This window comes from Aegilops tauschii, chromosome 7 (genome assembly GCF_002575655.3).
Source record: "Aegilops tauschii subsp. strangulata cultivar AL8/78 chromosome 7, Aet v6.0, whole genome shotgun sequence".
Classification (NCBI taxonomy): Eukaryota; Viridiplantae; Streptophyta; class Magnoliopsida; order Poales; family Poaceae; genus Aegilops; species Aegilops tauschii.
Genome location: NC_053041.3, coordinates 140,021,036 through 140,093,124, shown reverse-complemented (window position 1 = coordinate 140,093,124; position 72,089 = coordinate 140,021,036). Strand labels below are relative to the sequence as shown.

At 43.5% G+C, this 72,089-nt stretch overlaps 1 protein-coding gene and 1 long non-coding RNA gene across 3 annotated transcripts; one reads left to right on the top strand and one right to left on the bottom strand.

Annotated features, from left to right (window-relative positions):
• Positions 1-51,894: 51,894 nt before the first annotated feature.
• On the bottom strand, positions 51,895-56,497 carry LOC109735133 (uncharacterized). 2 transcript variants are annotated; one of them, XR_012189737.1, is made up of 3 exons: positions 56,079-56,497; positions 53,675-53,885; positions 51,895-52,497 (listed from the first exon to the last, which is right to left on the bottom strand). It is a non-coding gene; the product is annotated as an uncharacterized lncRNA (long non-coding RNA). The 2 variants fall into 2 exon arrangements; XR_006667368.2 differs by lacking the exon at positions 56,079-56,497 and adding an exon at positions 54,243-54,530.
• A 1,139-nt stretch (positions 56,498-57,636) lies between these two features.
• LOC109735132 (E3 ubiquitin-protein ligase ATL31) lies at positions 57,637-60,029 on the top strand. Its single transcript, XM_020294338.4, has one exon. It carries the CDS (start codon positions 58,370-58,372, stop codon positions 59,594-59,596), a length of 1,227 nt encoding a protein of 408 aa, XP_020149927.1. The 5' UTR covers positions 57,637-58,369; the 3' UTR covers positions 59,597-60,029.
• Positions 60,030-72,089: the final 12,060 nt, after the last annotated feature.

Here is a 72,089-nt window from a genome sequence, read left to right as displayed (position 1 = left end):
CCTTGGTGGATCAGGAGAAATCCGTCGTGACGACACCTCAGGGTCGTCCGCCTCATGAGGCGGGGAGGCACGGGGAGGCGTTTCGCTCTCCATCATCTCCGGAAGAAGATCCCCCGAAGACGAACTCTGTTGAGAAGGGCTATGGTCCGAACTGCAAGACATACGTCTCGGTTATTGTCCTCACAGATGAAGCAGGATATATTTACTATAAAGTACTTTTGTTTACTTACAGCTCGGTGGAGGGCTGAGCCCCTTGCGGGCGCTGGGCGGTAAAGATGCCCTCTGGGGCAGGGCTCCCTGGCGAAGGTTTCTTCCCTCATTTGGAAACCATTGTTTCCAAGTCTTCAGAGGCGGTCCTCTTCCTTCCTCGGGGAGGGGGAATTTTAGGTTCTTCTCCCCGGTTATACTCCTTCGCGGAGGCACTAATTCCCCCAGTTTGGATGAATAATGAGTGAGGCCCGCTTTCGGCTTCTTTATTCTCCCCTTTATCTTCCCCTGATGGCGCTTGATAAGGCGCAAGCTTAAGCATTCTGGCTAGTACAAGATCCGGTGAGCCTTCGGGAAGGGGGGCCGAACACCTGATCATCTTCGCCTTTTTTATCCAGTCCTGGTCAAAAAGCGACTTTTTCAGAATGATGTTGTGATAAATAAAAACACAGCGTGTTCAACTGCAGAATTACTTACCTGGGTATCTGGACGATTGCAGTTTAGACCCGCATCCTCGGTGGTGTCCGGACACTTTATTCGTGGTCCAAAGAACAATCCATACATCCCTTCGAGCGTCACGCCGAAGAATTGCTGAATAGTTCGCGGTCCTTCCGGGTTGAACTCCCACATACGGAGAGGTCGACGTTGGCATGGCACGACCCAACGAACTAGCATGACCTGCATTACTTTGACAAGGCTGACACCTCCCTCGAGGAGATCTCAGATGCGATTCTGCAGTGTCGGCACGTCATTAACCGGCCCCCAGTCCAGCCCCTTGTTGACCCACGACGCCAGTTGTGGCGGGGGGTCCGAACGGAAGGCGGGGGCAGCTGCCCACTTAGTACTTCGGGGAGCCGTGATGTAAAACCACTCCCGCTGCCATAAGTTGGATATCTCCGGGAAGGAACCCTCTGGCCATGGAGCATCGGTACCTTTGCTTATTATGGCACCTCCGCACTCTGTGTGTCGCCCATCGATCATCCTCGGCTTCACATTGAAGGTCTTGAGCCATAAGCCGAAGTGTGGGGTGATGCGGAGGAAGGCTTCACACACGACGATGAACGACGAGATGTGAAGGATGGAATCCGGAGCCAGATCATGAAAATCGAGCCCGTAGTAGAACATAAGCCCTCTACCAAAGGGATCAAGACTAAAGCCTAGCCCTCGAGGAAGTGGGAAACAAATACGACACTCTCGTTGGGTTCGGGAGTGGGGATGACCTGCGCTTGAGCAGGCAGCCTGTGCGAGATTTCGGCGGTCAGATACCTAGCTTCTCTTAGCTTCTTGATGTCCTCCTCTGTGACGGAGGAGGCCACCCACCGGCCTTGAAGGTTGGATCCGGACATGATTGAAGGTCTGAAGCGCTTAGCCTCCGCCTTGGGTGTTGGAATTCGAGGTGGGGGAAGGGAAGGATCGAGCGCGAGAAGAAAAGGACAGGCCTTGGCCCCTTTATAAAGAGGGTGAATATCAAGCGCCCTCCGCACGACCGTCTGGAACTTGCCTAAAATCGAGGAGTCATACCAGCGGGCACGATTGGGTTACCCACACCCATATTGAAGAGAATCTCGTGATAAGAGGGACACGATCTCTGCTTCGTCAAGACGTGCCAATAAAGCCGCCTCGCAACACGTGCAGTGGTAGGCTGGGAAAAACGGTTCGTCATGACCAGACCACGGCAGAACGTCACGTTATGAAAAGTTGTCAGCAGATTAGATTTGTGGAAATATTATACCCTCTACGGTGGTATGTGGAATTTGTTTTGCAGAGCCGGGCACTATCCTTGTGTTCAAAATCTTCTATGGAGTATTCGGAGGAGGAACCCGCCTTGCAATGCCGAAGACAATCTGCGTGCCGGACTCATCGTCATTGAAGCCTGGTTCAGGGGCTACTGAGGGAGTCCTGGATTAGGGGGTCCTCGGACTGCCGGACTATATACTTTGGCCGGATTGTTGGACTATGAAGATACAAGATGGAAGACTTCGTCCCGTGTCCGGATGGAACTCTCCTTGGCATGGAAGGCAAGCTTGGCAATTCGGATATGTAGATCTCCTCCCTTGTAACCGACTCTATATAACCCTAGCCCCCTCCGGTGTCTATATAAACCGGAGGGTTTAGTCCGTAGGACAACAACAATCATAATCATAGGCTAGCTTCCAGGGTTTCGCTTCTACGATCTCGTGGTAGATCAACTCTTGTAATACTCATATCATCAAGATCAATCAAGCAGGAAGTAGGGTATTACCTCCATCGAGAGGGCCCGAACCTAGGTAAACATTGTGTCCCCCGCCTCCTGTTACCATCCACCTTAGACGCACAGTTCGGGACCCCCTACCCGAGATCCGCCGGTTTTGACACCGACATCGACTACACCCGGTTCTACAGGCTCCTCGGCATGTAGAAGGCGGGCGACGGCAGCGGCGTAGTAGGGCTAGGCGTAGTTGTTTTTAAATCATGTTTTTTTTGTTTTTTGTATAAATTTGAATGAAATCGCCGAGTTTGTGTCGTGCTTGTGCCGATTTGAGGGCGGCGACTGGGAACACGTTCGCTGCCACGCCGAAAATAACCCGGTTCGGTCCCAGACGGCGCTTTTTTGGCGTCTTGGGGGACCGAACGGCTGGAGATACTCTCAGGCACCGGCACTCCGGCCACCATAGCATCATCACCCACGGGAACGACATGCCCAATGGACTCAGAGTGCGTGTCAGTGGCATCAATGACAACACTCTCCTCACCTGCTGATGTCTGGCTAGGCTCCAGGGGAGGAGAACTGGGTACCCAAGCACAAGAGAGTCCACCAGGAAAATTATGTGTTGTCTATCAGGTTCGTGTATGGGAAAATGACGAACAGACAGGTGAGTTGGCTGCTTTGTGTGCATTTTCTGAATGGCCATGTGTTCCCATGATTGAAGCGATGTTTGCTCTAGTTCTAAAGGAGACTGGTCGAAAACAAGGGGTTCGGTTTAAGTGAGGACCGAGGACAATGTATCTACTAATGTGGCCTATGATTATTAGGAATATAGATGTACACATATTACGCCGTAATGCATGTTGCTTGGTTGCCTGCATGGGCAGAACCACACTGCCTGGTGTTTGGTTGCCTGCATGTTAGTGGACAAACCCAAGGCATGGTGTTTGGTTGTATGCAACGCCTGGTGTGTGGTAACATCTTTGGCTAGTTGGTGAGGTTACCACCACACTTTCGGCAGCACACATCATAAGCACAATAGAGTATAAACAGAGCATCAACTAGCATAATTCAGATATAAGCAGTACCACACTTCATAACAGTTCAACGCATAAACCATAAACATATTCAAAGCAGACTCGATAGTACGCTGAAAAGAGGTGGCCCGGCCCGGCCCTACTCCTTGGCGGCGAAGGCTTCGTCATGCTTCCCGCACTTGTTAACGACCTCAATGCCATCGTCGTCGAAGATGATGACCTTGAGGGTGTCGGAAGTGAGGAGTTTGAACGTCACCATGTAGCCGATCTTGATCTGATGAACAGCTGCGTAGGTGGCCCAACCCTGATCCAGGGTCACCCTGCCGTTCATCAGCTTGACCATCACCTTCCAGGAGCAGCTGGTGTTGTTCCTGAGCTTGAACTCCGTCGGCACAGCGACGAAGTGCTTGGTGAAGTTCAGGGGCATGGGGATGCACTCAAGCTTCGGTGCAAGGATGACCTTGCAGAAGTGAGTTGGGCCATCCTCCTGATGGTAGTGGTCATAGTTGCAGCGCTTGTTGCTGGGGGGCTCCTCCATGCCCTCGTCGTCGCCACCCTCAGGCGTCTTCGGGTCTTCCTCGGCGGTGGGCGGCAGCACAACCTCGTCGGGCATTGGGTGAAGGGGCTGCTTGCCCTTGTTGTCAACGGCCGGGAGCACCTCCGTGCCCATCTCATTGCTCTCCTCGATCTGCACACAATTCATGGAGTCACGCACAACACAGAGTTCATGGCTAATTGAAGAGCTTGTAGTTAAAACGACATGACTGTCACTCTTCTCCTCCTCTCCATCCCCCTATATTTACTCACCCTGCCCACCACTACTTACCCACCCCCTCTCTTCTCTCACTGTCAACCTTCCTCCTCCCCATCGCCATGAGCCCTAGCTCCAGCTCCAACGCCAACCCCTTCCCTTGGGGTATTGGCTGGAGGGCCTTCTTCCTCGGGTGGTCGCCTAGTGACCGCACCAAGTTCGAGAACACCATGGAGGTGTGCTCAAACTTCGGCTCCATGCCGGACATGCAGAAAGAATCTAATGCAGTGCTCATGAAGGCCACTAAAGAAGAGCTGAAGGTGCTGATTCCTGACCCAGCGAAGGGCGCGATGGCAGTTGACATCATTCGCTGGGCCATGAATCAGGCCGTCTCCGACGACGCTAAACAGAGGAAGAAGTGGTTCAAGTACAAGACCTACTGTGTTCCTAATGACCGCCGTGCCACAGTGTACTGGGAGACGGCTATCGCGCCGCCGGCGGTCATCGGCGGGGAGCCTAAGGAGGAGGAAGAAGAAGCAGTGCACATGCCAGTGAGTGCGCCGGAGCCAGGCCGTCGTACCTTGCAGATCGACTTCGACTCCGCCGAGGACGACGACGATGACCCGCCGGCCCGCACGGCGATGAAGAAGAAGATGAAGGCCAGTGGCTCGACCAGCCGCTCCGCGCGCTGGTAACGGCCGCCGCGGTCAGCCGGTGTCCGTTGTCCACCCCCTATCCCCCTATCCCCCAATCCCTCTTCTGCATTCCGATCTTGCATGTATGAACTTGTATGATCTGCTATGAACTAGTATGAACTACCCCTATGCTTATCTACCTCTATTCCCCATTCCCCTCCGCCGTGGATCGAATCTATCGCCGTGGATCGAATCTAGCGTGCATGTCGAAGAGAGAGAAGTGCTTACCGCCATTGATGGAGTCCGGTGGTCTTCTTCCTCTGCTCCGATCCGCCGTCGTCGGTGATGGAGTCCGGTGGTCTTCTTCCTCTGCTCTGATCCGCCGCCGCCGGTGAGAGTTGAGAGAGTGGGGAAGAGTGGGGAGAGGGAGCGGTGAGGCTAATAACTGCCGGCGCTACGGGAAGCAACGTGGCTTCTCGAGCGTGGCCGCGCGTGTGCAGTCGTCGTCGCCCACGTGCACCGCTCGGGCCTGGCCCTGGAGAAACTGCCGATTCCTGCGTTTCCAGTGAGCCAGGCCCAGAGGTGCTTTAAGAAGCGTGCGATGCAGGCCCAATAGTGTATGCGGGCTACCAAATAGGCTGGATACTTACCGCGCGGGCCTGGTCGAGGCCTATGCAGGCAACCAAACACGCCCGTAGACGCCTTCAGGACCGCCATCCGACTCCAGCATCGCCGCCGAGACCGAGACCGATCGATCTTTCGAACCAGCAAACAAAAAATTGGTTCGTTTACTCAACCTGCGACGAAGGCGCGTCCGGAGTCGCCGGCCGCCCTAGAGACTAGGGTTTCGTCTCCGGTCTCCCTCCTCCCCCTCCCTTGTTGCTCTTATTTCTTCACAACAAGCAGAGCCGCACGGTTGTAATACGAGCAGGCGTCTCACGAGACACAGACGGATTCCACTTCGTACGCGTTCCGGTTACCGACCCGGCTAGCGTGGCTTTCAGAATTCAGATGATATCAGCCATGCCTGCATGACTGCAGCAGACTATAGACAATGTGGCACAAAGTGCAAACGGTGTAGCACGTGTTTCCTCTTGGGATCCAAGTAGTTACGTTTAGATGTTTTAAGACATATGATTTTCTATAATGAAAATCCGAAAGGGTGTTCTCTCTTTTCATCAAAAAACATCTTTTTATCAACAAAAAAAGGTCATCAATTTGAAAAAAGTTCATGAATTTGAAAAAAAGTCCATGAATCTGAAAAATTCACCATTTTTCAAAGGTGTGAATTTGAAGAAACATTCAAGAATTTGAAAAAAGTTCATGAATTCAGAAAAAAAAGTTCAGGGATTTGAAAAAATGTTTGTGAGATTGCACGAGCTTTAATTAAGTTCGTGTGTTTGAAAAAAGTTTACAGATGTGGCAAAAGTTCATGAATTAAAAAAAACACAGATTTTAAAATATCTTTGGAATTTTAAAATTTTCATTTATTTGAATAAACACATGGATTTTGGAAAAAGGTTCACGACTTTGTAAAAAATGGTCATAGATCTAGAAAAAAATTGATAATTTTTCAAAAAGTTTACGGATGTGAAAAAAGTTCATCAATTTAAAAATATTCAAGAATTTTAATGAAAATGAATTTTTTTTAATAAGCTACGAGAATTGAAAAGAAATGTGAATTAAGAAAAGTAGAAGTAATCTAGAAAATGTGGGGACAAAAATAATTAGAAGCCAAGAAATAATAGCCAAAAAACAAAATAAAACATAAAAAGAAAACCAAATCATGCGCACGCAGAAAAGAAAATATAAAAGTAACGAAATATGTATATGGCAACCGTGTGGCAGATTGCAAAACTGCCACACGCATCCAGCGCCGTCAGTTCCCTCCCCGATCTCCTTCCTTTCCCGCACGTCCTCCCCGACCGACCTCCTGATTTCTTTCCTTTCTCGCTCGCCTCCCGATCTCCTTCCTTTCCCGCATGTCCTCCCCGGATTTCTTTCCTTTCCCGCATGCCCTCCCCGATTTTATCGGGCACACCCGCTCGTGCCTTCCTAATTTTCATAATCGTCAATTATGGCCCCACGCGCCTTCCCGATTTTCGGCAAAAATAATGTTTGTACTAGGATTTGATCTCTGGTCTGCAGGTAATCAACAAAGGGAACTGACCACCTCACCTATGACACTTATTGTTGAACAAGCTAAGGAAAATACTGTTTTTGACATGTTTTTGCTTTAATATGTTAGCACTGAAAAACTTTTTGTTTCAAGCATCGTGGTAACTTTGATCATTGGGAATAAATTTGTTGAACCCGCCCCCCCGGTAATTTCTATAAATAGCACGATAACATTCACGCCATAGACCTGATAATTTAGATACAAACATCATGGTAACTTTAACCATTGGGGAAGACAAATGTGAAAAGATACCCGATAATTTATGTGTAAATAGATGGTAATATACGCAGCGCACATCTGATAGCTGAGGTAGAAACACCATGGTAACTTTGACCGTAGGGAATTTTTTTTAAAGATACTCCGGTATCTTCTGTGTAAATAGCACGGTAGTATACCTCCCTCCCCTTGCATTTTTATGTGTAAATAGCATGAAAACATATGCACTGCGATAACTAAACACCATGATAAGTTTTTGACCCGTGGGGGGGGGGGGGAATTTGTTGCTGAAACATACCCCTCATAAATTTTGTGTAAATAGCATGATATTTTAAGCACTACGGGCTTGATAGGTTACTTAGAATCACCATGATAACTTTTTTTCCCAGGAAAAAGTTGTTCAAAACATCCCCAGTATTTTTTGTGTAAATAACATGATAATATAAGCACCGCATAACCGATAACTTGCAATATAAACATGATGGTAACTTTTTTACCAAAGGAAAATAAGTTGTTAAAAACATACACTCGCCTCGCGCGTGGGCCTCTTGGATGAACACAACACATGGCGTGCCACGGAAAAGTCACATAATGTTTAGTGTCATGAGGGGCACACGTGCTATAGGCGTGATAAGTTACGCAAAAACATCGTGGTAATTTTTGACCTATGGAAAAAGCTACCGAAACACACCCAGGTTTTTAGGTGCAAGTACCATGATAATATATGAACTGTAGACCCGGTAACTCATGTACAATCCCCCATGGTAACTTTGACCGGGGGGAGGTTGATGTACATATACCCTGATAACTTACGTGTAAGTACCACGGTATTTTACACATCGAAGACCTTATAACTTATGTACAAAACACAGTGGTAACTTTGAAGGGGTGTACTTGTTGAAGCATAGTACCCGGTACATTCTATGTAAATAGCACGGTAAGTTATGCAACACAGGCCTGATAACTTGCATACAAATACCATGGTAACTTTGTCCCGAGGAGAAATCATGTGGTAGACGTGAAGAAGTGGCAGTTTTCTCAGGGGTGGGCGCCCGAGATGTGCGGGAGAAGCAGGTTTCTTGGGCGAGCCTGCGGGGTCGTTTGGGAGGAGGCGAGGTCAAAGGACGAGGGATCGTGTGGTACTTTAAAATAAAAGAAATAGAGATGTGGCAGTTTTGCTTATATGGTGTTTATGAATTTAAAAATCCTAACGATTTAAGAAAATGTCAAGAATTTGTAAAAAATTGAAACCCGTGAACATTTTACTGAAATGGCAAACATTTCTTGAAGATTGGACAATTTTTAAAATTCACAAAAAAGTTATGAATATTTTTGGAATTCATGATTTTTTTAATCAACAAATAATTTTTGAAATGAAGTTATCTGTCCCAGTTGGTTATTGTGGCTGGAACTCTGGGAGTTGATCTTTTTTCTTTTTGAGAACTCTCGGAGTTGATCTAATAGCACGCAATAATCCACGCCTCAGCTCTATATGGGCTGGGGGCCATATAAACGCCCCCCCCCCCCCCCCTCTGATTTTAGTTCTAGTATTTTATTGTTTTTTATTTTCTTGTTTTTCCTCTTTATGTTTATTCATTTTTGTTCCTTTTCCCTTTTTAAATTTTTTGTTCCTTTGTGGCTTGTGCTTTTTTTTATTGTGTTTACTTCTTTTTGTCTAGAAATTATCTTATATACTCCCTCCGTTCCCAAATATAAGTCTTTTTAGAGATTCCAACAAGTGACTACATACAGAGCAAAATGAGTGAATCTACACTCTAAAATATGTCTACATATATCTGTATGTTGTAGTCTATTTGAAATGTCTAAAAAGTCTTATATTTAGGAACGGAGGGAGTATATATATATATATATGTGTGTGTGTGTGTCTATATATATATATATATAGACACACACACACACTAATTGGAGGCACCGTTCAAGCCTCCACGTTAATCCTAGAAAACTATCTACAATAACCATTAGATCTTAATTATACGTGTAGGATTAAATTAGATTGGGAATTCTATTTTATCTGTTTAGTTGTCTGTACAATTTTTTAAGGGAAGCACTCCGTACTTTACAAGGAAAATTGGATTGGCCCAAGAGTCCATTCGTTTTACACTAGGTAACGTGCAAAGTAAGATCACCTAGCAATTTTTTTTTCTGTCAACGTACGCATGCATGGGTCCACTAAGAATGAGTCCATTTGTGTTACACTACTACACATGCATGGGTGACACAACTATGTGGAATATATACCCAAGTGTGCCGTGGGTACATCTAGGCATGTGAACTAATTTTATCATCCAAAAATCACCACTCACACTACGGCAATGGATATATATGTATACTATAAAAATATATTTGTAAATCACATTTACATATATACTCCCAAATTTAAATGTGATTTACAAAGTGTTTTCTAAAAGTACTAAAAAAAGGTGTAGAAAAATTTCTAAATCTATGTTCCAAGTACATGTAAAAAATCCTAGAATATATTAATAAATCAAAATTGCTAAAAATATATTCAAAAAATCAAAATTGTGAAACTTGCATCAGAGGCCAGCTAATTTCAGAAGGGAGGGTGTGCAGTTTTAGTTTCATATAGCTGATATTAAAAGAATAACCGAACAACAATGCGAGAACACTTAATTAGTTAAACATGTAACTTAGTAGTAGTGAAAGAAAAGTCGCTAAATTAATGTACTTGAAAAAAAATCAAATTGCTAAACTTTGCAATGCATCAAAGCTCCACTAATTCCAAAAGTGACGGCATGAAATTTAATATTGGAATTTTAGATTTTATGGAATAACTGCCCAAATTTGTGCGGACGCTTAATTAATTAAAAATATAAATTAGCTGTAACCAAAGAAAAACATCGCCATTACTTCTCCCAAAGGCTCTATTGAGATGTCATATGATCAATTTCCAAAAATGTAGAAACCAAGATAAGAGATCTTATAGATTTGATAAATTTACAAAATATAAGGATGGCTTCTAGAATGTTACTATCCAAGGATAAGGTTGAACCGAACCATGGCCCTTAGCGAGGCATGTAGCTCACCAGCATATTGATGGGGGACACACACACAGACACTTGATAGAGAGGGAGGGAGCACGTGTAGATAGAGCTGAGAGTGATCACATGAACTAACTCCGCCGAGAATAGTTGTACGTCACCTATGTTTTTTATGGAATATTTTAATCATACGTAGCAAGTAGATGCAAGAAGTAACTGCTCCGTAGAGAGCAAACATTTTCATTTTTTAGTAACTACTAGAGTTAGGAGCCGTTAAATAGATATAAGTGTGTCACCACTTTTTTTGTGGAACAATGCTTAGTACAAAATTCCAACACTATAAAATGATCCACTATGTTCCAAGTATATTCATAATGGGAAGTAGAGAAATGTAATATCGTATATGCTACGAAAATAAGTAGCAATATATATAAATGTGTTCTACTTCTATTTCTACAAGATTCAAAGAAAGCAATAATTTTAAGACAATCCATGTATAAAATAATTTTCCGAAGCATGCTAGCCGTGCAGGAGCACGGGTTGATGACTAGTATAGGAATAACCAAAGTTGATTTGGCGGATGTACCTCGATTCTGGAGGAGAAAACAGCGCGCCGTCACCACGCCACATCCATAGGCGAAGAGAAGGGTGTGGACCACAAAAAGATATGTCTCCCTTATTTGAGATATCCATCAATCTTGCCCACAGTAATCGATAAAAGTAGCAGGCCCATTAGCGAGTGGTTTTGGGAAGCTACAAGACTGGCTCGTGAAACCTTCCACTGGTTTCGGCCGAATTTGGGAAGGTTCCATGTGTGTGTGTTTTAGTATTTTCCTTCTTGTTTTTTTCTTTATCTGGGTTCTTTTGTTTTACTTTTTTTGTCTTTTTTAATACATGTCAACTTTTTTATGCATGTTGAACATTTTTTGTATATAGGTCAAACCTTTTTTACATACACATTGAACATTTGCTAATACAAACTGAACATATTTATTTGAATACATATTGAACATTTTTAAAATGCATATTTGAATATATTTTGAATACATTGTTACCATTATTAAACTTAATTTTTTTAAAAAAAATGGTAACAAGTTTTTACATTTCATGAACATTTTTTAAGAATGTCATCGAACATATTCTTAGACGTGTGAACATTTTAAAAATGTCAATTGTTTGAATGGAACAAACATATTTTTACTAATTAGGTGATTTAAAAAAAATCATGTTTCTTTATTAGAGTTTGAAATTTTTTTGAATACCTTGATTTTCAGTTTCCAAATTTTCTAAAAGTTTGAATAAGCAGTTTGTTATATTTCTGAACATTTTTTATAATGCCTTTTAAACACGTGAACATTTTTTAAATGTGATGAGAAATTTTGTGAATGGAATATTTTTAAAAAAAATTATACGAACAAAATTTTGACCTTGCATTAACTTTTTAAATTCATGGCGAACATTTGAAATTTTTAAGTAAAGTAATTTTTAAATACATATGCATATATATAGGACGGCAGTATGGGACACCTAGGTGCCCAGGCTCCTTGCATTTCCACCGTTTGATTGCATTTAGATGTGTGTTATTGTGATAGGTATAGAAGGTAACTAGTCAATCCATTACTAATTGCCAATTCTCAAACAAGTAAATATGGAAACAATTATAATGCATATCATAAATGGATGTCATTAAGCACGCCATGCATGGTAACATATATCTTTAGAAGGAAAAAGTACTACACATTAGATATATTACAAATTAGGTATATATGAATTCATCTGTTTAGTATGTACCCGTTAAATTTTTATACATATATACCCAGAATATTTAGTATGTATATATGATTTCATCTGTTTAGTATGTACCCGTTAAATTTTAATACACATATACCCAGAATATTTAATACGTACACATTAAATTTTTATCTATGTATATACCCAGAATATTTAGTACGTACACATTAGCTTTTTATCTATGTATATACCCAGAATATTTAGTGTGTATCAATCAGATTAGATATGTACGGATTCATTTATTTATTACACACTCATTGATTTTTTAGTACGTATATACCCAGAATATTTAGTATGTAACACATTAGATTTTTTTTATGTATATACCCAGAATATTTAATGCATACCCATTAGATTAGGTACGTCTGGATTCACTTACTTAGTATGTATTGATTAGATTTTTGTGTATGTATACACCCTAGAGTACTCAATATATTTTTCTTGTATATGCATACTCATCGTATTTACATACCTTGTCATTAAATTTATGAGTATATACCTCGATACAATAAATACATAGAATCATGTGTGGGTATATGTAACAAACATTCCTTAAACTAAAAATAATCGTCAGTGGATGTATGTACGTTGGAAAAAAATCATGTCTGGGTATCAGCATGCATCATATATTCCTACAACTAAAACAATTTTTTATGATCGCATTTTATATTATTTGGTCACCTTAATTTGTATAGAAATATTAGCCATTAAAAAGTCCGACCCGGTCTATTTTTTTTAAATACTAGATACCTTGAAACGCAAAACTTTAGAAAAATGCATAAAAACATCCTTAATATACATACGAACCATAGGAACGACGTTTCGTATTATTTTTCATATCTGATACCTTAAGAAATAAGATTATATATACATACCCTTTTTGTTTGGAAAGGAATCATACTAGGAAACCGTAGTATATTATTTTTTTTGGAAAGCAATTATTGTCCATTTATGCTTGTAGTGCATGCAAACAAAATTATGTAACATACCACCCGCTTACGTGTGTTCACATAGCGGGGTCTGGCGAATGCGTGTCACGTTGGGCTAGCGCATTACACACATGATGCTTGTGGCTATGTGAGCTTCGTCATCATAATGAGCGAAACCTAGCGGGGAGGCATGACGAGAAGGGTATGACAACTGGTCAACAAGGACATCATAAACGGGCACGACCTCGCAACATCCTCGAAAGTACAAATTAGTTATCACTGATTCCTATGATACATTTGTATAGTCCTATCCCAATTTATGTAAATTGTTGTAAGAATGGGGCCTAATAAATTATATTGTATCTTTTGATTAACTTTGTTAAACTAGTAGAGTGCCCGTGCGTTGCCACGGGCCTTAAAAAAATCGAGAACGTTTTGTCGATATTATTATCAGTATTCGATATTGGTATTCATTACATTACTATGTCTTCCTACTCATTGCAGGTTAGTTGTTACTGATTGCATATCGAATTTCACATGTATAGAAAAGATAGCTGATAACATACAAAAATATTGAGATCCACTTCACTTACTATGTAATTCGGTAACATAGAGGATCAGATGTAATGCACAAAACATAAAAACATAGAACTCTTTATTGTGCATTACAAATGATAGGTGGCACATGGATGCCCTTCTATGCTTAAGATTAATCATCTCATGAAAGCATGTCTGTTGTTATTATCCATTAATTAAATATACGACACATGTAGGATTTTGTTCCCTTATTCCAAGATTCTACAATCAGAATTCCCTAGCAAACTTTTACACATGAAATTAGGCACTTGAAACCGTACAGGTTACTACACATACCTCCTACCATTTAGAAACCATGGAAACACAAAATATTTCAACACTTTCCCATCTACTATTCATAGCTTGGACATGCCCCATCTACTTTTCTTGGCTCAAAAGGACTGAGGCCCCTCCAACTGCACTCAACTTCTAGGATATCTCTTCTTTGAAGGCCATGAAAACAATCATCCGGTAAGATCGTTTGTGATCATAAATGGCATTTATAATTACTTGATATTTTAATATACATTATCCAAATAGTAAAGTTTATAAATGCAGTGCTTTAAAAGAACTAATGCTACTGGTATCCGTAGCTAGAATACATAAATACAAATAATTAGAGGCATGAAACTCTAACATTAGATAGACCCATGTAAATTGCATACATGTAACCCTTATAAACTCCGCGTCTAATTTATTTTGCAGTAGGCTTTTAACCTATTCAGAAAGTCAAACTCTCATAATGAAATTATGTCTTGGGTCTCTCTTAACCTATTCAGCAAGCTACCATTGACCATATTGCAGTCCATATGAAAAAGAGAGAAACATCATATTCTGCTAAAAACAACAATGTGAAGTTTATGGATATATGATATTCTCATTGCCATTAATTTATTGATCCATAAAAACCGTGCGTAAGTGCAAAAGAAAAAAAATCCGAGTTGAGGGGAATAAGAGCAACTCTAGCAGACCCCGCATCCCGCCCCGACCCGTAAAATAACCGCCAAAATGCGGGTCGGGGCGGAAAAACCAGCCCGATCAGACCCCGCATCCCGCCGCGGCCCGCAAAAATTTTTAGGGGGCGCGGCAAAATCCCGACCCCAACCCGGGAAAACGCGGGTTTCCCCCTCGCGGCTGCGGTGCCCTGCATATAAGCGGAAGCGGTTAGTGGGGGGACATTTCATCCCGCGCTTTCCCCCACCAACCACCTCTCCTCTCCCCCCTCGCGCCGCCGCCGGTCGCCGCCCAAGATTTCGGCGAAACCAGCCGGCAGGAGCACGCCGGAAGGCCGCCCCGCGCACGAGGCCTCCCCTCCCTTCCCCCCTGCGTCGACGGGCCGCCGGATTTGCAGATCTGCGGCACTTCATCGCGGGCCGCCGGATTTGGCTTTTTCCGGCCGCCGGTTGCTGCCCCAAGCGATGGAGTGGTCGGGGAGCCTCTCCCGCAGCCCAGGCAAGGGCGCATCGCCGCATGCAGGTACGGGTTCGTACGCCCGCCGCCGCCGAAGGTTTGCGGGTATGGATTCATCCGGCCGTCCACCGGGCTCGGCGCTCGCGCAACGTCTTTGTGGCTTGCCGATGCCGCTCATACAGTGCGGCGACTGCACACGGAAAGTGCTGCAGCTCACTTCGGGCACGCCGAAGCACCCCGGAGTGTTCTTCAAATGCGAAAATGACGGGGTACGTGCACTTGCGGTAGCTCATTTCATAGCTCATTCTTTAGTTCAATTGCGGTAGCTCACTTCGAGCTTGATCATTCTTTTGTGTAGGACGATGGATGCTCATTTTGGTTTTGGGAAGGCCATACATTGATTCGTTGATAGAAAGAAACTTAATAGATGTTAGTGCACTCCTTAGTACAATCGAAGGCAACGATGCGGCTGCATGTGCAACTAGAGGGGAAGCAACGTCTACTTCTTTCGAACCAAAGATGAAGAAAGAAGAATGCAAAATCAAGAATCCGCAGATCAACAATGAATGCATGGAGAAGATATTAGTCCAACTTGTGGGAGCAGTTATGGAAGTTGGAAATCTTCTGAAATGCATACTTGTGGTTCTTGTTTTCTTTGGTTTTGCTATTCTAGCAAAGATTTGGTGATGTCTTTTGTATCTAATGTTGCTGCAAAAGCAAAGAAATGCATTATGCTAGAGCAATTTAAGTTTTGCGGGCCGGAAGGAGCTGCGCCAGATCAGACGCCGCAAAGCCGACCCATAAAAAAGGATATTCCGATATTCCGAGAATATCCTTTTTTACGGGTCCATTATGTGGGCTCTGCAACTATGGCCGTCAGCGTCGGCCCGCAAAGGCGTTTTTGCGCGAAGTGCAAACATGTTTTGCAAGCCGGGAGGATGCGGGGTCTGCTAGAGTTGCTCTAAGGAAGGATCAAACGAAAGAATGAATGGGTCGCGCACATACCGTTCATAAGTTCTTCTCTGGATGGAAATGGAACCAAATATATGCCGCTGCAGCATCCTTCTTGTCGGCTCCGAGGAACCCCATTTGGCCATTTCCTGGCACTGGGCTCTGGGTTAATAGGTTAGTCCCAAAAATAATATAAAAGTGTTTAATAAAGCCCATAAACATCCAAAACAGATAATATAATAGCATGGAACAATCAAAAATTATACATACGTTGGAGACGTATCAAGCATCCCCAAGCTTAATTCCTGCTCATCCTCGAGTAGGTAAATGATAAAAACAGAATTTTTGATGTGGAATGCTACCTAGCATATTTATCAATGTAATCTTCTTTATTGTGGTAAGAATATTCAGATCCATGAGATTCAAAACAAAAGTTTAATATTGACATGAAAACAATAATACTTCAAGCATACTAACTAAGCAATCATGTCTTCTCAAAATAGCATGGCCAAAGAAAGTTCATCCCTACAAAATCATATAGTCTGGCTATGCTCTATCTTCATCACACAAAATATTTAAATCATGCACAACCCCGATGACAAGCCAAGCAATTGTTTCATACTTTTGATGTTCTCAAACTTTTCAATCTTCACGCAATACATGAGCGTGAGCCATGGTGGTTGTGGAGAAGACAAAAAGGAGAAGATAGTCTCACATCAACTAGGCGTATCAACGGGCTATGAAGATGCCCATTAATAGATATCAATGTGAGTGAGTAGGGATTGCCATGCAACGGATGCACTAGAGCTATAAATATATGAAAGCTCAACAAAAGAAACTAAGTGGGTGTGCATCCAACTCGCTTGCTCACGAAGACCTAGGGCATTTTGAGGAAGCCCATCATTGGAATATACAAGCCAAGTTCTATAATAAAAATTTCCCACTAGTATATGAAAGTGATATTATAGGAGACTCTCTATCATGAAGATCATGGTGCTACTTTGAAGCACAAGTGTGGTAAAAGGATAGTAGCATTGTCCCTTCTCACTTTTTCTCTCATTTTTTTTTTGTTTTGGGCCTTTTCTCTTTTTTTATGGCCTTTTTTTTATTTAGTCCGGAGTCTCATCTCGACTTATGGGGGAATCATAGTCTCCATCATCCTTTCCTCACTTGGGACAATGCTGTAATAATGATGATCATCACACTTTTATTTTCTTTACAACTCAAGAATTACAACTCAATACTTAGAACAAGATATGACTCTATATGAATGCCTCCGGCGGTGTACCGGGATGTGCAATGAATCAAGAGTGACATGTATGAAAGAATTATGAAAGGTGGCTTTGCCACAAATACGATGTCAATTACATGATCATGCAAAGCAATATGACAATGATGCAGCGTGTCATAATAAACGGAACGGTGGTAAGTTGCATGGCAATATATCTCGGAATGGCTATGGAAATGCCATAATAGGTAGGTATGGTGGCTGTTTTGAGGAATCTATATGGTGGGTGTATGATACCGGTGAAAGGTGTGCGGTATTAGAGAGGCTAGCAATGGTGGAAGGGTGAGAGTGCGTATAATCCATGGACTCAACATTAGTCATAAAGAACTCACATACTTATTGCAAAAATCTATTAGTTATCGAAACAAAGTACTACGCGCATGCTCCTAGGGGGATAGATTGGTAGGAAAAGACCATCCCTCGTCCCCGACCGCCACTCATAAGGAAGACAATCAATAAATAAATCATGCTCCGACTTCATCACATAACGGTTCACCATACGTGCATGCTACGGGAATCACAAACTTTAGAACAAGTATTTCTCAAATTCACAACAACTCAACTAGCATGACTCTAATATCACCATCTTCATATCTCAAAACAATCATAAGGAATCAAACTTCTCATAATATTCAATGCACTTTAAATGAAAGTTTTTATTATATCCCTCTTGGATGCCCATCATATTAGGACTAAATTCATAACCAAAGAAAATTACCATGCTGTTTAAGACTCTCAAAATAATATAAGTGAAGCATGAGAGTTCATCTATTTCTTCAAAATAAAACCACCGTCGTGCTCTAAAAGGATATAAGTGAAGCACTAGAGCAAATGACAAACTACTCCAAAAGATATAAGTGAAGATCAATGAGTAGTAGAATAATTGTGCAACTATGTGAAGACTCTCTAACATTTAAGAATTTAAGATCTTGGTATTTTATTCAAACAGCAAGCAAAACAAAAGAAAATAAAATGACGCTCCAAGCAAAACACATATCATGTGGTGAATAAAAATATAGCTCCAAGTAAATTTACCGATGGGTGAGGACGAAAGAGGGGATGCCTTCCGGGGCATCCCTAAGCTTTGGCTTTTTGGTGTCCTTGGATTTACCTTGGGGTGCCTTGGGAATCCCCAAGCTTAGGATCTTGCCACTCCTTATTCCATAGTCCATCGAATCTTTACCCAAAACTTGAAAACTTCACAACACAAAACTTAACAGAAAATCTCGTGAGCTCCGTTAGCAAAAGAAAACAAAACACCACTTCATGGTACTGTAATGAACTCATTCTTTATTTATATTGGTGTTAAAATTACTGTATTCCAACTTCTCTATTGTTTATAAACTCTTTTACTAGCCATAGATTCATCAAAATAAGCAAACAACACACTAAAAACAGAATCTGTCAAAAACAGAACAGTCTGTAGTAATCTTTAACTAACGCAAACTTCTGGAACTCTAAAAATTCTGCCAAAATAGGACGTCCTAAATAATTTGTTTATTGATCTTCTGCAATTGGAATCAATATTATATCACGTTCTGGTAATTTTTAACAATTGTTTTCGTGAACAGAAAGTTTCTGGAATTTTCAGCAAGATCAAACAACTATCAATCAAGAAGATCCTATAGGTTTAACTTGGCACAAACACTAATTAAAACATAAAACCACATCTAACCAGAGGCTAGATAGATTATTTATTGCTAAACAGGAGCAAAAATAAAAAACTAAAAATAAAATTGGGTTGCCTCCCAACAAGCGCTAACGTTTCACGCCCCTAGCTAGGCATGATGATTTCAATGATGCTCACATAAAAGATAAGATTGAAACATAAAGAGAGCATCATGAAGAATACGACTAGCACATTTAAGTCTAACCCACTTCTTATGCATAGGGATTTTGTGAGCAAACAACTTATGAGAACGATAATCAACTAGCATAGGAAGGCAAAACAAGCATAACTTCAAAACTTTAAGCGCATAGAGAGGAAACTTGATATTATTGCAATTCCTACAAGCATATATTCATCCCTCATAATAATTTTGAGTGGCATCATGAATGAATTCAACAATATAACCAGCACCTAAAGAATTCTTTTCATGATCTACTTGCATAGAAATTTTACTACTCTCCACATAAGCAAATGTATTATCATCAATAGTAGTGGGAGCAAACTCAACAAAATAACTATCATGTGAAGCATAATCCAATTGAAAATTAAAATCATGATGATAAGTTTCATGGTTATCTTTATTCTTTATAGCATACGTGTCATCACAATAATCATCATAAATAGGAGGCATGCTTTCATCATAATAAATTTGCTCATCAAAACTTGGGGGACTAAACATATCATCTTCATCAAACATAGCATCCCCAAGCTTGTGGCTTTGCAAATCATTAGCATCATGGGTATTCAAAGAATTCATACTAACAACATTGCAATCATGCTCATCATCCACATATTTTATGCCAAGCATTCTATGTAATTCTTCTTCTAGTACTTGAGCACAATTTTCCCTTCCCATCATTTTCACGAAAGACATTAAAAAGATGAAGCATATGAGGCAAACTCAATTCCATTTTTTTGTAGTTTTCTTTTACAGACTAAACTAGTGATAAAACAAGAAACTAAAAGATTCGGTTGCAAGATCTAAAGATATACCTTCAAGCACTCACCTCCCCGACAACGGCACCAGAAAAGAGCTTGATATCTACTACGCAACCTTCTTCTTGTAGACGTTGTTGGGCCTCCAAGTGCAGAGGTTTGTAGGACAGTAGCAAATTTCCCTCAAGTGGATGACCTAAGGTTTATCAATCCGTGGGAGGCGTAGGATGAAGATGGTCTCTCTCAAGCAACCCTGCAACCAAATAACAAAGAGTCTCTTGTGTCCCCAACACACCCAATACAATGGTAAATTGTATAGGTGCACTAGTTCGGCGAAGAGATGGTGATACAAGTGCAATATGGATGGTAGATATAGGTTTTTGTAATCTGAAAATATAAAAACAGCAAGGTAACTAATGATAAAAGTGAGCACAAACGGTATTGCAATGCTAGGAAACAAGGCCTAGGGTTCATACTTTCACTAGTGCAAGTTCTCTCAACAATAATAACATAATTGGATCATATAACTATCCCTCAACATGCAACAAAGAGTCACTCCAAAGTCACTAATAGCGGAGAACAAACGAAGAGATTATGGTAGGGTACGAAACCACCTCAAAGTTATCCTTTCTGATCGATCTATTCAAGAGTCCGTAGTAAAATAACACGAAGCTATTCTTTCCGTTCAATCTATCATAGAGTTCGTACTAGAATAACACCTTAAGACACAAATCAACCAAAACCCTAATATCACCTAGATACTCCAATGTCACCTCAAGTATCCGCGAGTATGATTATATGATATGTATCACACAATCTCAGATTCATCTATTCAACCAACACAAAGTACTTCAAAGAGTGCCCCAAAGTTTCTACCGGAGAGTCAAGACAAAAACGTGTGCCAACACCTATGCATAAGTTCACGAGGTCACGGAACCCGCAAGTTGATCACCAAAACATAAATCAAGTGAATCACGTGATATCCCATTGTCACCACAGATAAGCACATGCAAGACATACATCAAGTGTTCTCAAATCCTTAAAGACTCAAGCCGATAAGATAACTTCAAAGGGAAAACTCAATCCATTACAAGAGAGTAGAGGGGGAGAAACATCATAAGATCCAACTATAATAGCAAAGCTCGCGATACATCAAGATCGTACCACCTCAAGAACACGAGAGAGAGATCAAACACATAGCTACTGGTACATACCCTCAGCCCCGAGGGTGAACTACTCCCTCCTTGTCATGGAGAGCGCCGGGATGATGAAGATGGCCACCGGTGAGGGTTCCCCCCTCCGGCAGGGTGCCGGAACAGGGTCCCGATTGGTTTTTGGTGGCTACAGAGGCTTGCGGCAGCGGAACTCCCGGTCTATTCTGTCCCTCGATTTTTTTAGGGTATATAGATATATATATATAGGCGAAAGAAGTCAGTCAGGGGAGTCACGAGGGGCCCACGAGGGTGGGGGCGCGCCCAGGGGGGCAGGCGCGTCTCCCTGCCTCGTGGCCACCTTGTTGCTTCCCTGACGTACACTCCAAGTCTCCTGGATTGCTTCCGTTCCAAAAATAACTCTCCCGAAGGTTTCATTCCATTTGGACTCCGTTTGATATTCCTTTTCTGTGAAACACCGAAACAAGGGGAAAACAGAAACTGGCACTGGGCTGTGGGTTAATAGGTTAGTCCCAAAAATAATATAAAAGTGTTTAATAAAGCCCATAAACATCCAAAACAGATAATATTATAGCATGGAACAATCAAAAATTATAGATACGTTGGAGACGTATCAGAGGGATAGGGATTTTTTGGAGCGTGCTTTTCCACTGGATGAGATGTGTGTCTCCTACCAGTGAGCTTGTGATGATGGGATCATGGCCGTCGTTGTCCATGCCTAATTGGCACATAAAACTGAATGAAGAAACACTCAGCATATTTCTTCATGCAAAATCAAATACTATTGCAACTAAAATATATAATGCAGTAACGAGTGCTTCAATGTTCTTCTGTTTATAGGCAGCGGGCAACAAGGTACAAATATGTTCTTCTTTCATCAGTTGTTATGTTTGTCTACCTCAGGCCTGTAGAAAATACGGTTTTGTTAGCCTGCACTACTACACTGATCTTTTCAAAAGATAATTTTAGCAACTATGTCAAGAGTACTAAATTGTAGAAAAAAAGATGAACAAACCAACTTTAGCTTCACAGAAATTTCCTCAATAAGTAGGAATAAAACAACAGATCTCAGCTACTTTTCATAAACGATGAAAATATGTAGAAACTTTAATTTTTCAACCGAAATAACACAAGGTACATTGAAATGGAAAAATAAGCACATAAAAGACAATTACCTTCCTCGTGTAGTAGAGAAAGACCATCAATGAATAGTCTCAATAAGCTTTCTGGATGTTTCAGTCTTCGGACGTAATATTCAGTTCTGACGTAATATTTAGTTCAGAGATGAAATCCCCGTGTAGTAAGGTATGTTGTGTACGCCGGCAATGTCGCCGGAGAGGCATGCCCCAGGAGTGGCACTGCAGATGCACGCCTTCCGCCCCCGTCCCTCGCCAAGCAACAGAGAAGCACTGCCGCAGCTCGCTCGCCACCGGCAGGGAACAACAAGGTGCGGCGCCGCATACCCATGCCTTGTACCCCCGTCCCTTGCCCTGCAAGGCAGCCCGTCATCAGGATCGACACCATCTTTAATGTAATCTTTTCCAATACAAACCGCGTCTTTAAAATACGACAACACAACACATTTACAGACCAAAGTACTATAAAGTGATATTTCCAGATTAAAAGTTTGGCTTTGCCAATTTCAGTATATACATAGAACAAAGCCTTTAACAGAAAGACACCAATGGATTTAAGATGGTGGGAGGATTCTGGATAGTTGGCCTCACTGGACATAGAGGCGTTCGGTTGTGCTCGACGCGGATATGATAGTAAGATAGCGAATAAATCACAATTTTATTTCAGGTATGAATTATTACGAATTTGATGCCACCTTAGAATTAACATATTGCATCTATATTTGTAACATCTAATTGCAGGTTGGTCGTCAAGTGGCTCAGGCTGTAGGGTGTAGTTACAGATATACAAAGATCACGACAATGAGTAAACATGCAGTCTGCATTTATTCTGAAAGCCATGCATCTGGACATAACAAATTGAGTCTCATGGAAAACATACCATATTGTTCGATAATCAGTATACATGAATTTTCATAGCTTTGAGTTCGTCTCCAGGATAAGCTTTGCCATGTCCAGTTCACGTGTAAGCTGAGCAGCCCATCGACGCGCCCAGAGTTCAGCAAAATCAGGGTCCATGGTGAAGGAGAAAAAATGGCATGTGCCCCCGCCTGGGAAAAATGTTATTAAAACCAACCAGTAGTTAAATGGTTAGGATAGTGGTGGCACCGACCATGTGTGAGTGCATGTGTGTATTGATGATGTGCGTACTGTTATCCATATTTCTTTAAACTTCTATCAATACACAGAAATTCAAATACAAACCCATCAAAACATCTAGAGTTCGTGGGCTATTCACATTCCCTGCTGGTCGGTTTTTCACGGGGAGTACTAATGCACAGTTCCTAATATCTCAACGTTCCAACCTTGTAGACATGAACCGTAACTTCTCCCCCAATTCCAAGTTAATTGAAATCCAAAGCAAAACAAAATTATGTACAATGCCCAGCTTTGCTACTTAAGACCTATATATGCTGACAAAGAAAATATCATTCTTTGTGCTCTATTTATTATATATAGAATAGTAGACAAAATATTTGATTTAGAATTAACTTGATTCAGAATTACAAGATCTTACACAAAGTAAATATAATTCTTTGTGTAGTCAAACTATTTGATTCAAAATTACAAGATCTTAACTAGGCATTTAATTATAGAACCAACCTGGTTGTGTTGACTATTACTCCCTCCGTACGAAAGTATAAGATATTTTTGCAGTTCAATTGAACTGAAAAAACGTCTTATATTTTGGTACAGAGGAGTATATCTGATCACTTTTGCAACCAAGATCTTCCCGATAATACTTTTGCAACCAAGATCTTCTAGATATAAGCAGGCACACTTTAAACCAGATTCGCACACCAAATGAAACTACCATTTCTCCCTTTTTCATTCTTCTAGAAATCCAGCAATGTAATTTTGATATAAACTGCTCTATTACCTTTAGATGTAGGGTCCTCCTTGAATTAACTACAAAAAACGACAAGAGAAAATAAGTAGATTTTTAGTACGTGTCATCTCCAAACCTGCATAAAGAATGAAAATTATTAATTGTACCCAAGAAAAATGTGGGAACATCCTGAATAGTAAACTAAGTAGTAATTAACTATAAATCTAACACCTGGAAGGGTTCTGTTATATAAAAATTTACACTCTTATAAAATGAGAACAGATGGGAGCGGGTTTCACATTACATATTTCAGTGGCACGACAATTGTGCAGCGAACTGAAACTCTAAGTAGGTAACTGGGCAAAGAGTGCATGAAATAAGAAAGGCACATGGCCTTCATTAGTATTCATTGCATATGCAAGATCCAACATTAGTCAAGTATTTGCATTACGAATTAGGAAGGGTGGTGAGAATCATGTTTATATCTACGCGCAAACATGTTTGTAGAAAGATAATATCCCTATAATCGTGGCTATCTTTAGTTGAATAGAATGAACATGCATGTAAGCATTTAACAGGGTAAGGTTAAATCATTATGTGTTCTCAGATTCCTCCATTCACTCAAACATATCCAACGCATCATTACCATGAAACAGAATGAAAGAAACACTGAACTTTACATCAAGCATGAAAACGAAATGTCATAAATTACTGTTTAGGATATGCAACTTACAACAGAAAATTATTTCAAAATACCAAGTTTGGTTCCAATTCCATCCTGCAGCACGAGAAGACGCAAAGAAAAATCGTGTATCAGTAAACATGTGAGACAGTAGGTATACTTTTTGAGATTAATAATTATAACAATAACAGCAACGACTTCTAATGCATCCCACATTTCAAGTGCTGACTGCTGACAATTGATCTGTGTTTTTTTCCAATAACACGTTCTAGTTAACAAACTGATCTAATTAGTTGAATGTGAAGGAAATATGCCCTAGAGGCAATAATAAAGTTGTTATTTATATTTCCTTATATCATGACAAATGTTTATTATTCATGCTAGAATTGTATTAACCGTAAACTTAGTACATGTGTGAATACATAGACAAACATAGTGTCACTAGTATGCCTCTACTTGACTAGCTCGTTAATCAAAGATGGTTAAAGTTTCCTATCCATAGACATGAGATGTCATTTGATTAACGGGATCACATCATTAGAGAATGATGTGATTGACATGACCCGTCCATTAGCTTAGCACGATGATCGTTTAGTTTGTTGCTATTGCTTTCTTCATGACTTATACATGTTCCTATGACTATGAGATTATGCAACTCCCGAATACTGGAGGAACACTTAGTGTGCTATCAAACATCACAATGTAACTGTGTGATTATAAACATGCTCTACAGGTGTCTCCGATGGTGTTTGTTGAGCTGGCATAGATCGAGATTAGGATTTGTCACTCCGATTGTCGGAGAGGTATCTCTGGGCCCTCTCGGTAATGCACATCACTATAAGCCTTGCAAGCAATGTGACTAATGAGTTAGTTGTGGGATGATGCATTACGGAACGAGAAAAGAGATTTGCTGGTAACGAGATTGAACTAGGTATTGAGATACCGACGATCGAACCTCGGGCAAGTAACATACCGATGACAAAGGGAACAACATATGTTGTTATGCGGTTTCACCGATAAAGATCTTCGTAGAATATGTGGGAGCCAATATGAGCATCCAGGTTCTGCTATTGGTCATTGACCGGAGATGAGTCTCGGTCATGTCTACATAGTTCTCGAACCCGTAGGTCCGGCACGCTTAACATTCGATGACGATTGGTATTATGAGTTTATGTGTTTTGATGTACCGAAGGTTGTTCAGAGTCTCGGATATGATCATGGACATGACGAGGAGTCTTGAAATGGTTGAGACATAAAGATCGATATATTGGAAGGCTATGTTTGGACACCGGAAAGGTTTCGGATGAGTTCGGGCATTTTCCGAAGTACCGGGGGGTTACTGGAACCCCCGGGGCTTAATGGGCCTACATGGGCTTTAGTGGAAGAGAGAGAAGAAGGCCAAGAGGAGGGACGCCCCCCCCCCAACCCAATCCGAATTGGGAAGGGGGCCGGCCCCCCTTTCCTTCCTCCCCTCTTCCCCTTCCTTCCCCCTCCTATTAGGACTAGGAAAGGGGGGAAGCTACTCCTAGTAGGAGTAGGATTCCCCCCCCCTTGGGGGCGCACCATGAGGCCGTCCGGCCCCCTCCTCCCCTCCTTTATATACGGGGGAGGAGGCACCCCATAGACACACAAGTTATTGTTTGAGCCGTGTGCGGTGCCCCTCTCCACATATTTTCACCTCGGTCATATCATTGTAGTGCTTAGGCGAAGCCCTGCGTCGGTAACTTCATCATCACCGTCATCACGCCGTCGTGCTGACGAAACTCTCCCCCGGCCTCAGCTGGATCAAGAGTTCGAGGGACTTCACTGAGCTGAACGTGTGCAGATCGCTGAGGTGCCGTGCATTCGGTACTTGATCGGTTGGATCGCGAAGACGTTCGACTACATCAACCGCGTTACTTAACGCTTCCGCTTTCGGTCTACGAGGGTACGTGGACACACTCTCCCCGCTCATTGCTATGCATCTCCTAGATAAAACTTGCGTGATCGTACTAATTTTTTTGAAATAGTGTGTTCCCCAACAGTGGCATCCGAGCCAGGTCTATGCGTAGATGTTATATGCACGAGTAGAACACAAAGAGTTGTGGGCGATAATAGTCATACTGCTTACCAGCATGTCATACTTTGATTCGGCGGTACTGTTGGATGAAGCGGCCCAGACCGACATCACATGACCGCGTTCATGAGACTGGTTCTACCGCCGTGCTTCGCACATAGGTGGCTAGTGCGTGTCTGTTTCTCCAACTTTAGTTGAATCGAGTGTGACTATGCCTGGTCCTTGTTGAAGGTTAAAACAGCACACTTGACAAAAATCGTTGTGATTTTTGATGCGTAGGTAAGAACGGTTCTTGCTAAACTCGTAGCAGCCACGTTAAATTTGCAACAACAAGTAGAGGACGTCTAACTTGTTTTTATGTTGTGATGTGATATGGTCAAGACATGATGATATATAAATTGTTGTATGAGATGATCATGTTTTGTAACAGTTATCGGCAACAAGCAGGAGCCTTATGGTTGTCGCTTTATTTTATGAAATGCAATCGCCATGTAATTGCTTTACTTTATCACTAAGCGGTAGCGATAGTCGTGATAGCAATAGTTGGCGAGACGACAACGATGCTTCGATGGAGATCAAGGTGTCAAGCCGGTGACGATGGTGATCATGACGGTGCTTTGGAGATGGAGATCAAAGTCACAAGATGATGATGGCCATATCATATCACTTATATTGATTGCATGTGATGTTTATCCTTTATGCATCTTATTTTGCTTAGTTCGGCGGTAGCATTATAAGATGACCTCTCACTAAATTTCAAGGTATAAGTGTTCTCCCTGAGTATGCACTATTGCGACAGTTCGTCGTGCCGAGACACCACGTGATGATCGGGTGTGATAAGCTCTACGTTCACATACAACAGGTGCAAGCCAGTTTTGCACACGCAGAATACTCGGGTTAAACTTGACGAGCCTAGCATATGCAGATATGGCCTCGGAACACCGAGACCAAAAGGTCGAGCGTGAATCATATAGTAGATATGATCAACATAGTGATGTTCACCATTGAAAACTACTCCATCTCACGTGATGATCGGACATGGTTTAGTTGATTTGGATCACGTGATCACTTAGATGATTAGAGGGATGTTTATCTAAGTGGGAGTTCTTAGGTAATATAATTAAATGAACTTTAATTTATCATGAACTTAGTACCTGATAGTATTTTGCATGTCTATGTTGTTGTAGATCAATGGCCTGTGCTACTGTTCCTTTGAATTTTAATGCGTTCCTAGAGAAAGCTAAGTTGAAAGATGATGGTAGCAATTACACGGACTGGGTCCGTAACTTGAGGATTATCCTCATTGCTGCACAGAAGAATTACGTCCTGGAAGCACCGCTGCAGGAGCAACGCCGGACGTTGTGAACGCCTGGCAGAGCAAAGCTGATGACTACTCGATAGTTCAGTGTGCCATGCTTTACAGCTTAGAACCGGGACTTCAACGACGTTTTGAACGTCATGGAGCATATGAGATGTTCTAGGAGTTGAAGTTAATATCTCAAGCAAATGCCCGGATTGAGAGATATGAAGTCTCCAATAAGTTCTACAGCTGTAAAATGGAGGAGAATAGTTCTGTTAGTGAACATATACTCAAAATGTCTGGGTATCATAATCACTTGACTCAGCTGGGAGTTAATCTTCCGGTTGATAGTGTCATTGATAGAGTTCTTCAATCACTGCCACCAAGCTAGAAAAGCTTTGTGATGAACTATAATATGCAAGGGATGGATAAGATAATTCCCGAGCTCTTCGCGATGCTAAAGGCTGCGGCGGTAGAAATCAAGAAGGAGCATCAAGTGTTGATGGTCAACAAGACCACCAGTTTCAAGAAAAAGGGCAAAGGGAAGAAGGGGAACTTCAAGAAGAACGACAAGCAAGTTGCTGCTCAAGTGAAGAAGCCCAAGTCTGGACCTAAGCCTGAGACTGAGTGCTTCTACTGCAAAGGGACTGGTCACTGGAAGCGGAACTGCCCCAAGTATTTGGCGGATAAGAAGGATGGCAAAGTGAACAAAGGTATATGTGATATGCATGTTATTGATGTGTACCTTACTAATGCTCGCAGTAGTGCCTGGGTATTTGATACTGGTTCTGTTGCTAATATTTGCAACTCGAAACAGGGACTACGGATTAAGCGAAGATTGGCTAAGGACGAGGTGACGATGCGCGTGGGAAATGGTTCCAAAGTCGATGTGATCGTTGTCGACACGCTACCTCTACATCTACCTTCGGGATTAGTTTTAGACCTGAATAATTGTTATTTGGTGCCAGTGTTAAGCATGAACATTATATCTGGATCTTGTTTGATGTGAGACGGTTATTCATTTAAATATGAGAATAATGGTTGTTCTATTTATATGAGTAATATCTTTTATGGTCATGCACCCTTGAAGAGTGGTCTATTTTTATTGAATCTCGATAGTAGTGATACACATATTCATAATATTGAAGCCAAAAGATGCAGAGTTGATAATGATAGTGCAACTTATTTGTGGCACTGCCGTTTGGGTCATATTGGTGTAAAGCGCATGAAGAAACTCCATACTGATGGACTTTTGGAATCACTTGATTATGAATCACTTGGTACTTGCGAACCATGCCTCATGGGCAAGATGACTAAAACTCCGTTCTCCGGAACAATGGAGTGAGCAAAAGATTTATTGGAAATAATACATACTGATGTATGCGGTCCGATGAATATTGAGGCTCATGGCGGGTATCGTTATTTTCTGACCTTCACAGATGATTTAAGCAGATATGGGTATATCTACTTGATGAAACATAAGTCTGAAACATTTGAAAAGTTCAAAGAATTTCAGAGTGAAGTGGAAAATCATCGTAACAAGAAAATAAAGTTTCTGCGATCTGATCGTGGAGGAGAATACTTGAGTTACGAGTTTGGTCTTCATTTGAAACAACGCGGACTAGTTTCGCAACTCACGCCACCCGAAACACCACAGCGTAATAGTGTCCAAACGTCGTAACCGCGCTTTATTAGATATGGTGCGATCTATGATGTCCCTTACTGATTTACCGCTATTGTTTAGGGGTTATGCTTTAGAGACGGCTGCATTCACGTTACATAGGTCACCATCTAAATCCGTTGAGATGACACCTTATGAACTGTGGTTTGGCAAGAAACCCAAGTTGTCGTTTCTTAAAGTTTGGGGCTGCGATGCTTATGTGAAAAAGCTTCAACCTGATAAGCTCGAACCCAAATCGGAGAAATGTGTCTTCATAGGATACCCAAAGAAAACTGTTGGGTACACCTTCTATCACAGATCTGAAGGCAAGATATTCGTTGCTAAGAATGGATCCTTTCTAGAGAAGGAGTTTCTCTTGAAAGAAGTGAGTGGGAGAGAAGTAGAACTTGATGAGGTAATTGTACCTTCTCCTGAATTGGAAAGTAGTCCATCACAGAAATTAGTTCCAGTGATTCCTACACCAATTAGTGAGGAAGCTAATGATGATGATCATGAAACTTCTGATCAAGTTACTACCGAACCTCATAGGTCAACCAGAGTAAGATCCGCACAAGAGTGGTACCGTAATCCTGTTCTGGAAGTCATGTTACTTGACCATGACAAACCTACGAACTATGAGGAAGCGATGATGAGCCCAGATTCCGTGAAATGGCTTGAGGCCATGAAATCTGAGATGGGATCCATGTATGAGAACAAAGTGTGGACTTTGGTTGACTTGCCCGATGATCGGCAAGCCATAGAAAATAAATGGATCTTCAAGAAGAAGACTGACGCTGACGGTAATGTTACTGTCTTCAAAGCTCGGCTTGTTGCGAAAGGTTTTCGACAAGTTCAAGGAATTGACTACGATGAGACCTTCTCACCCGTAGCGATGCTTAAGTCTGTCCGAATCATGTTAGCAATTGCCGCATTTTATGATTATGAAATTTGGCAAATGGATGTAAAAATTGCATTCCTGAATGGATTTCTGGAAGAAGAGTTGTATATGATGCAACTAGAAGGTTTTATCGATCCAAAGGATGCTAACAAAGTGTGCAAGCTCCAGCGATCCATTTATGGACTGGTGCAAGCATCTCGAAGTTGGAATAAACATTTTGATAGTGTGATCAAAGTATACAGTTTTATACAGACTTTTGGAGAAGCCTGTATTTACAAGAAAGTGAGTGGGAGCTCTGTAGCATTTCTAATATTATATGTGGATGACATATTGTTGATTGGAAATGATATAGAATTTTTGGATAGCATAAAAAGATACTTGAACAAGAGTTTTTCAATGAAAGACATCAGTGAAGCTGCTTATATATTGGGCATCAAGATCTATAGAGATAGATCAAGACGCTTGCTACCTCTTGAGCATGCGTTGGTTTCCCTTGAAGAGGAAAGGGTGATGCAGCAAAGTAGCGTAAGTATTTCCCTCAGTTTTTGAGAACCAAGGTATCAATCCAGTAGGAGGCCACACGCAATCCCTCGTACCTACACAAACAAATAAGAACCTTGCAACCAACGCGATAAAGGGGTTGTCAATCCCTTCACGGCCACTTGCAAAAGTGAGATCTGATAGAGATGATAAGATAATATTTTTGGTAATTTTATGATAAAGATTAAAAGTAAATATTGGAAAATAAACGGCGACAGAAATAGCTAGTTGATGGAAGATTAATATGATGGAAAATAGACCCCGGGGCCACAGGTTTCACTAGTGGCTTCTCTCAAGATAGCATAAGTATTACGGTGGGTGAAAAAAATACTATCGAGCAATTGATAGAAAAGTGCATAGTTATGAGAATATCTAGGCATGATCATGTATATAGGCATCACGTCCGCGACAAGTAGACCGAAACGATTCTGCATCAACTACTATTACTCCACACATCGACCGCTATCTAGCATGCATCTAGAGTATTAAGTTCATAAGAACATAGTAATGCATTAGGCAAGATGACATGATGTAGAGGGATAAACTCAAGCAATATGATATAAACCCCATATTTTTATCCTCGATGGCAACAATACAATACGTGTCGTTTCCCCTGTTGTCACTGGGATCGAGCACCGCAAGATTGAATCCAAAGCTAAGCACTTCTCCCATTGCAAGAAAGATCAATCTAGTAGGCCAAGCCAAACTAATAATTCGAAGAGACTTGCAAAGATAACAAATCATACATAAAAGAATTCAGAGGAGATTCAAATATTTTTCATAGATAATCTTGATCATAAACCCACAATTCATCGGATCTCGACAAACACGCCGCAAAAAAGATTTACATCGAATAGATCTCCAAGAAGACCGAGGAGAACTTTATATTGAGATCCAAAGAGAGAGAAGAAGCCATCTAGCTAATAACTATGGACCCGAAGGTCTGAGGTAAACTACTCACACATCATCGGAGAGGCTATGGTGTTGATGTAGAAGCCATCCATGATCGATTCCCCCTCCGACGGAGCGCCGGAACAGGCCCCAAGATGGGATCTCACGGGTACAGAAGGTTGCGGCGGTGAAATAGGGTTTCGTGGTGCTCCTGGATGTTTTCGGGGTATATGGGTATATATAGGAGGAAGAAGTAGGTCAGTGGAGCTGCGAGGGGCCCACGAGGGTCGGGGCGCGCCTCCCTGCCTCGTGGCCTCCTCGCTTATTTCTTGACGTCCACTCCAAGTCCTCTAGAACACGTTTATTCCAAAAATAACTCTCCCGAAGGATTCATTCCGTTTGGACTCCGTTTGATATTCCTTTTCTGCGAAACACTGAAATAGGCAAAAAAACAGCAATTTGCACTGGGCCTTCAGTTAGTAGGTTAGTCCCAAAAATAATACAAAAGTACTTAGTAAAGCCCATTAAACATCCAAAACAGATAGTATAATAGCATGGAACAATAAAAAATTATAGATACGTTGGAGACGTATCAAGCATCCCCAAGCTTAATTCCTGCTCGTCCTCGAGTAGGTAAATGATAAAAACAGAATTTTTGATGTGGAATGATACCTAGCATATTTTTCAATGTAATTTCCTTTATTGTGGCATGAATGTTCAGATCCGAAAGATTCAAGACAAAAATTTAATATTGACATGAAAATAATAATACTTCAAGCATACTAACAAAGCAATCATGTCTTCTCAAAATAACATGGCCAAAGAAAGTTATCCCTACAAAATCATATAGTCTGGCTATGCTCTATCTTCATCACACAAAGTATTTAATCATGCACAACCCCGATGACAAGCCAAGAAATTGTTTCATACTTTTGATGTCCTCAAACTTTTCAATCTTCACGCAATACATGAGCATGAGCCATGGACATAGCACTATACATGGAATAGAATGGTGGTTGTGGAGAAGACAAAAAGGAGAAGATAGTCTCACATCAACTAGGCGTATCAATGGGCTATGGAGATGCCCATTAATAGATATCAATGTGAGTGAGTAGGGATTGCCACGCAACGGATGCACTAGAGCTATAAGTGTATGAAAGCTCAACAAAAGAAACTAAGTGGGTGTGCATCCAACTCGCTTGCTCACGAAGACCTAGGGCATTTTGAGGAAGCCCATCATTGAAATATACAAGCCAAGTTCTATAATGTAAAATTCCCACTAGTATATGAAAGTGACAACATAGGAGACTCTCTATCATGAAGATCATGGTGCTACTTTGAAGCACAAGTGTGGAAAATGGATAGTAACATTGTCCCTTCTCTCTTTTCCTCTCATTTTTTTTATTTGGGCCTTTTTTTATGGCCTCTTTTTTTTTCTTTTTTTTTTCTTTTCGTCCGGAGTCTCATCCCGACTTGTGGGGGAATCATAGTCTCCATCATCCTTTCCTCACTTGGGGCAATGCTCTAATAATGATGATCATCACACTTTTATTTACTTACAACTCAAAGATTACAACTCAATACTTAGAACAAAATATGACTCTATGTGAATGCCTCTGGCGGTGTACCGGGATATGCAATGAATCAAGAGTGACATGTATGAAAGAATTATAAAGGTGTCTTTGCCACAAATACGATGTCAACTACATGATCATGCAAAGCAATATGACAATAGTGAAGCGTGTCATAATAAACGGAACGGTGGTAAGTTGCATGGCAATATATCTCGGAATGGCTATGGAATGCCATAATAGGTAGGTATGGTGGCTGTTTTGAGGAAGGTATATGGTGGGTGTATGATACCGGCGAAAGGTGCGCGGTATTAGAGAGGCTAGCAATCGTGGAAGGGTGAGAGTGCGTATAATCCATGGACTCAACATTAGTCATAAAGAACTCACATACTTATTGCAAAAATCTATTAGTTATCGAAACAAAGTACTACGCGCATGCTCCTAGGGGGATAGATTGGTAGGATAAGACCATCGCTCGTCCCTGACCACCGCTCATAAGGAAGACAATCAATAAATAAATCATGCTCCGACTTCATCACATGATGGTTCACCATACGTGCATGCTACGGGAATCACAAACTTTAGAACAAGTATTTCTCTAATCCACAGCTACTCAACTAGCATGACTCTAATATCACCATCTTCATATGTCAAAACAATCATCAAGTATCAAACTTCTCATGGTATTCAATGCACTTTTATATGATAGTTTTTATTATACCCATCTTGGATGCCTATCATATTAGGACTAATTTTATAGCCAAAGCAAACTACCATGTTGTTCTAGAAGACTCTCAAAATAATATAAGTGAAGCATGAGAGATCAATAATTTCTATAAAATAAAACCACCACCGTGCTCTAAAAGATATAAGTGAAGCACTAGAGCAAAATTATTTAGCTCAAAAGATATAAGTGAAGCACATAGAGTATTCTAATAAATTCCGATAAATGTCCGTCTCTCCCAAAAGGTGTGTACAGCAAGGATGATTGTGGTGAACTAAAAAGCAAAGACTCAAATCATACAAGACGCTCCAAGCAAAACACATATCATGTGGTGAATAAAAATATAGCATCAAGTAAAGTTACCGATGGACGAAGACAAAAGAGGGGATGCCTTCTGGGGCATCCCCAAGCTTAGGCTTTTGGTTGTCCTTGGATTTTACCTTGGGGTGCCTTGGGCATCCCCAAGCTTAGGCTCTTGCCACTCCTTGTTCCATAATCCATCAAATCTTTACCCAAAATTTGAAAACTTCACAACACAAAACTTAACAGAAAATCTTATGAGCTCCGTTAGCGAAAGAAAACAAACCAAAACTTTAAGGTACTGTAATGAACTCATTCTTTATTTATATTGGTGTTAAACCTACTTTATTCAAACTTCTCTATGGTTCATAACCTCCAATACTAACCATAGATTCATCAAAATAAGCAAACAACACACGAAAAACAGAATCTGTCAAAAACAGAACAGTCTGTAGTAATCTGGATCAAACGCATACTTCTGGAACTCCAAAAATTCTAAAATAAGTTTCTGGACGTGAGGAATTTATCTATTAATCATATACAAAAAGAATCAACTAAATAGCACTCTCCAGTAAAAAGTTGTAGCTAATCTCGTGAGCGCTAAAGTTTCTGTTTTTTACAGCAAGATCAAAAAGACTTTACCCAAGTCTTCCAAAAGGTTCTACTTGGCACAAACACTAACTAAAACATGAAAACACATCTAACCAGAGGCTAGATCAAAGATTTATCACTAAACAGAACTAAAAAGCAAGAAATAAAAATAAAATTGGGTTGCCTCCCAACAAGCGCTATCGTTTAACGCCCCTAGCTAGGCATAAAGATTTCAATGATGCTCACATGAAAGACAAGAATTGAAGCGCAAAGAGAGCATCATGAAACACGTGACAAACACATCTGAGTCTAACATACTTCCTATGCATAGGCATTTTATAGGAAAACAAATTATCAAGACAAGCAAGATCTAGCATATGAAAGGAAGAAGAAAGAAACAATAGCAATCTCAACATAACGAGAGGAAATTTAGTGACATGAAAATTTCTACAACCATATTTTCCTCTCTCATAATAATTACATGTAGGATCATAAGAAAATTCAAAAATATAGATATCACAAAACATATTCTTAACACGATCCACATGTAAGCAAAGTTGACATTCTTCCAAAATAGTGGGATTAACATTAACTAAAGTCATGACCTCTCCAAACCCACTTTTATCAAAAATTTCATAAGATTGAACATTCTCCAAACATGTGGGGTCTAAAGTTGACACTCTTACAAACCCAATTTCAATAATATTGCAAACACTATTATCAATCTCATATTCATCATGGAGTTTAAATAAATTTTCAAGATCAAAAGAAGAATCACCCCAATCATGATCATTGCAACAAATAGTAGTCATAGAAAAACTAGCATCCCCAAACTTGAGGTTTTGCATATCATTAACACAATTGACATCAATAGAATTTATAATAACATCATTGCAATCATGCTTTTCATCAAAGGAACTATCAAGTATGGGCGCAATAGCAACGATCTCATGCTTAACATAAGGAACTATAGCAAATTCATCTTCATAAATATTGGCATCATGGCCACAAGAATAGCAAGCATTATGTTCATCAAGGGATATTTCAATTATTTCAATCAAATCATCGGAATCATAATTATCTATAGATTCATGCATATCATTATTTTCTTCAGAAGCAACGGTCATTCTCTCAATAAATTCTTTGACATGGACATTATGAGCATAGTTTTCATAGCAATATTTAAGTATGTCGGAATTTTCAGATTTGTAGAGAGTAATATCATACTTTTCAATCAAAGACGCAACTTCATGAGCACCCTTAAAAAGACAAATTCTTCAATCTGTTCGATATCATAGTAACTATAAACACCCTTTCCATAAGAAGATAAGATTTCATTATCATTAAACTCACATAGGTAGGGAAGGTGTTTTTTAGGGTTCTTAGAGCAACAAGTAAAATCATAAATTTCACAAAGATTCCAAGCATAGCATAGCAAACTATTTATTTGATACCATAAGAGCTTCCCCTTTTCAGACAAACGATGACGCATAAAATGAGCATGCTCATCTAAAGATTTCCCATCAACTAGGCTAGTTGGGGTTTCAGCACGAGCGCATAAGGATCGAAGATGATCCAAGTAGAACACTTTAAGTGGATCCATATCAATAGATTTTTAGCAAGCAAAGATGCAAGCAAATAGAAGGCACATGGAAACACAAACAAAAAGACATACGGGAAGAAGGCGAAAAAAGCCAAAGGTTTTCGAAAATCGTTTTAGAAGTGGGGGAGAGGAAAATGAGAGGCAAAAGGCAAATAATGTAATGCGAGGGATAAGAGTTTGTGATGGGTACTTGGTATGTCTTGACTTGACTTGACTTGGCGTAGATCTCCCCGGCAACGGCACCAGAAATCCTTCTTGCTACCTCTTGAGCTCGCGTTGGTTTTTCCCTTGAAGAGGAAAGGGTGATGCAGCAAAGTAGCGTAAGTATTTCCCTCATTTTTTGAGAACCAAGGTATCAATCCAGTAGGAGACTACACACAAGTCGCCTCAGACCTACACAAACAAATAAGAACCTTGCAACCAACATGATAAAGGGGTTGTCAATCCCTTCACGCCCACTTGCAAAAGTGAGATCTGATAGAGATAATAAGATAAATATTTTTGGTATTTTATGATATAGATTGAAAGTAAAGATTGCAAAGTAAAAATAGATCGGAAACTTATATGATGGAGAATAGACCCGGGGGCCATAGGTTTCACTAGTGGCTTCTCTCAAGATAGCATAAGTATTACGGTGGGTGAACAACTTACTGTCAAGCAATTGATAGAAAAGTGCATAATTATGAGAATATCTAGGCATTATCATGTATATAGGCATCACGTCCACGACAAGTAGACCGAAATGATTCTGCATCTACTACTATTACTCCACACATCGACCGCTATCCAGCATGCATCTAGAGTATTAAGTTCATAAGAACAGAGTAACGCATTAGGCAAGATGACATGATGTAGAGGGATAAACTCAAGCAATATGATATAAACCCCATCTTTTATCCTCGATGGTAACAATACAATATGTGTCGTTTCCCCTGCTGTCACTGGGATCGAGCACCGCAAGATTGAACCCAAAGCTAAGCACTTCTCCCATTGCAAGAAAGATCAATCTAGTAGGCGAAACCAAATTGATAATTCGAAGAGACTTGCAAAGATAACAAATCATACATAAAAGAATTCAGAGGAGATTCAAATATTGTTCATAGATAATCTTGATCATAAACCCACAATTCATCGGATCTCGACAAACACACCGCAAAGAAGAGTTGCATCGAATAGATGTCCAAGAAGATCGAGGAGAACTTTGTATTGAGATCCAAAGAGAGAGAAGAAGCCATCTAGCTAATAACTATGGACCCGAAGGTCTGAGGTAAACTACTCACACATCATCGGAGAGGCTATGGTGTTGATGTAGAAGCCCTCCGTGATCGATTCCTCCTCCGGCGGAGCACCGGAAAAGGCCCCAAGATGGGATCTGACGGGTACAAAAGGTTGCGGCGGTGGAAATAGGGTTTCGTGGTGCTCCTGGATGTTTTTGGGGTATATGGGTATATATAGGAGGAAGAAGTAGGTCGGTGGAGCTGCGAGGGGCCCACGAGGGTGGGGGCGCGCCCAGGGGGGCAGGCGCGCCTCCCTGCCTCGTGGCCTCCTCGCTTCTTTCTTGACGTCCACTCCAATTCCTCTGGATCACGTTTGTTCCAAAAATAACTCTCCCGAAGGTTTCATTCCGTTTGGACTCCGTTTGATATTCCTTTTCTGCGAAACACTGAAATAGGCAAAAAACAGCAATTTGCACTGGGCCTTCGGTTCGTAGGTTAGTCCCAAAAATAATATAAAAGTGCTTAGTAAAACCCATTAAACATCCAAAACAGAAAATATAATAGCATGGAACAATCAAAAATTGTAGATACGTTGGAGACATATCAACGCTTAATTGGACTTTCACAAATCACATACCTTGATAAAGTTTTAAAGAAGTTCAAAATGGATCAAGCAAAGAAAGGGTTCTTGCCTGTGTTACAAGGTGTGAAGTTGAGTCAGAGTCAATGCCCGACCACTGCAGAAGATAGAGAGAAAATGAAAGTCATTCCCTATGCTTCAGCCATAGGTTCTATCATGTATGCAATGTTGTGTACCAGACCTGATGTGTGCCTTGCTATTAGTTTAGCATGGAGGTACCAAAGTAATCTAGGAGTGGATCGCTGGACAGTGGTCAAGAACATCCTGAAATACCTGAAAAGGACTAAGGATATGTTTCTCGTTTATGGAGGTGACAAAGAGCTCATCGTAAATGGTTACGTCGATGCAAGCTTTGACACTGATCCGGATGACTCTAAGTCACAAACCGGATACGTATTTATATTGAACGGTGGAGTTGTCAGTTGGTGCAGTTCTAAGCAAAGCGTCGTGGTGGGATCTACGTGTGAAGCGGAGTACATAGCTTCTTCATAAGCAGCAAATGAAGGAGTCTGGATGAAGGAGTTCATATCCGATCTAGGTGTCATACCTAGTGCATCGGGTCCAATAAAAATCTTTTGTGGCAATACTGGTGCAATTGCCTTGGCAAAGGAATCCAGATTTCACAAGAGAACCAAGAACATCAAGAGACGCTTCAATTCCATCCGCGATCAAGTAAAGGAGGGAGACATAGAGATTTGCGAGATACATACGGATCTGAATGTTGCAGACCCATTGACTAAGCCTCTCTCACGAGAAAAACATGATCAGCACCAAGACTCCATGGGTGTTAGAATCATTACTATGTAATCTTAGATTATTGACTCTAGTGCAAGTGGGAGACTGAAGGAAATATGCCCTAGAGACAATACTAAAGTTGTTATTTATATTTCCTTATATCATGATAAATTTTTATTATTCATGCTATAATTGTATTAACCGGAAACTTAGTACATGTGTGAATACATAGACAAACAGAGTGTCACTAGTATGCCTCTACTTGACTAGCTCGTTAATCAAAGATGGTTAAATTTTCCTAGCCATAGACATGATTTGTCATTTGATTAACGGGATCAAATCATTAGAGAATGATGTGATTGACATGACCCATCCGTTAGCTTAGCAAGATGATCGTTTAGTTTGTTGCTATTGCTTTCTTCATGACTTATACATGTTCCTATGACTATGAGATTATGCAACTCCCGAATACCTAATGACCCACAAGTATAGGGGATCTATCGTAGTCCTTTCGATAAGTAAGAGTGTCGAACCCAACGAGGAGCAGAAGGAAATGACAAGTAGTTTTCAGTAAGGTATTCTCTGCAAGCACTGAAATTATCGGTAACAGATAGTTTTGTGATAAGGTAATTTGTAACGGGTGACAAGTAACAAAAGTAAACAAGGTGGAGCAAGGTGTCCCAATTCTTTTTGTAGAAAAGGACAAGCCTGGACAAACTCTTATATAAAGGAAAACGCTCCCGAGGACACATGGGAATTATCGTCAAGCTAGTTTTCATCATGTTCATATGATTCGCGTTCGTTACTTTGTTAATTTGATATGTGGGTGGACCGGTGCTTGGGTACTGCCCTTTCTTGGACAAGCTTCGCACTTATGATTAACCCCTCTTGCAAGCATCCGCAACTACAAAATAAGTATTAAGGTAAACCTAACCATAGCATGAAACATGTGGATCCAAATCAGCCCCTTACGAAGCAACGCATAAACTAGGGTTTAAGCTTCTGTCACTCTAGCAACCCATCATCTACTTATTACTTCCCAATGCCTTCCCCTAGGCCCAAATAATGGTGAAGTGTCATGTAGTCGACGTTCACATAACACCACTAGAGGAAAGACAACATACATCTCATCAAAATATCGAACGAATACCAAATTCACATGACTACTTATAGCAAGACTTCTCCCATGTCCTCAGGAACAAATGTAACTACTCACAAATCATATTCATGTTCATAATCAGAGGGGTATTAATATGCATAAAGGATCTGAACATATGATCTTCCACCAAATAAACCAACTAGCATCAACTACAAGGAGTAATCAACACTACTAGCAACCCCCAGGTACCAATCTGAGGTTTTGAGACAAAGATCGGATAGAAGAGATGAACTAGGGTTTGAGATGAGATGGTGCTGATGAAGATGTTGATGGAGATTGACCCCCTCCCGATGAGAGGATCGATGGTGATGATTTCCCCCTCCCGGAGAGATGTTTCCCCGGCAGAACAGCTCCGCCGAAGCCCTAGATTGGTTCCGCCAAGGTTCCGCCTCAAGACGGCGGCGCTTCGTCCTGAAAGCTTCCTTCTGATTTTTTCCAGGGCGAAATACTTCATATAGAAAAAGATGGGCACCGGAGGCCTGCCAGGGGGCCCACGAGGCAGGGGGCGCGCCCTCCACCCTCGTGGACAGGGTGTGCCCCCCTCTGGTGCTTTCTTCGCCCAATATTTTTAATATATTCCAAAACTGACTTCCGTGGAGTTTCAGGACTTTTGGAGTTGTGCAGAATAAGTCTCTAATATTTGCTCCTTTTCCAGCCCAGAATTCCAGCTGCGAGCATTCTCCCTCTTCATGTAAACCTTGTAAAATAAGAGAGAAAAGGCATAAGTATTGTGACATAATGTGTAATAACAACCCATAATGCAATAAATATCGATATAAAAGCATTGATGCAAAATGGACGTATTAACTCCTCCAAGCTTAGACCTCGCTTGTCCTCAAGCGGAAACCGATAACGAAAAATATGTCCACATGTTTAGAGATAGAGGTGTCGATAAAATAAATACGGACATGACAGCATCATGATCATTCTTATAACAGCATCATATATATAGAATGTCATATGATTTCTTATGTTAAAGTAACAATCTATTCACAATGTCAAGTATGAATCAGAAACTTCATTGAAAACTAACAAACTATGATCTCGGTCATTGAAGCAATTGCAATTTATCATAACATCGGAAAGAGTCAATGTAAGAGCTTTTCAGCAAGTCCACATACTCAACTATCATTTAGTCTCTCACAATTGCTAACACTCACGCAATACTTATGGGTATGAACTTTTAATCGGACACATTTAATCGGACACAGAGAAAGACAGGGGCTTATAGTTTTGCCTCCCAACCTTTTACCTCAAGGGTAATGTCAACAATAATAGTTTATGATAACTTACATCCAATTGGATATATATATATATATATATATATATATATATATATATATATATATATATCAGGATCTTTCCAACACAATGTGCTTGCCAAAGGATAAAGTGTAAAAAGGAAAGGTGAAGATCACCACGACTCTTGCATAAGACATAAAAAATAAAGGACAGGCCCTTCGCAGAGGGGAGAAGAGGTTGTCATGTGCTTTTATGGTTGGATGCACAAAATCTTAATGCGAAATACCGTCACTTTACATTGCCACTTGTGATAGGGACCTTTATTATGCAGTCCGTCGCTTTTATTTCTTCCATTTCACAAGATCGTATAAAGCTTATTTTCTCCACACTAATAGATCATACATATTTAGAGAGCAATTTTTATTGCATGCAACAATGAAAACTTACTTGAAGGATCTTACTCAATCCATAGGTAGATATGGTGGACTCTAATGGCAAAACTGGGTTTAAGGATATTTGGAAGCACAAGTAGTATCTCTACTTGGTGCAAAGAATTTGGCTAGCATGAGGGGAAAGGCAAGCTCAACATGTTGGATGATCCATGACAATATACTTTATTTCGGATATAAGGAAACATAACCCATTACGTTGTCTTCCTTGTCCAACATCAAATTTTTAGCATGTCATATTTTAATGAGTGGTCAGAATCATAAAAGATGTCCAAGATAGTATATTTATATGTGAAAACCTCTCTTTCTTTATTACTTCCTATTAATTGCAACGATGACCAAAACTATGTTTGTCAACTCTCAACAACTTTTATTCATCATACTCTTTATTTGTGAAGTCGTTACTCTCCATAAGATCAATATGATCTCTTTATTTCTTTTTATTCTTTCTTTTATTCACTCTGGATTATAGCAAGATAACCAAGCCCTTGACTCAAAACTAATCTTTATTATATATAGCTCAAGGACTCGATTACATAGGAGGATCAAAAAGCAAAACTCAAAGCTAGATCATACTAAAAATTATTCTACTAGATCAAGATATTACCAAAAGGATCGAACTAAGGAAAACAGTAAAGATAGAAGTGTGATGCTGATACGATACCGGGGCACCTCCCCCAAGCTTGGCAGTTGCCAAGGGGAGTGCCCATACCCGATACTCAGTTCTCCTTTGGTGGTGAAGAAGATGGTGGTGATAATGACAATTTTGCCTTCAACTTTTTCATATTGTAGTTGAGGAGAGCAATTTCCTCCCTTAAATCATCGACCTCCAATTCCAGCTTCAAGATCTTGTCACATAAATCTCCTTTGCTTTTCTGCCGAAAACGAGAAGGAATAGATCGGTTATTAGTCCCGTTAGCCCTCTTAGGGAGACTAGACTTCTTGAAGTTCACGTGCATATCCCCATGTTGAGGTAGAGGGACATTCTCCTCCTCCGAACTTGAATCATCGATCCTCATCAAGTGAGCATCCTCCTCGTCATCTGTAGTTCGACCATAAGGAGATAGGTCCCCATAGGTCTTTGGGTCAGCAATGAGATGTGAGACAAAGCTCTCTCCGTCGGAGTCTTGAGATGACATCTTGCTCTAAATCTGCTGTAGAAACAGCTCGAAACAAAAACAGAGGATATTTGCGTGGTACGGTGGTCAAAACCTTCGGGAGATTATATAATGAATTTTTACCGACCAAAAGAAGTATTGTGCAAGAAAACGGAGTCCGGAGAGCACATGAGGTGCCCACGAGGCAGGGGCGCGCCCTCCACCCTCGTGGATGCCTCGTGTCCTTTCCAGACTACATCTTATTTTCCTATTTTCCTAAATATTCCAAAACGGAGCAAAATTGCCATTAGAACTGTTTTAGCGTCGGTTTACTTACCGTACCACATACCTATCCCTTTTCCGAGTCTGAAACGTTCTGGAAAGTGTCCCTTATGTACTCCTTCAGGGTTACGGTGTCAATAACATTGGTTTCAATATTTATGGGATTACCTGAGATATAATGTTTAATTCTTTGACCGTTCACCACCTTCAGATTTGTGCCTTCGAAGTTGTTGATTTTTATGGCACCGGAACGATAGACCTCCTCGATAACGTAAGGACCTTCCCATTTAGAGAGATGTTTTCCTGCAAAAAAATCTTAAATGAGAGTTGTATAGCAAAACATAATCACCTACGTTAAACTCACGCTTTTGTATCCTTTTGTCATGCCATCTTTTAACTTTTTCTTTAAATAGCTTGGCATTCTCATAGGCCTGGGTTCTCCACTCATCAAGTGAGCTAATGTCAAATAGCCTCTTTTCACCGGCAAGTTTGAAATCATAATTGAGCTCTTTAATGGCCCAATATTCCATATGTTCTAATTCGAGAGGTAAGTGACAAGCTTTTCCATAAACCATTTTATATGGAGACATACCCATAGGATTTTTATATGCAGTTCTATAGGCCCATAAATGCATCATCAAGTTTCTTGGACCAATTCTTTCTAGATCTATTAACAGTCTTTTGCAAAATTAATTTAATATCTCTATTACTCAATTCTACTTGACCACTAGACTACGGGTGGTATGGAGATGCAATTCTATAATTAACATCATACTTAGCAAGCATTTTACGAAGGCACCATGAATAAAATGTGAACCACCATCACTCATTAAATATCTAGGGACTCCAAACCTCGGAAAAATAACTTCTTTGAGCATCTTAATAGAGGTGTTATGATCAGCACTACTAGTTGGAATAGCTTCTACATACTTAGTAACGTAATCAACAGCAACTAAAATATGTGTATACCCATTAGAGGAAGGAAACGGTCCCATATAATCGAAGCCCCAAACATCAAATGTTTCAATAACAAGTGAATAGTTCATAGGAATTTCTTGACGTCTACTAATATTACCAATTCTTTGACATTCATCACAAGACAAGACAAACTTACGGGCATCTTTGAAAAGAGTAGGCCAATAAAAACCGGATTGCAATACCTTATGTGCAGTTCTATCTCCAGCGTGGTGTCCTCCATAAGCCTCGGAGTGACACATGCGTAGGATCTGTTCCTGTTCATGCTCAGGTACACAACGTCTAATAACACCATCTACTCCTTCTTTATAAAGGTGTGGGTCATCCCAGAATTAATGTGTTAAATCATAGAAAAACTTTTTCTTTTGCTGGTATGTGAAACTAGGTGGTATAAATTTAGCAACAATGTAATTGGCATAATCAGCATACCATGGAGTAGTATGAGAAGAATTTATGACAACTAATTGTTCATCAGGAAAGCTATCATCAATAGGTAGTGGGTCATCAAGAACATTCTCTAACCTAGATAAGTTGTCTGCAATGGGGTTCTCAGCTCCCTTTCTATCAATAATATGCACATCAAATTCTTGTAGTAGGAGAACCCATCTAATAAGTCTAGGTTTAGCATCTTTCTTTGAAGGGCGGTTAGAACAAAGCAAGGGATGACACTTTCAATGCGCGAAATCCGTTTCGAGTTAGAGTGCGAAACTTCTTGCTCCATAAGATATTTAATAGCAGCATGATCAGTGTGAACAGTTACTTTAGAATCAACAATACAAGGTCTGAACTTATCACAAGCAAATACAACTGCTAAATATTCTTATTCAGTAGTAGCATAATTTCTCTAGGCACTGTCTAGAGTTTTACTAGCATATTGGATAACATTTAATTTCTTATCAACTCTTTGTCCTAGAACAGCACCTACAGCATAATCACTGGCATCACACATAATTTCAAAGGGTAAATTCCAATCAGGTGGCTGAACAATAGGTGCAGAAATCAAGGCTTTCTTAAGTATTTCAAATGCTTCTACACAGTCATCATCAAAGACAAAAGGAACATCTTTTTGTAAGAGATTAGTCAGAGGCCTAGAAATTTCTGAGAAGTCTTTAATGAACCTCCTATAAAAACCGGCATGACCAAGGAAACTTCTTATACCTTTAATGTCCTTAGGACACGACATCTTTTCAGTAGCACCAACTTTAGCATTATCAACTTCAATACCTTTTCCAGAAATTTTATGCCCCAAGACAATACCTTCATTAACCATAAAGTGGCACTTCTCCCAATTCAAGACAAGGTTAGTTTCTTCACATCTCTACAAAACTCGATCAAGGTTGCTTAAGCAATCATCAAAAGAAGTTCCATAAACGGAAAAATCATCCATGAAAACCTCAACAATCTTTTCACAAAAGTCAGAGAATATAGCAGTCATACATCTTTGAAAGGTAGCAGGTGCATTGCATAAACCAAAAGGCATACGTCTATAAGCAAAGGTACCGAAAGGGCAAGTAAAAGTTGTCTTTTCTTGATCCTCTTTTGGCACAGGAATTTGCGAGAAACCAGAATAACCGTCTAGAAAGCAAAAATGTGTATGTTTGGATAATCTTTCTAGCATTTGATCAATAAAAGGTAAAGGGTAATGATCCTTTTTAGTAGCTTTATTTAATTTGTGGAAATCAATTACCATTCTATAACCTATAACAATTCTTTGTGGGATCAATTCATCTTTATCATTAGGAACAACAGTAATACCTCCCTTCTTAGGGACACAATGGACAAGACTTGCCCACTGACTATCAGCAACAGGATAAATTATACCTGCCTCCAGAAGCTTTAGTATTTCTTTTCTTACCACTTCTTTTATCTTAGGATTTAACCTTCGTTGGTGATCAACAACCGGTTTAGCGTCCTTCTCCAATTTTATTTTATGCTGGCATATAATGGGACTAATGCCCTTAAGATCATCAAGAGTATATCCAATAGCAGCACGGTGCTTCTTCAGAGTTTTCAATAATTTCTCTTCTTCCTGCTCTGAAAGGTTAGCACTAATAATAACAGGATATATCTTTTTCTCATCAAGATAAGCATATTTAAGAGTATCAGGTAATGGTTTAAGCTCAAACACAGGATCACCCTTTGGTGGAGGAGGATCCCCTAGAATTTCAACAGGCAAGTTGTGTTTCAAAATAGGTCCCTGTTTAAAGAATACTTCATCTATTTCCCTTCTTTCATTCATAAACATATCATTTTCACGGTCTAGCAAATATTGTTCTAAAGGATCATTAGGAGGCACTACAATAGAAGCAAGACCAATAATTTCATCTTTACTAGGCAATTCTTTATCATGGGGTTGTCTACAAAATTTAGCAAAATTAAAATCATGAGACATATCCCCTAAACCAACAGTAACAATGTATTTTTCGCAGTCTATCTTAGCATTAACAGTATTCAAGAAGGGTCTACCAAATATAATGGGACAAGAGTCATCTTGTGGGGAACCAAGGACAAGAAAATAAGTAGGATATTTAACTTTCCCACACAAGACTTCAGCATCTCTAACAATCCCAACTAGTGAAATAGTATCTCTATTGGCAAGCTTAATTGTAACATCAATATCTTCTATCTCAACAGGTGCAATATCATGCATGATTTCTTCGTATAAGGAATGAGGTATTGCGCTCGCACTAGCACCCATATTACATAAGCCATGATAACAATGATCTCCTATTTTAACAGAAATAAAAGGCATGCCTACAACAGGTCTATGTTTATTTTTAGTATCGGGTCTAGCAATTCTAGCAGCTTCATTGCAGAAGTAAATAACATGCCCATCGATATTATTGACCAAGAGATCTTTAACCATAGCAATACTAGGTTCAAATTTAATTTACTCAGGGGGTGTAGGTGTTCTAGTATTACTATTACGAACCACTGTTGAAGCTTTAGCATGATCCTTTATTCTAGCAGGGAAAGGTGGTTTCTCAATATAAGCGGTAGGAACAATAGGATCAACATTATAAGTGATAGTCTTTTCTTCAACTTTAATAGGTTCAACTAACTTTACTTCAATGGGAGGATGATATTTAAACCGCTTCTCCTTAGGGAGATCAACATGAGTAGCAAATGATTCACAGAAAGAAGCTACTATCTCGGAGTCAAATCCATATTTAGTGCTAAATTCACAAAAAAACATTGGTATCCATAAAAGATTTAACACAATCAAACTTAGGTGTTATACCTGACTCCTTACCTTCGTCGAGTTCCCAATCTTCAGAGTTGCGTTTAATTCTTTCCAATAAATCCCATCTGAATTCAATAGTCTTCATCATAAAAGAACCAGTACAAGAAGTATTGAGCATGGAGCGATTGTTGAGAGAAAGCCGAGCATAAAAATTTTGAATAATAATTTCTCTTGAGAGCTCATGATTGGGGCATGAATATAACATTGACTTAAGCCTCCCCCAAGCTTGAGCGATACTTTATCCTTAGCGAGGCCAAAAATTATATATATAATTACGATCACGATGAATCAGATGCATAGGATAAAACTTTTGACGAAATTCCAATTTCAATCGGTTGTAGTTCCATGATCCAATATCATCACATAGCCTAAACCATGTCAATGCCTTTCCCTTCAAAGATAAAGGGAAGACCTTCTTCTTGATAACATCCTCAGGCATACCTGCAAGCTTAAATAATCCACAAACTTCATCCACATAGATTAGGTGCAAATCGGGATGTAATGTTTCATCTCCTGTAAAAGGATTAGCTAGCAGTTTCTCTATCATACCCGAAGGAATTTCAAAGTAAACATTTTCAGTAGGTTCAGTAGGTTGAGGAGCAACTCTTTGCTCTACTGGTCGGGGTGAAGATACCCCGAACAAGCCCCTCAAATGATTACTTTCCATAGTAACAAGTGACAGTAAATTTCAGCACACTATATAAATTTTTCCTTACCAAAGGCGCTTCACTCCCTGGCAACGGCGCCAGAAAAGAGTCTTGATGACCCACAAGTATAGGGGATCTATCGTAGTCCTTTCGATAAGTAAGAGTGTCGAACCCAACGAGGAGCAGAAGGAAATGACAAGTAGTTTTCAGTAAAGTATTCTCTGCAAGCACTGAAATTATCGGTAACAGATAGTTTTGTGATAAGGTAATTTGTAACGGGTGACAAGTAAATAAAGTAAACAAGGTGCAACAAGGTGGCCCAATCCTTTTTGTAGCAAAGGACAAGCCTGGACAAACTCTTATATAAAGGAAAACGCTCCAGAGGACACATGGGAATTATCGTCAAGCTAGTTTTCATCATGTTCATATGATTCGCGTTTGTTACTTTGATAATTTGATATGTGGGTGGACCGGTGCTTGGGTACTGCCCTTTCTTGGACAAGCATCCCACTTATGATTAACCCCTCTTGCAAGCATCCGCAACTACAAAATAAGTATTAAGGTAAACCGAACCATAACATGAAACATGTGGATCCAAATCAGCCCCTTACGAAGCAACGCATAAACTAGGGATTAAGCTTCTGTCACTCTAGCAACCCATCATCTACTTATTATTTCCCAATGCCTTCCCCTAGGCCCAAATAATGGTGAAGTGTCATGTAGTCGACGTTCACATAACACCACTAAAGGAAAGACAACATACATCTCATCAAAATATCGAACGAATACCAAATTCACATGACTACTTATAGCAAGACTTCTCCCATGTCCTCTGGAACAAAGGTAACTACTCACAAATCATATTCATGTTCATAATCAGAGGGGTATTAATATGCATAAAGGATCTGAACATATGATCTTCCACCAAATAAACCAACTAGCATCAACTACAAGGAGTAATCAACACTAGTAGCAACCCCCAAGTACCAATATGAGGTTTTGAGACAAAGATCGCATACAAGAGATGAACTAGGGTTTGAGATGAGATGGTGCTGATGAAGATGTTGATGGAGATTGACCCCCTCCCGATGAGAGGATCGATGGTGATGACGATGGTGATGATTTCCCCCTCCCGGAGGGATGTTTCCCCGGCAGAACAGCTCCGCCGGAGCCCTAGATTGGTTCCGCCTCGAGACGGCGGCGCTTCGTCCCGAAAGCTTCCTTCTGATTTTTTTCCAGGGCGAAAGACTTCATATAGCAAAAGATGGGCACCAGAGGCCTGCCAGGGGGCCCATGAGGCAGGGGGCGCACCCTCCACCCTCATGGACAGGGTGTGGCCCCCCTCTGGTGCTTTCTTGCCCAATATTTTTAATATATTCCGAAACTGACTTCCGTGGAGTTTCTGGACTTTTGGAGTTGTGCAGAATAGGTCTCTAATATTTGCTCCTTTTCCAGCCCAGAATTCCAGCTGCCAGCATTCTCCCTCTTCATGTAATCCTTGTAAAATAAGAGAGAGAAGGCATAAGTATTGTGACATAATGTGTAATAACAACCCATAATGCAATAAATATCGATATAAAAGCATGATGCAAAAATGGACGTATCAATACCGGAGGAACACTTAGTGTGCTATCAAACGTCACAACATAACTGGGTGATTATAAAACGCTCTACAGGTGTCTCCGATGGTGTTTGTTGAGTTGGCATAGATCGAGATTAGGATTTGTCGCTCCGATTGTCGGAGAGGTATCTCTGAGCCCTCTCGATAATGCACATCACTATAAGCCTTGCAAGCAATGTGACTAATGAGTTAGTTGCGGGATGATGCATTACGGAACGAGAAAAGAGACTTGGCGGTAACGAGATTGAACTAGGTATTGAGATACCGACGATCGAATCTTGGGCAAGTAACATACCGATGACAAAGGGAACAACGTATGTTGTTATGCGGTTTGACCGATAAAGATCTTCGTAGAATATGTGGGAGCCAATATGAGCATCCAGGTTCCGCTATTGGTTATTGACCGGAGATGAGTCTCGGTCATGTCTACATAGTTCTCGAACCCGTAGGGTCCGCACGCTTAACGTTCGATGACGATTGGTATTATGAGTTTATGTGTTTTGATGTACCGAAGGTTGTTCGGAGTCCCAGATATGATCATGGACATGACGAGGAGTCTCGAAATGGTCGAGACATAAAGGTCGATATATTGGAAGGCTATGTTTGGACACCGGAAAGATTTCGGATGAGTTCGGGCATTTTTCGGTGTACCGGGGGGTTACCGGAACCCCCCGGGGGCTTAATTGGCCTACATGGGCTTTGGTGGAAGAGAGAGGAGAAGGCCAAGAGGAGGTGCGCGCCCCCCCCTCCCAAGCCCAATCCGAATTGGGAAGGGGGTCGCCCCCCCCCCCCTTTCCTTCCTCCCCTCTTCCCCTTTCTTCCCCCTCCGATTAGGACTAGGAAAGGGGGGAACCTACTCCTAGTAGGAGTAGGATTCCCCCCTTGGGGGCGCACCATGAGGCCGGCCGGCCCCCTCCTCCCCTCCTTTATATACGGGGAGGGGGGCACCCCATAGACACACAAGTTATTGTTTTAGCCGTGTGCGGTGCCCCCCTCCACATATTTCCACCTCGGTCATATCGTTGTACTGCTTAGGCGAAGCCCTGCGTCGGTAACTTCATCATCACCGTCATCACGCCATCGTGCTGACGAAACTCTCCCTCGGCCTCAGCTGGATCAAGAGTTCGAGGGACGTCACCGAGCTGAAGTGTGCAGATCGCAGAGGTGCCGTGCGTTCGGTACTTGATCGGTTGGATCGCAAAGACGTTCGACTACATCAACCGCGTTACTTAACGCTTCCACTTTCGGTCTACGAGGGTACGTGGACACACTCTCCCCGCTCATTGCTATGCATCTCCTAGATAGATCTTACGTGATCGTAGGAATTTTTTTGAAATACTGCATTCCTCAACAGAACGTGTATCCCCTTTGCACACAATCACAAATTCACAATAGAGTGAAACCACAGCAGTCAACACCACGTTAACGAACAACACAAATTCACTCTAGATCAACAATCCCAATAATTCAAAGCCAAGGAATGGAAGAACTGAAACGACGTGATTTTGATGACACCAGTGTCATGCTACTTCTAATCCTGTGCGCCCTCTTCTCTATTGTCGCCGGCATCTACGCTATTTGACAGCCCAGCGGCCACCGGCCATAGAAAGAAACAGTGCCGGCTAGCAATAATTCTTGTGTTTCTTTCTGTAGATACGACCTAAAGAAGCCACTCTGTATCACTTTCGTGTAGGCAGTGAGGACCGACGCAGCAAGACCGTACGTGATCGAAGCATCAGTACAAGGATAATTTTGGAGGTGTAGGCCCACAATGACACATAACAGCCTCTTATTGGCCCTGCACCGTAATTCCTGCAGGGAACCCTGCATGTGAGCTGAACCCCACAAACCCGCTTTTCAAAAGAGCACAACAATATCTAAGGGCTTTTAATTTCCCACTATTTGTGTATATGTACAGGAACCCTGAAAAAATTCGACTTCAATTTTTGGAAAACTTGCTTGTTGAGTAAAGTTCAGAGAAAGTGTTACAACTAAATCCTTTAGCTATTTCAGCAATATCCACTACTGGAGCACCAGAGAGATGGGGCTTGTTGCTTCCTGATCTGCTGCCTAGAGCAGAACCAACCATAATTTGGTTGGTAATGACTCACCATGGAATCGCGAATTGATTCTGAGAGTGAAAAGTAGAAGTACACAAAGCAACCGACGAAGGCTCGCAGCTGTCTCCTCCTCGAAGCGCCACCACCACCCCTCGCACTGGAGCGCAGCCCACCGTTGACGCTGAACCAGATTTTGAGCTTGGTCACCGGCCGACCGCCACAGTCACCCCAGAACCGCTGGTTGAAGTGGAAGATCTCCGTCGTGATGTTCCCATGTCTATGTCCATCGCGAACTACGTCAAGCGGAGCCAACAGGTACATGTACCATAGCGGCGACAGCTAGCTCCACGCCGACGAAGAACAACACACCGAGCAGCGTCAAGCTTAGTACCGTAAACTACAATATCATGATGTGAAATGTTAAAACCGCTTCAGATTTTCAAAATATGTATACAACTACGTGTGTTAATGTTCACCATCAATAGATGAAGGAAAGAATCGAAATTGTAAAACCAAAACAGGAAAACTTCCCCCGGATGCTGAAAAAATATAAGTTCCTTCATATGTACACCAAGGCTCACATTTCATCCGAGAATAGTTTCCATCGATGCTCATATGCGCTCACGGATAATAGAAACCAAAAAGAGCTTAAGGGTGTCGATTCAACGATACAGACCAAAAAGGCACACCAAACAGTACAGTACTCCATCCTTATATATACTGGCCAAAAAGCAACTTCAAACAATTTACACTACTTCAGCACCCCATGTTGATTGTGAATGCATACCAAACAGTACAAATTCTACTCTAATATGCATTGAACAAGAAAGGAATTTCCAACCATGTACTACTGCGCATAATTATTTGTTATATTTACAACATTTTTTGTTTGCTCATTACAAAATAAGGAAAATCCTACCTAATGTGTTGGTATGGTAGGAAAATTTTCAAGAGCCGAGATTTGCAACGCTACACGACTAAAAGGATTAACCTTACAATTGTGATCCTAGATTGCAAATAAGCATACTTGACAGAAACTATGAAAAACTACATCCTAGTTCTAAATTTGTAGCTGTGCTTTCTTGATATCTTAGGGTCTGCAACTAAAATCAACTGTGCCTATTAATCAACCATGACAAAGTTTATGATCTTAAACAACAGTATCAATCATGGTCAATCTAAATCATGAACATTGTAAAATCTGGCAGTACTCTTGTATCACAATGGCATATGCAAGCATTGAAAAAGATAGAACTTTGAGCATCACAGTACCCAAACGAACTGCAACACCAAAGCAAGATAAATGTAGAACTGTCCTGGTGGGTGTACCCAAATGTGTTCTCTTCTCCATCAATAGAAGTAAGAGACCAGCAAAGCATTTCAGAGCAATAGTTGCTATAAGAAAAGTAAAAAATGTCCAAGCATAAAAATTTGTCTACTACATCACAGTAACACGAGAATATTGATCAAGACTTCTACAATAACATTTTTCAAAGAGACAAATAACGTCCAACAACTACTCAGGATAACAAAAAGAATAATAATTTTCCATGACAATGAACACGGCTATGTACCTTCTTTATTTGCCCTTTCCATTTTTAGAGGAAAATGCTGACAATACTTCAGGATTTTTATCACCACCTTTCTGAGGCCAAAGAATCTGGACATCCACTATCTTCTAGTGCACCTTCAGAAGTAAGTAGACTAATATAATACCCTTCTCTGCGGGCTCCAACACCAGCAACATCTTGTTTCCAACCATGAAAAAATACTCCCCAATAACACCTAGAACAAAAATAAAAGAACCCAATAACAATACATATCTTGTTTGCTGAAGACAATCTCACCATACAAAATCTGAGGTGTTTTATTAAAACTCAGCCAGATTCCTTTCCCCAAAATAATAGTATTTCATATGAAAAGACACATAACTAACAATATACAATGATTTGCATTTGCTAACTACTATAATGAGTTGTTTGCAGCACTGTGCCATCTCCTACAGAGTGCAATCCAGTATGTTCAGAACGCAAAAGCAAAGAGATAAAAACTACCAATGCATATGTTTGAAAAATGAGTTCCTAATAAGATGAGATCATCGTTGGACTTCCAATCAAAGCAATTCATAGGATCAACACTTACAAAGTTTTCAGTAAACGTTCGCATTGTCTTTGATTGATTACAAAAAGATTTCTGCCTACTGCACAAAGCCCATGCTTGTAATCTGACGGGAACTATCAAAAACAAGTGAACAGATCAGGAAAACATCTACTGATCTCCATCCATTACGCCATGTAAGTTGGTTCCCTTGGAATTCGAAAGAAGTCCACTTTAACCCCCTAGGATTTCACAAACCGGCCTGTTTACCCCCTAAGGTCTAAAACCGGGTATTTAACCCCCTGTACTTTCCTAAACCAAATGAATCACCCCCTAGCACCGATCAGAGTGGTTTTTCAGGCGGTTTGGGTGAAGTGGAAAGGTTGTGGGTGCGAGGTTGTCGTCTCGTCGATACAGTTCCTCCGCCCAGCTTTCTCCCGTCGCATGTTGCTCAGGTCATCGCACCCAAACTACTTGCGTCATTCAGGCACTGGTAGGCAGCAGCACCAGCCAGCAGCCGGCCACGAGGAAGCTCAGCCTGTGGTTCACGAATTGCCTTTCATCGGCCTCCGCCTCCGGTAAAAAATTATGGTGTGTAATGGGATGGCAAATTGGCAAGGCTCCCGGCTCCTTGTGAAGCACCAGCTCCTCGTTAGGCATCGTGCTCCAGAAAGCAAGCACACTGACTGTCGTTTGGCTCGCATGCAATCTCGGCTTGCAGTTTCTCGTGCGCTGCCGTACCGTAGTCGCCTCGGCAGCCTATTGCCGGCGAGCGTCCGCTTCGTTCTCCGGGACAACACTGCACCGTCGCCTACTGAGCTGGCACCCGTGCCGCCTGCGGCTGCCGCCGGCAGCTGTCGACATCCATTATTGGTTATTAGAGCTAAACACGATTAGGTTGTGTGAATTGTGATCATGTCCGTCTCAGACTTGGTGGCACGTACTTGTGTAGTTGTCTTGTGTGTATGTGTGTGTTTGTCGAGGAGGGAATCGATCCAGCAGCTATATACTTGTGTATTGTCTTCGGCTGAGCTTGCGTTCACGCGCGATCTGGACAACATCCACAAATACGCTGCTCCTCGCTGCTTCCCGCACCCATGTCCTGCTTGTCACCATCGTAGACGACCACGACCGCCCCACCACCGTCCGCCTCAGAGAGCTTGAGTACAAGAGCCACTGGTCGATGGTAGTACATGGATGATCTCTTGCCAGTACTTGCGTCAGCTGGCGGGTTGTACGGTGGGTGCACCCCAGCGCGCAGCCGCGACTGCGCAGCACGGATGCGACGGTGTAGACGTCCAGAAGGATCCCTCGAACCCCGGGGGCATGCGCCGGGCCAGAGCGGCAGGTTCGACAATGTCGTCCGCCTGATGGAGAGGATGCCTTCCGAGTGTGCATGGAAACCTGGAGACGTGGAGGTGGAGGGTGGCGTCGAGATGCACACAATTACAAGAATGGGACTCGGTGAGCACCGCGAGTGGCACAACGCCGCTCGTGCCCGGAGGAGGATGTGGACAAGGCCGGGTGCAGATCAGAAACGAGCTGCACCTTGCTACGTCAACAAAACCGCCTACGAAACCACTCTGATCCGTGCTAGGGGGTGATTCGCCTGGTTTAGGAATGAACGGGGGGTTAGATACCCGGTTTTAAAACTTAGGGGGTAAACTGGCTGGTTTGTGAAGTCCTAGGGGGTTATGTGGACTTCTTTCTTGGAATTCAGGTAGTACATAGACAGCCAAATCAATTGAATAGAGAAACCAATCTGCACTGTACTGATAGCTAAGCGAGACCTGCAGGAGCAGAGGACCATGGTTTGATCAAGGAATTGGGAATCGGTTTAAAAAAGGAAAGGGGGAGAGGCTTGGGTGGAAGGGATCTCACCAAGATGTAGCCATGGAGGGGGGCGACTGGAGGAAGCAGTTGGGGTGCTTGCGCGACTCGATGGGCTCCGGCATTCACGGTCGTGGCTCCGAGCCACCGCCGCTGTTGTCGCGCTCGTGGCTCCGGCGAAGCCCTGCCCGAAACCCTAGCCATGGTGGTGGGGTTGCGAGCGGGCGGTAGAGGATGGGAGCGGAGAATATGGCCGGAGGGGAGGGAGGCGCGGACGGTGGGGAGCTCGGGGGCGTGCTGCACGGCGCCGGAGGTCGCTGGAAGCGGCCGGCGTGCGTGGTGGTGGCGGCGGCGATGACTTAGTGGGCGAGAGGGAGAGGAGGCGAGCCCGTGCTCCTCCTGTGGTCGTGTTTTTTTCCTTTACACAAACGAGTCGTGCGTGCGAGTGGTTCTCGCTCTCGCACGAGGGCAGGGGGCCTCGTGCGACCGATTCGCTGGTTTAATTTCGTAGATTTTTTTCGCTGGTTTAATTTCGTAGGTTTTTTCCGCCCTTTCTGCGACGGGAGGTTTGCCCTTGGTTCGACCGACGTGGAGGGGTCGCTGGGAGTTTTTTTGTCGACCTCTCTACCTGCAAGGTGGGAGGGAGGACGAAAATAAACCAGAAAAGATGGGACGAAAATTAACCGTGGGACGGAGACTATCAACTGAGACATTAGGAGTAGAGATGTCATTAGGAGTAGAGATGTATGTAGGATATATGCAAGATTTAATTATAATGTATTACTTAGAAAGTCTATAATATGTTAATGCATCTGTAGCAGATCCCCTGAAATTTATATTTAGAACGAATTTTTCACGTTTGGAGAATTAACACCTAGCTAGTAGACCCCTCAAATTTATAATCACTCAAAATTATAGCCTTGGATCCCTAAAAAATCACCCGCTAGCCTATCTTTGCTCTAAAAGGGGCAACTCTTAGCAAATATAGGCAGCCCGGGCCGTCTCGGCCCCGAATGTTGTGCCACCGTAGCAGAGCTTCAACCCGGCGAGGCCCAAAGCCAGAAATGAAGTTACATGAGCTTGGAGAAGCTGCATGAGCCCGCCGGTCAAAACGGATGGTGTTTTAGTTTTCACTCGGTCCTCTCTCGTCAAAATACATATTAAACCCTACATATATATTTTAGCGGGGTATTAAACCCTACATTTTTGGATTGAGAGGTTTGGAAACACGACTTGCCTCTTTTTTTGAAAAAAAAAGTGAAACACCCACTCACTTTTTTAAAATGAAAGTAAAACTTTTACCTCGTCGATTAATTAAGAAGAAGAGGATTGCCAGTTAATTTATAAAAAACCGGACGGCATCCACTCACTTTTCAGCTGTGTTAAGTTCCACTCCAATTCAACAGGGTACAAAATGTACTACCATGAAGTTCAGGACTGCTGGCATCTGCCTTGGTCCCTGGCAAGTTGTCGTCAGAGATGGTGGCACACCCAGCACACATTTTTTTTCCCTACCGTATTCACGGGGACAGGTGTGGAACGAGACAACAGTCGTGATTCGAGCTCAACGGTACCATACCGTGCGTCCGGGTCCAAGTGTGGATTTTTCTTTATTTTCGGGGGAAAGGGACTGAGCTGGTCCAAGTGTGGAGTTTTGACTTTGAGTATTTTTTCTGTTTCTGATGAAGAACAAAAAGCATTTTCGTCGGAGGCGGCCGGGCGAGCGGTGAACTGAGCTGCGGACTGGCCCGTATGGCACACGGCCAGACCAGGTCCCATTGGCAAGCTAGTCTGCTGGTCTCGCTGCGGTCTCGGCACGCTGCCGGGGCTGCAAATGGTTGCCGCCCTTGCTTTGTATTGTGAATCGACCTAGATTGATCTGAATCTGATAGTCGCACGTCGAGACTGGAACCTGGTGTGTTCGCTAGGAGCCACAGCCACGTCGCTTGCTTGCCAGTTTTGCATCACCGACCGTGCGTACTACGTACGTTCTCCAGCCTCCAGGAGTCAAGTAAGCACCCCTTGTCGGTCTATCTGGTGCCGTGCGTGTGTGTTCTGTCCAGCGCCACAGACGCAAACTCCAAAGTCCAACCCATGCACCGGCACGCACGACGACACCTGGATGGTCGCGGGGCGTGGCAAGAAACCACCGCCCCGGCGCCCCAAACCCAACAAATCCCTACGCCGGCACGCCCCCACCAGACGCCGCCACAACCAGACGCGTTCCGGTCGCAAAGTATACTAAACTAGCCACGCACGCCTCGCTACATCGCCTTGCTTCCCTCGCCAGTTCGTTTTTATACGCCAGCGCGCGCGCGCCCGCGGCACCGAGAAACGCGCCGATGCCGACGCCGACGCCGAAGTCTCGCCGCCATGCGCTGCTGCTGGCCGCGCTCGTCCTCGCGGCTGGCGCGGTCGCTCAGGCGGACGACGACCCGTGGGACAGGAAGAGCGACGGCGACGGCAGGAGAGGGGTCGTGTACGGCGCGAGGAAGCCGCCCAGCTTCAGCGCGCCCATGGTGGTGCTCCTCGTCGCGCTCATCGCCACCTTCTTCTTCATCGGCTTCTTCTCCATCTACATCCGCCAGTGCGGCCGCGGCAACTCCCCCACCATCCCGGCCGCCGCGTTCCTCGTGCTGTCGCGGCAGCAGGAGCAGCAGCAGGCCCGGCCGCGCGGGCTCGACCCGGAGGTGGTCGCCTCGTTCCCCGCCATGACCTACGCCGAGGCGAGGGCGCTCCGGGACAAGGACGGCGACGACACGGCCGTGCTCGAGTGCGCCGTCTGCCTCAGCGAGTTCGAGGACGGGGACCAGCTCCGGCTCCTCCCCAAGTGCAGCCACGCGTTCCACCCGGACTGCATCGGGGAGTGGCTCGCCGGCCACGTCACCTGCCCCGTCTGCCGCTGCAGCCTCGCCCCCGAGGAGCCGGCCCCGGCCGCGGCTGAAGAGAACAGCGCCGGTGCGGAGGAGCAGCGGGCGCCGGAGGTGGCCATCGACATGGACCCCGAGGGAGACGGCGCGGCGCATGAGGAGAGGATGAGGGAGGCGGCAGAGCTGGAGCGGATCGGCAGCCTGCGGCGCGCGGTGCGGTCGCGGTCGGGGCGGCCGTTCTCGCGCGCGCACTCGACGGGCCACTCCCTCTCGGCCCGGTTCGACGGCGACCTGGAGCGGTTCACGCTGCGCCTCCCGGAGCACGTGCGCAGGGACATGGTGGCCGCGGGCGAGGAGAGCCTGCGCCGCACGGTGGCGCGGGACGCCGGCGCGCGGAGCGCGCGGATCGGCCGGTCCGACCGGTGGCCGTCGTTCATCGCCAGGACGTTCTCCTCCAGGGTGCCGTTCTGGGCGGCCTCGAGGAGGGCGCCGGACGCGGAGCCGGTGGGAGCGCCCGCCCCTACGACCCCGACGGCGCCGCCGCTGCCAAGAACCGTCCGTGAGAAGGCGCCGGACGGGTCCGTCGTGGGCTCGGCCACCACCAAGGGGAGCGTGCGCTTCGACTGCCTCGGCGGCAGGGTCGACGGCGACAGCGAGGAGGAGCCGGAGGAGGAGAAGGCGATCGTCCGGCGAGTCTGAAAGAGCGCGGCGGGATTCGATCGCTGGTCGTCTCGGCGCGCCGTCCACTCTCGGATGGTCGCATCGGAGCGCCACCAAACGTCAACGCGCGGCACATACCGCATTAATTAGCGGGTCGATCAGGAATCAATGCGCGACGAGGATTGAAAATGAGGTGCCGCGGACTCGTCACTGTCGACGTAGTACGTAGAGTGCCCGCCATGGCGCCATGTGATCTTCGAGGAAGAAGCGGCTCATGCGCATGCGCGCGCACGGAGCACGCAGCGTCGAAGAATATGGATTTGTTTCTGTTGAAATCTGTTGCCGACTTTGCTTTCGTTCTCCTGTAGATTGCTTTTTTTTTTGTGAGATTGGTGGCGTACATACCGTTGAAAGATTCAGTTTTTCATTGCCGTTGAATGAATAAACAGGGGCCGGGGTCAGTCGGTGTGTATACGTTGGTGTTCAGAGATCCCGGTGTGGTGGGTTTTCAGATTAGATCAGACTAGTTTATGTGCACACCTGATGCGTTCTTTCCTCCATTGGGGGCTTCTGTTCTCGAGTCATTTTAATAATTTTACCAAGGCAGAATGCATGACCGTGCGCTTCCATGTTTTCTGCCGCTGTCTCAGTTCACAAGCCATCCTCACCGTTTTCTGAAGAACCTGGAATCCTAGACGCGATCCTTTTCTCTCCTTTTTCTTGCCTTTTTCCATGGTTCCTGTTCCAGTTTGTCACGACCGGTTTTTCAATAAAATAATTATTGAGAGACCAATCCCTTTTACGGACCAGCGAAGAAGAATTCCTTCTTACTGGTAGACAATAATCTTGGTCACAGAAAAAAAATACCAGGAGTACTAAATATAACACCAGGTTGAGCAGAGACTGTCCAATAATTTATTACAGGCACGCCGATAAAACAATAAGGCGGATAGGGTGGCAAACTTCTAACTCACGATAATAACGGTGGTGCAAATATCATCGCGAAGCGAGTGATATGATTCCAGAAGACTACAACTCATCGAGCGTCGGAGTGAGGCTCGAGGAGACTTATTGCGGGTGGCGGAAGCGTATACAATACAAGTGACCAATATCCGGGATCGCGCGGGACTGACTGGGACTCCTCTAGGCGTCGGACGCGCTATCTAACTCTCCATCCAAGAGATCACCTTCGTCAACATCTGGCCAAAACAACAAGCCAGGTGAGTACTATGAAAGTACTCGCAAGACAGTTCGGACATAAGGTATAACAAATGTAAACATGAAGCACATGAATAAGTTAACCAGTGCGATTAGACATAAATAAATACTGGGTGCCAAGCGAGGGTCTGAATGACGCCTCGAGCGGAAACTGCAGAATAGTAATACTGGTGCCAAACGAGTGTCTGAAAGACTCCTCAAGCGGAAAATGCGAAATAATAATGCGGGTGCCAAACGAGTGTCTGAAAGACTCCTCGAGCGGAAAATGCGGAATAATAATGCGGGTGCCAAACGAGTGTCTGAAAGACTCCTCGAGCGGAAAATGCGGAATAATAATGCGGGTGCCAAACGAGTGTCTGAAAGACTCCTCGAGAGGTAAATGCAGAATAATAATGCCACAGTCGGGCGTCGGGGCCACACCGCATAAAGGGCTTATAACAGAAAGTAAAGACAGTGCATGCCGCAATCGGACGTCTGAGCGACATCACATAAAGGGCTTATATCGAAAGTGAGAAACGAGTACACGCCACAGTCGGACGTCTGCGCGACGTCACCTAAAGGGCTTATATCACATCTCATTATTACAACAGTTCGGAGACATAAATTATCACAGGCATGAGACACAAAATAAAGTTAGTCCATCCACTGGAATAACAATAAATCTGAAATTTTACCACTAGAGCTTGTTCACCGGGGACAAGTTTTTCACACGGATAGATATGGATATAATGTTTACACTACTGATCATGGATACGATGATTTGGAAAGAATTGACTCTGCAGAGTTTGTACTTAACCACAGCCAACGGATTTCAGTAGTCAAAGGGACTAGTTCTGTCTGCGGTGTTTTGGAGGAAACACGTCTAACCAGTACACACCCAATTCAACCATCCGAAGCCAGGGATCACCCTCGGCGACGTTCAAGAAAAACCTTGAGACGGGGAGGCTACAACCTCGCGTAGCATGGGATCAAATTTATATACGCGCGCTCAAGGGGGTGCCCCCCCTCTCGGTCCCAACCGGAGACACTCATGCCCCCTGACCGAATGACTGGCTTTAATCCTGGGCCAAGGTACCATCATCCCGGCCTCTCTGTTTGGTGTGCACACGGAAAGAGGTTACCAACTTACTAAACCGCATCCTGGCAATGAGACATGTGGTAGCACGGAAAGGGGAAGGGACGGTAACACGGCTCCAACCATGTTAACGTCGGAAAAGTCGGATGACGCAAGGCTGGCATGCTACAACAGTACCACCTTGCTGCCCTTCATGTCACCACATGATTAGGCCATCTCTCATCAGAGATCATCGCAACTTTGGAACATGCGGGAAAAGATCGATAATGTGGCTCCAACCACGTTAACGTCGAAGAAAGACGGATGGCGCAAGGCTGGCATGCAACAACAGTACCACCCTGCTGCCCTTCATGTCACCACATGATTAGGCCACCTCTCAACAGAGGTCAACGCAACTTTGGGACAACCGGGTCGTTGCCGAACAAGCAACGAGGTTTTTACCGACACTCATATGCCACACACAAACTCTCACGTGAACATGCAAAACACCTGTCATATCAAATGTTCAAAACATGCTTGCCTGGTTTGGAGAAGTCGGAGTCTAGCTCGGCGAAGTTCGCGGCTCCGTCACCCCTCCCGGAACCTACGGCAAATCACGAAACGGGCACTAACGTGAAAACCAACACATACACAGAAACTTTTCCAATTATTTTTCAAATAAATCCCATAAAAAAACTAGACAAAATTTGAAGATTGTCAGAAAAAGAATCACTCAAAAATACCTTTTTATTAAAAAGTTATAAAGGTTTCTATCCAGGGACTTATCTGTAATGAAACAGAAAAGTTCCAGGGTTTTAACTGAGAAAACAGAAAACGCTTCGGCTGGGAATGCGCAAGCGCAAAGGAGGAAACATATTTTGCCCGAAGGCGCCAACAGAAAACGGTTCATTAATAAAAGAACAGAGGCTGACATGCGGGGTCCACATGTCAGGTTTGAAAATCTCGCCGGCGCCCGAAGACTGCGGTGGACGTCGGCGTCGAACCACGGCGAGTTAGGAGAAACGGAGGGTACCAAGAGCTTCAGCGTCCTCTTCCGCGTCGGTGGGTGGTGGACTCGTCCAACGGGGAGCACTATGTCGACGGCGACACTTTCTCCGGCGGACGGTGGCTCGGGTGAGGATGGGGAACTCCGGTGGAGGGCTGCAAGCCTCAAATTGAAGTGCGGGTCAGAAAGAGGGATGCATGGTGAAGCTACCGGCAAGAGAATGGAGGCGGAGGAGCACACACGGGGGCGAATCGGGCTGGATCCCGTGGCGGGTCGCGGCGGCCGGAGTCGAGGAAGGAGACCTCCTCGGGGCTCTTCCAGTGGCTAGGCGTGCTCTAGGGGGAGTGCAGGGTTGGTGGGTGCTCGAGTTGAAGCTCGGGGCCCCTATTTATAGGCAGATCGACGGGATGGCCGTGAACGGTGAATCTCCGGCGAGCGATTATGGCGGAGCAGTGGGTTGGCAGGGGGTTTGAGCGGTCGGGCAGCATCAGTGGATGTTACTGGACTCGATTTGCAGCTAAACGGGGTCGGTCTTGGCGTAATGGCGTCGGTCCACGGTGAGGTGACCGCACGGGCTCAACGGCGGCGGAGAGCGCGCTCCGCGCCCTGCGGTTCACGACGAGAGCGGCAGCGCGTTCGGGGGAGTGGAAGGCCACGCGGCGAGCTCCGGTGGTTTGGGCGGCGCTGGGTGGCGTCGTCGGCGCCGTGTCTCCCGCTGGCGCCCGCAAAGCCGCCGCCGGCGTTGGTCATGGGGTGGCGCACCTTCTGCTGCTCGTCGCCGACGCCCGCAAGGTGCCAGGCACTCGTGCGGTGCAGGAACAAGGGGGCGAGGACGAGGAGCAAGGCGACGCGGTGGCACTAGCGAGATCGATGTCCATCTCTGAAGAAAACGACAGTGAGCACTGAACTGAATCTCTGAACTTTCTGAACTTTGACAAAGACAGTGCACTACAGGTGTTCGACAGAAGGTTTTGGCTATGAGATAAATTTTTCTGGAGCTGTAACTTGGTGAGATGACCACTCAAAGCACCCAGGGGCTGCCTGAATTTACTTGGAATTTTTGGAGAAGGTTTTGAATGAATTTCACCAAATTTGCCAAATCTGGTCCAAACTTGCAGCAGGTGTAGTTTGAAATTTTTGAACTGAAGACTAGTGGATCTTCATGGTTCCAGGTTGAGGGTTCAAAGGACTAGGAGGGGAAAGAAGTTTGGTGGTAAAAGTCCAAACAGAAAATGGAGTTCCTTTGTAAATCTCCAGGTGGTAGAATAGAAGGCAGAAATTTGTTTGAATGAAATTTGAATGGGAATAATCACATGGGGAGGTTCAACTTGCTGGATTAGGTGAAAAACATGATCCAAAGGTGAGGGAAGGATTTGGGGAGAGGATTTGCACAAATGTCATGGTAAGAAGGGAAAGTTGAAAGTGGTAAAGGACTTTCCAAAAGCCATAGTGCAAATTCAAAAAGATTTTCAGAAGTTATTTTCCCAAATGAAAAACATTTTGTTTTGAGTCCAAATGAAAAGTAAGAACTTCCAAGACCAAAGGCAGATCTTGGGTGAATCCAAACAAAACTTTTGCCATAAGGAAAAATATATGAGAGGGAGAGTTCTCTTAAAGAAAAATTTAAATTGTTCCCCCTCAAGACAAAAAAATAGAAATCTTTTTTGAAAAATCCAAATAAAAACTTGGGTGTCACAACACCTACCCCCTTAGGAAAAATCTCGTCCTCGAGATTTCGGCTGATCCTCAAATAGATATGGATACTCTGCTCGGAGGAAATCTTCCCTCTCCCATGTGGCTTCATCCTCAGTGTGGTTGCTCCACTGAACCCTGAAAAATCTTGTCGTTTTCTGATGGGTCCTCCGTTCAGACTCTTCTAAAACCTTTACTGGCCTTTCTCTGTAGGTGAGATCTGGTTGCATATCAATGTCCTCATGAGGTACATGTTTTTCTGGATTGCTCACACATTTTCTTAACTGTGAGACGTGGAACACGTCATGGACGTCTGACAGCTCCTTGGGGAGGTCTAGTTGGTAGGCCACCGTGCCTCTTCGTGCCTTTACACAAAATGGTCCAATAAACCTTGGGGCTAGCTTCCCCTTAATTTTGAACCGTTGCAGACCCCTCATAGGAGATACTCGGAGGTATACGGAATCACCGGGTTCAAAGCTGACCTCACGGTGCTTCTGATCATAGTAGCTCTTTTGGCGGCTCTGTGCTGTCTTGAGTCTGTCCCTGATTTGCTTAACTTTCTCCTCGGCCTCTTTGAGCATGTCTGGGCCGAAGATACGGCTGTCACCGGTTTCTGACCAATTCAATGGGGTACGACACCTTCGCCCGTACAACGCTTCAAAGGGTGCCATTTTCAAGCTGGCTTGGTAACTGTTGTTGTAAGCAAATTCGGCATACGGCAAACTCTCTTCCCAACTGGATCCATAGGTGAGTACGCAGGCTCTTAGCATATCCTCTAGGATCTGGTTCACACATTCCGTCTATCCATCAGTCTGAGGGTGGTATGCTGTACTGAAAGCTAGTTGCGTGCCCAGAGCTTGTTGTAGGTGATCCCAAAATTTGGAGACGAATTGGGTGCCTCGGTCTGATATTATAGTCTTTGGGACTCCGTGCAAGCAAACTATACGGGAGAGATAGAGTTTTGCCAGTCTTTGTGTGGAGTAGCACTACTAGAAAAAGGCCTACTAATGGCGCACCTAATCTGGCCATTAATGGCGCATTAGTGGTGCGCCATTAGTAGCACGCCATTAGTATATTTTACTAATGGCGCACCACTGGTGCGCCATTAGTATCTGGTATACTAATGGCGCACCCCAGATGCGCCATTAGTATATACTACAGTGCGCCATTAGTATGCCTCCCAGGGGGCCATGTATACCAGGTGCTTTGGCATACTAATGGCGCACTGCAGATGGATGCGCCATTAGTAACTTCGGCATACTAATGGCGCACTGTTTAGTGATGCGCCATTAGTATCCTTTGGCATACTAATGGCGCACTGTGATGTGATGCGCCATTAGTATGAATATTAGGTTTTTTTATTTTTTTTATTTTCTGTTTTTTGCACAGGTTACAAAATGTATAATTGGACAAAATATAGACAGCACACATCAACAACAGATTCATCGAATACAATAAAAGATTAGTCTCTGAATACAATTCATCATTTTAGTCTCCGAATACAATTCATCATATTAGTCTCCGAATTGAAAAGACCGAACAAAATGTATAAGTATGAATCATTATATTACAAGTCTCGAGACCGCGAGTTTGTCTTCACATTACAAGTCGATATCGATCATCTAAACTACCATCACATAGAAGAGAGCTGCGGTCATCATGATGAGCATCATCACGATGAAACTCGTCTTCATCCGGTTCCTCCAACGCTCCCTCCCCTCTCCCGCTAGATAGCGGGCGTATCTAGATTCGGCCTCGGCCCTAGTGGCGTACCCTTTGTAACTGTTACCGCTGAATCGGTGAACCTATCTCCGACACTCCTCCCAGTCGTCGTAGACTCCGGGAACCTTACCCTTGTACACGACATACCACGGCATCACTATGCAGTAGCCAAACGAAACGGTAGTACCAATTCACAGACAATACATAAGCAATATATAAGTATGCAACAGAACGATCGGAAGAGAAAAGCAAGACATTAATAGCATCGATTACATCTAAGTTGAAGGACTCTCAAAACCAAAGAGACATACTACAAGTTCATTAAAGTTTAATTACAACATGAGCCAATCGATGTTTCAGAACTAGACACAGCATCACTGCTTTCGACTGGACTCAAGGGACCGGAGCGTGGATGAAGCCGCCGTCTATCGTGGGAGTCATGAAACCACGGGCGTTGTCAGCCTGCATTTGTAGGATTGTGTCGATGTCATTGTTGGACGGTTGATTTCTGAGGTAGAACTGCCCCGAGGTACGAAGGACATCTTGATGGATGATTTCCGCAAACTCCGACTGGATGCGAAAGAATTCTTGTCTGATGTCCGCGTCCTGGATTGCCGACACGCTCGCGGCCCAATCTTTGAGTCTACTCGGTAGCAGTAGTTGATGATGGTCCCGTACGATCGCCCGCATGTGATGGATGGCGTAGTAGGCACCCTTCTGACCGCCAGGCGGCTGCTTGACGCAGCAGAACGTCGTGTTGTGGGAGAACACGTGCTTGCCGTACTTACGAATAGGCCTGGTGAAGGTGCCTCCAGATTTGACGTAGCCGGGGAGAACATCATCAAGAACCTTCTTGACATTTGTGTAGTCTACGTTCGACTGACGGTCCGGGTCGAAATACGTGGCCATGGAATATTTGGGGCTTAGGAGGATGAGCGTGCAATGTGTGTCACTGCAGAAAACACGGAATGTTAAAAGAAAAACGATCGAAATCTAAGAATTCATATGTTACGGGGCGGTTGAGGGGAGGACTTACTCGGGAAAGTAAGGCACGAGGAAGTTGTCCTTATCTTGGTTTGCCAGAATGACGCCTTCGAGGTAAGAACTCGCGACTTGCCGGTCCCCAGCGCTGCCCAAGATCTTGGCACGCATGTAGAAGGGGTCGACTATCACGATGTCCGGGGTCTTGTCGCGAATGATCCGCATCTCCATACTCAGCGAAAATAGCCGAACGAAGGTGTAGTGCAGCAGATGAAGGTTCAACATAGCGTGGATGTCATCAAACCGCAGGACGATCGTACCCCCGATGGAGTTATCCACAAAGCCCTTGCCCTCTGGCACCTTGGCCGCGAAAACCGGGTATGCCACATCCTTCTCTCGGAGACGCCGCTTCTCCAAAGAAAGAACACTGTCATGCAGACTCCGCATAGCACCGGTTGCAGCATCGAGCATATTTCTCGGTAGCATCGGCCTACCCGCCACATGCACCCTCCTCGAGATATCCGCAGTTGAAGGTGGCCCGTCCTGAGCACGGATCGTACTCGGTGCCGGCTGGCCCGCACCCTTGTTAGTCTTTCTTTTGCGTGCCTTCTTCTTGATCTCCTGTAATGGGACCGAGTTCTGCTCACAGACCGCCTTCTTGAGTGTGTTGGGGCTGATCATATTTGGCACCTCGCCTATCTGAGGCTCGGTGAAGTCGGCAGCTGGAGGCGTCTCCTGAGAGCTGAACTGCAGACGACGCCTGTTGCAACTTGGCTTCTCCGCGGTACCAGCTAGATCGCACACGTCTTTTGTTGGGTTGGGTTCTTGAGAAGGAGGCCCCATGAAGTCGCCACCATCCCCATGATCGGCAAAGTACTGATCGACGTTGGCAAATGTATCGTCGTCGTCGTTGTTCTGATCCTGTGCCATATGCAAGTTTGGATCCAGTGGCATAGTGATGTCCGGCACCGTTGCGGCGGTCTTGCCATGGGGCCGACTTGGCGCCGGCACGACTGGCGGTGTTGTATTTGGGGTGGTGTCCCCCGCCCCCAAACGAATCTGGCTCTTCGGCCAAAGCAGGGGCGAGCTCAGGCAGGCGCTGAGGTTCATCACGTCATCATCGTCGGCCCCCATGGGTTGAATCGGAGGTAACACCTCGTCGCAGCCTGGCAGCACCCGAACCAGTTGAACCCTAAACAAGTTGGGTGGCATCTGGGTACCGTGGAACAAGGGGTTGCCCGGTTGAACGATTTTGCCCTTGGCGACATCGACCAACTCGTTGTTCACGAAGTGCAGGAGAGTGCACGGAACATCGGCGGCGCCCTGCGAAAACATGTAGGGCATTAGGGATGCCCAGTCAAAGGCAAGGAGATGAAGTCCTCGGCCGAGAGAGGCTTAATTAGTTACCGTGATGATGGCGTCGAGCTCGGCTAATGTCGAGGCACCGCCAACGGCGGGCGTGCAGTTGACGGAGGGGCCGCTTGCTGCAGAGGTGCTGGCCGGCGTACACCCGGGTGCATTAAGCTCCCGTGCCGGCGTCGGAGACACTAATGCCGGCTCCGCCGGAGACACCAATGGCCCCGCCATCGCGTTCTGCGAGTTGCTGGCCGTGAAGCTAGGAATCGGGGGCGGCCCCTGTTGGCCGCCCGCAATCCACGCACTAATCCCCTGGATCAAGGTAGGCACAATGGCGGTGATCGTCGCTCCGAGTTGTTGTTGCACTAGCTCTTGGACAATCTCCGGAATCCGCGCCACCTGTGCCCTGAGTTCTTGAACCTCGCGCGCCTGGCTTTCCGAGCTGGTCTTTTTCTCCTTTCGCCCAGCAGTGTCATAGTATGACGACCATTTTGTCGACAAGCCTTTGCCGGCCACACGACCAGCTGACGTCAGCTTACTGAGCTTATCCTTGTTCTTCATTACATTCAACGCCCTATTTAGAGTGGTGTCCCAAGGGTTGCTCTTAGTCGACCCCGCGCTACTGCTTTCAGTCGCCTGCGGAAGGAATGTGAACCATTTAGAAATTTGGCTTCATTAATTAGAATGCAACCATATGGAGCTAATTACGAGGGGGTGTATTCCTTACCAGAACAAGCTCAAGCGCCCTGGTCTTCGGATCCGTGGTAAGCTCCTTTGTTTTTGGGTCCTTCTTGTACCGGGCCCTGACAAAGTTCCTGGTCTGCTTGTCACCGTATTTATCGAAGAGGGGCGGTAGGCCTTGCTCGGCACGGTCCGCCTCCTCCTTGTCCCATATAGGCTCCGCCACTCTGTAACCGCCGGGACCGAGTGTGTGTTCCCCTAAGTTCAGCTCCCGCATTTCTTTCCCCCACTTACTTGATTCGGAGTGTGCGGTGCTCGAGCAATTGATCTGGAAGTCGTTGTAGTCATCTTCGGTGATCGAAGGATTTTTCTCCTTGATCTTCTCATAACTCTCACCTTTCTCGATCATTCTCTTCACATTGCTTTTCCAAGTAGACAGGGCCTTGCTCATCTTCGTGAGGGCAGCATTGTTCACTTTATTCCCTTTGAGGCTTGTGTTTTCAAATTCAGCGGGGAACTTGTATCGTTCGTGCAGCTTCGTGAAGAGGAGGTTGCGCAAATTCCCTCGGTCAGGATGCCTCAGGTTCTCGGTGTTGATCGAGACGGTGCTCCGAAGAATGTACCCGAGCTGAAGCGAGTACCCCTTGACTATTCGTTCGGGCGCCGTTGGATTCCCGTCAGAGTCCACTTCAGTAACTTCCTCCTTGAGGGTGCGGAGCACGGTCGGGCGCCGGTCCTTCCGTTGCCTCTTCGGTTGGCTGCCATCTGTGCGTGCGCCGCCATCATCAGTGGTGGCATCCTCGGCGGCACCATCAGTGGTGGCATCAGTGGGGTCATCCTCGGCGGTACCATCAGTGGTCTCAGGATCGGTGGGGAAGGCGGCGTCCTCATACAAGTGAGGTTGTTCCTCCATCTCCTGGGACAGCTTCCAGAATGGCTTGTCGACGCCCGAACCGCCGGCCTCATCGTTGTGGGCCATGTTTCGCTCTAAATAGGAACAAAGTTTGGTCATATGTATTAGTCACAAGTACCCCATATGTCCTATTTTTAGCAAAGTCATGCTAAAATTCACGGAAAATTTCAGCATGACCTTTGCTGAAAATAGGACATATGGAGTACCCGAATTTGCCGGAACGGAAGTTAATCGACATTCAGGCAAACTCAAGGGCCTCTCGGGTGGACAAGGCAAAAAAGGCCTCCATCACAACATGGAAAATACATTGGCATGTGAAGAATTGATACATCTTCTTGACCATCTACTACAATTGATACATCCTATCAAGAATGGTACACATCACCATATATTGCAAAGATGTACTGGTCAGCAGCAATTTTAACAAGATGTACTGGACAACAGCAAATTGAGCAAAAAAATGTACTGGACAGCAGCAAATTGAGCAAAAAAATGTACTGGACAGCAGTATATACAGGGGGAGAGGAAGAGGGGTTGGTACCTTGGGAGAGGAGGGTGTGCTTGGCTCTGCCGCCGTGCCTGAGTAGCAAGCACCTACGCCCCTGCCTTGTTCCACTTGTATCCTGCAGATCGAGAGAGGATGAGATGAATCAGATCAGTTGCTCATCATGCTTTTTACAAATTGTAGCTACTGTTTTTTATACCTAAACAGAATTGTAGCTACTGTTTTTTATACCTATACATTTTTGAAGCTAACCTGACTACCCTGGCTGTGTTGTTTTGTTCCATAGTTGCTTTTTGTGTGTAGATTACTACTGGAGTAGTATTGTAACTAAACGTGTTACCGTCTGAGTATTCCACGGATGTTATTTGGGTACTTCTGAGTAGATTATAGATTTTTTAGAAACATCTCTATTGCTCTGCTCTTTCTAGAACTTCAACTTTGACGTAACTGAATTATAGCTGTAGCTATGTAACTAAATCTGTTATTTTAGAACACCATTGGTGTTAATTGGGTACTGTCTCCTCGAAAGTGCAGTCGACTTTAGATTTCGGTTGTATTGATTTTCTGAACAATTGGAGAAATGATTCATAGTAATGTTCACTTGCTACATGCATGTTGTGTTATAGACTTATAGTGAGAAGGTGGTAGTCCTATACTCTGCTCAAGTTCTTCTTTCTGGTGCTTGTTTGTCTGAGGATTATTGTGCTGGAGTATAGAGAGAAGGGATGTGTCGGTGATCCAAAGCATGGTGAGACTGGATTTGGATGTTACTCCATGTGACTACTAGTGGTTGAGGTTTGCCAGGAATTTACAGGCAGCAAAGTAACATGCTCCGTATGTATGCTGCTCTATGACTCATAAGCACAAGATGCTTCCTTTTCTTACCCATGTTGTGCCATTGCATCACCAGATTACCTCCCACTAAACTACATTTCTTCCACTAAGAAAGTGAGAAAAAGGAAAAACTATACTGCATTTCTGCACGAGTTCTTGTCTATGTTTGATAGTACTTGCTCCACTTACTCACTCAGTGACCTTCTGCTATCCATAGTGGGAGACACAAAGTAACTTCCAAACAGTTCAGATCTACAGGCGAAATTCAAACCTGGAGTTCCGCGTATATCTGTGTTGACAGCTTCAAAGCTGATAGCACCAGTTCTCGATGCGTGCGCAAGGCCAAAATCAGCAACCTAAATATACAGGATCGAGGAGAAAATTTTCAGCATGAATCACAGCCTAAATGCCACAAAGCTAGAGGTTGTCAGCATGTCACAGGAGCGAACCTTGGCAACAAAGTTTTCGTCCAAAAGAATGTTGCTCGACTTGATGTCTCTGTGGCAGAGTGGAGGGTTACAGAAGAAATGGAGGTACTCCTGCAAGAACAAGGACACATCTTAATCTCAA

Coding starts and splice junctions, on each gene's coding strand:
- LOC109735132 (XM_020294338.4), top strand. CDS start 58,370: ATGCCGACGCCGACGCCGAAGTCTCGCCGCCATGCGCTGCTGCTGGCC.